This window comes from Cricetulus griseus (genome assembly GCF_003668045.3).
Source record: "Cricetulus griseus strain 17A/GY chromosome 1 unlocalized genomic scaffold, alternate assembly CriGri-PICRH-1.0 chr1_0, whole genome shotgun sequence".
NCBI classification, from domain to species: domain Eukaryota; kingdom Metazoa; phylum Chordata; class Mammalia; order Rodentia; family Cricetidae; genus Cricetulus; species Cricetulus griseus.
In genome coordinates this window covers 82,528,114-82,600,202 of record NW_023276806.1, presented here as the reverse complement: position 1 = coordinate 82,600,202, position 72,089 = coordinate 82,528,114, and the positions used below count along the sequence as shown (strand labels likewise).

General features: G+C 37.4%; 1 pseudogene; it reads right to left on the bottom strand.

Annotated features, from left to right (window-relative positions):
• Positions 1–15,861: 15,861 nt before the first annotated feature.
• LOC103158549 lies at positions 15,862–39,209 on the bottom strand (annotated as a pseudogene).
• Between the last annotated feature and the right edge of the window lie 32,880 nt (positions 39,210–72,089).

Sequence of the window (72,089 nt, the reverse complement as noted above, 5' to 3'; positions counted from 1 at the left end):
GGAATCAAGTAAAACACACAGTGTCCATTTCAAGAGTGAAACCTTTGGCTTCAGTATGGATGAAGCAGTTCAGCAGGACCTAGTGAACAGAGGAACCCTTTAAGACAGCCACAGCCTATGCAATTGCCACTCTGACAAGCCTGTGTGTGCCAGCCATTTCCACCCAACAGTCCGTTTTTCCTCCACTGTAGTCTCATTTTTTTTTTTACTAAGTAATTCACAATCATTTTTAGAGGAGAATGATGACACTTGTTAGAAATGCATCGACCTTGTTTTCCAATTAGTCATGTTAGTGATTTCAAGGAAGGAGAATGAGTTAAGCTTGAAGTACTTGAATATTGACATTTACTATATAATCAAAATATTCAAATATTTTAAAAACATAATTAGCAAATATTAGTTTATAAATTGAAATAGAATAGCTAACACAGGTATTTCCATGTACATGAAAAATTTTGGGACAGTTGAATGAAGTGATTCAGTATTTTCTCCCCAAAGTTGTAGAAAAACGAAGCCTAAATCATACAAGTTATTTTATGTTCAGGTAATGGGTCAAATACATGAAACCAATCAGACATAGCAAGTTTTGACCACTCTGACCTATATTATTAAGATGATGAGGACTGTAATAATCATTATTATTGTGTATATGTGTTCTTATGTATGTTGGTGCAGGTGTGTGTGTATGTGTATGTCTTTGTGTGAGTACATGCTGAGGTCAAAGCCAACTTTAGATGAGTTCCATAGTAGCCATTCATTTTGTTTTTTGAAATCCAGTTGATCCATGGCCTGGAGCTTGCTAGTTGGGTAAGGTTTGTCTCTTTCCATTGTCCCAGCACTGATTTACTAGCACATGTTTTATGTACTTTTTTCTACACATGTTTTGGGGATGAGACTCAGGTTCACATGATTGTATAGCAAACAATTTATGTCCTGAACTCTCTCTTCTGGCACAGGATATTTTAAATTATATAGCACAGATTGTTCTTTCTACATATCAGAAACAACTTTGAAGTCATACAGATACTAATTCACTTTTGAGAAAATCCTTTTAAGTTAAATTTTATTCCCTCTGTGTCACAGATGAGGCTACTGATACTTAGAGAGGTAGAATAAGTTGTCCAAGCCATTCTAAGAGTGGTAGTCAGGCAGCAGCTTCAGGGAAACCCTAGCATTGAGCTTCAGGGCCTATGGTCCTAGCTACTTTCTGCCACTGCTTATGTGGCTAAAGAGACAGAATACTCAGATTAATAAACTAAGAGGCTTGGTGTATAAGGAGTTAAACAAATGTTCTTCAGTTATTGTCTTTCCCTTATATCTTCCCTACTGCATGATAAATCATTAAATAATATTTATGAAAATATAGTCTACTATGCAAGGTACTGTAAATATACATCAGGACTACTGTGGTGGGAATTACAACAGTCTCCATCATTTCAATCTTGTAAAACCCACCAAGCATAGATGAGGTGTCAAACAAGGTGTCAAACAAGGAAACCCATCTCTCACAGTTGTTGAGACCAGGGATTTCAAGATCATGATATTGACAGTTTTGATGTCTGACAGGGTCACTTCTTGGCTTGTAGATGTCAGTCATATGGTTGTATAGTCTATAGTTATGTATAGACAGCATAACAAGAGAAACCAACTAATTATAATCAAGGTAGTACTTCCATTTATGAGGTTCCCATCCCATAGTACAGTTCTTTCCTCAAAGCTCCATCTTCTAATACCATGACACATTGGTTTTCAAATTCAACATATTGATATTTATGAGAAACATTGTTTGCTAATACCATGACACGTTGGCTTTAGAGTGCAAATATGGATTTTTATGAGATATGAATATTTGATTGAATTGACTCATGGCAATAACTAACCAGTCATGATGACTGCTTGAGATCTATCTTGAAGAAGGAAAACAACCTAAGAGCAGCTGAAACGCAACACAAGGAATGCATTTTGCTTTTCTTTTAAGTTTTTCATAGTAAGCCATGTTGTGCTAATTTAGATGAATCACACTGCTTTTAAATCATTAAACCCAGGCTATTAGCCTTTCTGTTTTTGTGCTTGCCTTATGTGAACAATTCTGTTGATGGGATTTTTACAAAGGGCAGATTGACATTTCAGATGACTGTTAGCTGACTGGAAATGAGGAGGATAGCTTAGGTCGATTCTTATCATATTTGGGGAGCCAAGGAATGACTTGGAGAGCTTGTTAATACTGATTCTTGGGTCCCAGTGGATCTTGATTTAGTAGTACTCAGCTGAGGCTTTAGAATTTGCATTTCTAATAAGATTTCAGGCAGTGCTTGAATTGCTTTCTATGGATTATATTTTTATAGTAGCAGTGTCCTAGATACCTTCCAATGATTGCGATGATGATGTCGATGATGATGTCTGATCCAATTTTTCTCCCCCAGGAGATTAGAAGCTGGGCCTGTTGGTGTTCATCTACAATTTCAACACTCATAAGGCCAAGGCAGGATGATGAGGTATATGTATAGAGAGACCCTGTACCAAAAAAGAAAAAGAAAAAAATGGAAGGAGAGTGTAAGAAAATGCATATCCATGTTATAGTTTATGGGCTATGTTCTATGAATCCTCTTACCTTGTCTTTTTGTAGATACAGACTCTCTATGTTGCTTAATAATTCTACCTTGGAGAGGAATCTGTCATTGCATATTCTTTGTCACGTTTGAAATAGACTCTAGATTATCCCTAGAAGATTTGCTCCCTCACAGTCATAGATGCATAATAGAAAGAATAATTATTAAGGTATAGGCTACTAATATTTATTTACTGTAAAAAATCCTGAGAAGTAAGCCACAAAGTTTCCATTCCCTGTCTGATATGTTAGCTTGACACCTAGCCTCATCCAGGACACAGTGAGTTGTTAATCCTGTCTCTATCAAATGAGAGGTAGAATGACTTATCAAGCAATTTTAAATGTCATGATAAACTCTTTAGTTCCTTTCTTCAGTGATAAAACAGATAAGCAGACTCGCTCTCATATCCTAATACAAGCTTTGTCCCCTTGCTTGCCCAAGTGAGACCATGTTATTGCTTTGGTGTGAAGTTGAATATGGCAGGAAGAGTCCCATTTGAGCAAAGAGTATATTTATGGAATACTTGGGAGAAAACTAAGTTTAGCAAAGTGTTAAAAATGTTTTCTCCTACTAGCCAAACCCTGTCAAAGAGTCTGAATTAGACCATTTTTCACATTTAAGAATGCATTATATCCTCCGTCTCTGCTTCCTTTGAACTTTCTGCAAATGCTTTATAAGCATTATCTTGTTTTTCCTTACAACACCATTGAGAGGTGTGTGACCAAGCAGTGTTATCCTCATTGTACAGACACATAGAAGTTAATTGACTTTCTTCAGGTCATGGAGAAGCAGAGAGAGCCAGCAATAAAAGGAACATTAGCTTGCTTTTTAAAAGTGTGAGCACACTGGCTTCTGCGAAACCTGTAACCCTGCCCTTCTACTGCCTAATGCAAATATTCTTTATCCAGGAGATAATCTGCTAGAAATGGGACCTTTGAATAGATATTTGCATAGGTTATAAAGGGACCAATGTAGGGTCAAGTAAAAGAATGTCCAAGCTTGTGAAAATCAGAAGGAATAAAATAAATATTTTTTGGAGAGAATGAAAAACAAAAACTTACATAATTTCTAGATCACATATAAGCTACTTAAAATTTTCTGAGATTTTTGGTTTAAAATTTCTTCTACCATTTTAGGTACTTTTTTGTTTTCATTTGAAAAAGCAAAATGCTTGAGACAGAGTTATTTATTGAGAATAAAGAGTTTATTCTCAACCCTGGGAATCAAGAACCTGGTACTGGCAAGAGCTGGATTCTGCTGAGGGCCCCTAGCTATGCCTGATCATAGCAGACAGGGTTTTAATGTAAGGAGAAGAGATGGTAAGGAGAGAACAGAAGTCAGGAAGAGATCTCTGGGTCAGGCTCATTCCTTCTCAGTCACCCACTGAGATCACAGGGAAATATCCTACCCCATTTTCTTTCTAGAGCACTTCGTGAATGACTTGCACATTCCCTATAAGGCACGACTTTCCCTTATAGACTCCACCACCTCTGCACTGCTACACCAAGGGAAAACACAACCAGAACATTAGCCTTTAGAAGGAAAAAGCTTCATGAAAATGGCAACAGGACCTAAGGTTTGTGTACAAAATTCTCTGTCTTAGTCTTACATTGTATCTTGATATCATAGGAAGTAGTCTGCTGTGGACCTCTTGCCCCCCAAAACCTGTCCTTGAACACACACTCTTAGATTCTGACTATCCTCCTCACCTCCTCACTTATCTGTATTGTTTATGCAGCTGTACATTTTGAAACTTGAGATAATGCTCTATAGGAATGAATCATGTAGTCCTGAAAAAATTCTTCTTCCTCTTCCTCTTCCTCTCTCTCCTTCTCCTCCTCCTCCTCCTCCTCCTCCTCCTTCTCCTCCTCCTTCTTCTCCTCTTTCTCCTTCTCCTTCTTCTCCTTCTTTTTTGTATGCACAGAGAATAGACATGCTTACTTACTTCTTGCTATGAAAGTAGTCGTTATTTTCACCCAGAGTTCCTCAGCTACGTTCCATTCACACAAGATTCATCCTGGGTTCTTTGTCTACTCTGTGGGCTTTAAGGCTGGGAGAACCATAAACACATTCAGATACTCCTGCTTGTTGCTTATGTTTAGTTAATATAGTCTTTGGCCTGTGATTTAGAAGTCTCATATCTTTTGTCAGCAGCCAAGGAACTGTGACACTCCAGGTCTGTGTTTATTCTGATGAGAATTCTACTCCTTCTACCTCTCTACCATACTGCAAAACATTTGCAAGTAGGGTAAAAAGCCACAACAAGCTAAATCGAATAGCACCCTAGTTCATTTGTCATAAAACTGAAGGTTTTTTTTTTCATGGAAAAGTTTCTTCCACCTATACTAAAATTCACAATGAATTAAATGAGGCTTTAGAAGAATTAAAGCAACATGCTATTTCACATCTTAGAGCAGTAATTTCAGTGTTCTATATCACAGACATTGATCGCAAATGAACAATATCCACAGAAGATGAAGACCAAATCAAAACTGGGATGAGGTGATATGGACCAGACCAAGCAGCATTTGTTACAGCAGGACAGAATTGTAAGGTATTTGTGTTTCGTGGTTGTCATTGTGAACATTCTGTGAGTAGTAACTGCACAGTATTCATTCTCACTATATGCAACATCCCTGGAGGTATCCTCAAATTAGAAGTGTTTATTCAGTGCCTGTTTAATAAATGAAATCAAAAGTTTGATTGGAAGGCATACTTTGCTGTTTGTGGTCTGAAAAACCAAATCCACAGGACATTTACTAAAGTTATTTAATCATTGTCGTACTTTCTATATATGCACAAATACAATAGCAATAACATCTCCTTTCAAAGTTGTGAAATCTGTCCCTTAACAAACACTCAATAAGAATCAGTCATTACTGATGGAAAACATTAGAACCCATAGAATTGCATTTCTAAAATTCAAGAAAAAAACTATGCTTATTGCTTTATTCTTGGTTGTTTTTAACTGTTGGAATAAATTTAGGTTTGCATTATAGTAATTAGGGCTATATCTTAAGTCATAAATCTAAAGCAATTAAGGGCTACAAATCTCACTTTATATTCCATTCATTTCAAATGTAGATGCATGGAATATTGGAGTATGGATAAAATCTCAATACCAAGCTAGCATTTCATCTCTCATAAGAGTTATTACCCATCCTTTGAAAATATGAGAATTTTCTCACCCCTTTATGTAAACATTTCCCCCGCATTCACCACCTTGCCCAACAGCATAGCTAATTCTGAGTCAAAATCAACACAGGCTGTCAATTTGGTATGCACAACATCTGGTCACTTCCATATTTACCAATTGTGGAGGTGAAAGTGGTCTATTTCATTTGGAAATGTATCACTGTGTCCTGTCCATCCCCTGCATGGGCCTCTTGTTTGAGAAAGTTGTTTCTATACTCCTCTTATGTAGCCTTCAAATTTCAGTTTTTTCTAAGAAAAACTTTACTTCTAGATTGAGACTACCTCCTTACCCATCATGTAGTTGTTTCATTTACTGCACTCCTCAAAAAGCATAATATTCTGCTGTAATATCTACAATCAACACAGATAATGTTACATTCCCCAAATTGCTGTGACTCCATTATGCCCTATATGTGGAATAAATCGGCAGTCAGTCTACACAGCTGCTGCTAACTGCTCTTTTAGACTTCCCTGCAGTTAAGTAATGAATCTTTATCAACTTCCTGAATAATTTACTCCTAAATGCATTAAATTGAATGTAAAGGAAGTTTTAAAAAATGGAGACAAACCATTTCTGGTAGCTGGTGATAATCTTAAAACTTTTAGAGTGTTTCTCTCTTTACAAGAAATAGGTGAAATAGGCAAAACTCCTGTTCTCTGAGCTTTGCGAGATAGTAAAACTTAAACTGAAACAACAGTAACAACAAAGCTCTAGTTGATGGTGAGAGTTCATAATTCAATCAATGCCAAGTAGTACAGCAAACATTCCTGTAATTATAAAAAAAATGAGCTGGTCATACTAATTTTGCTTAATAATGTATTGATTTTAGGTATTTTAAAGACCATCTATTGTTGAAAAAACAAAGGAAAATGAATTTTGTGTGGCCATTAAAATTTTGAAGGGGGATCTGGCCCAAGGCCAGACTTGTTCTGGAAGTTCATCTCTGCAGGTCTTCTCGGAGTCATTTCTCTATTTTCAACAGATCTTTGCTTTGCTGGTTCCTAATGATGATGTTCATGTTATTCAAAGCTCAATGTTGGAAAAAGGCATGGAAATTTATTTCAGATATTTCCTTATTTAAAAAAAAATCAGGCTGAAGCAACTCACTTGATGTACATTATGGTTAGAAGCAGAACACAAATTGTTTTCCAAACCCTAATTAATTTCCTTTATTATTATTTCTTTTAAATCACTTTTTAAAATTATGGACAGGAGAATCAGAAAACTCCTTTTGTTCCTGGCAGAGGTCATACCTTGGTGTTTTGATGCATCCTGTCTAATGGACCTAAGACCTGTTAGTGTAATCATAAGTCTTTACTCCAAGCCACCGAGCCTTGGTGCCATGTGGGTGCTTTCCTCCAGGCTGCCCAAGTTCTGCCCTCTACCACGTTAAGGTCCCAAGTAACATATAGAAACTTATATTAGGTACAAATGCTGCTTGGCCAATGACTAGGATTTCTCATCTGCTAGCTCAGTCTCAATTATCAGCCATAATCATATGACTTATCTTATGGTGGACTCCAGCTGCAGGCATCTTCTCTTGCCAGGATCACATGGCTGCTCCATCTGGAGTAGAGCAGGAGGAAGAGAAACAGCAAGAGAATGACTTCCTTCCTGTCCTTGCTTATGAGTCTGCCTGCTATGTCACTTCCTGCCTGCACCACAAAACATGCTTTTACTACATTTCCCAGAATTCTTCTCCACTCCTAGTCCTGCCTAACTTGCTCCCCTATTGGCCAACAGTGCTTTATTCAACAACCAGTAAGATAAACATATACACAAAAGGACATTCCCCATCATCTCCGATTTTTTTGTCAAAATAAAAAGAAGGGTAACTTATCTTTTATAACTGAAGAAAACTGTAACCATAGCTATCTGTCTTCAACCCCATCAAAGACCACAGAAGGATAATATATAAACTCTAGAATTGACAGAGACATCTTGCTACCTGGACAGTCACCCAAAGTTCCTCTGTAACGTTGGGGCATCCATCTTAAGCCCATAGGTCACAGTGTGTCTGGCACACTTCTCCATTTCAGCAGGAACCTTTCAGGACTGTTCATCTTGTTTTGTAAGTATAGCAGTCACTTTCTTGTGGGTCCTGCAAGACCAGTTTGTACAGCAACAAACAGTCCAGGCAAGAGCAGTTTCTCACCCAAATGGCTAATCTTGCCATGTTAAAGGCAAATGAGTTTCTTCAATGCCCATCCTCATTTCTGATGTAATTGGTGTGCCTGGAGCAGTTGTTTCTCACTGTCAAGAAAAACCCTAAACCATTTAAATGCTATGTATTCTGTATGTCTTTGAAAGGTTTGAAAATATCTATCCATTTCAAATACATCTCTGTATATCTAGAAAACCTAACTAACCTAACTGACTATTATAAGTGTAAACACAATACCAAACAAAACCTTAACATGGCGGGCAGAACTCCGGTGACCTGGTGGAAAGCGCCCACGTGGTGGAAGGGCTCAGGTGGCTGTGGCGGAAAGACTTATAATTACACTTTAGTTCTACTTTCCCTGCATCATTCCATGTATATTCCCTGACTTTTCATTCCTACGGTGATACATAGGTAAAACACTGCACATGAAATGACTAAGTATGACATTCTCCTGTATACTAAATAATTTAATAAATCTGTGGGCCTGCAATATCAGCTCACATATTTTGATCAATTCACAAAGAATATATTGGAGAAGGCTTAGCTAGTCAATATGTCTCAATGCATAAACATCAGAAAGAAACTACAAAGGGTGTGTATTTACCCCCCTTAACAAGTAAGAGTTATAGCTATGGTTCAACAAGGGAAAATACATGTATTCACACTGTGGGACCAAGGCTAATTCCTGATACCTTTATTCACTTCTAAAGAATAATTTACTCTTTTTGAAGAAGATAAAGATTTTGAAGAGACAAATGTTGAATTTTGAAAGACAACCAAGAAACATAAATCCAACCCACATCTCTGGCAGCTTGGAAATCATTGCTTTTGTTGCCTAGGCGCTTGTCTGCTTTATTTCCATATCATCACTCAAATCATTTGGAAAGTGATACTGCATTATATCTCTTTTGTTTTTTATCACACACCATTAAAATCATCTATTTCTTGAATATAATTTCCTCAGAAGTATGAATTCCATGAGGCTGACACAAAGGTGACTAAGAGCTTTCTCCATTGCCAGTGCAGTATCCAGAGTGGAGGCTCCCTCAAACTATTCATTTAGTAAAATAATAGATAACAGTAATTTTAGGAAGAGGAAAAGAACATACAAAATATAGTATCTGTGAGGCATTACCTTTCATATCAGTGTGATCTGATTTTATGTTGATTTTTAATTTCTTTGAAGCTTGCACTCTGAAAATAACTTGCTCAACTTAAATTGAACAATGTAGCCATCATTCATCCCACCCAAACATTTCATTCAGTGTTTGGCTTCCTTTTTACATAGCATCAATAATCATACCAGTTTTTCAAATAGAATAAAAACAATTCCTATGTTTTAGTAAACAGAGCAAGATTTACAACTGTTGTTCTTAAGAAAATGACAGAAGAAACTAGTAAGTGTGTGATGTTATATTCTTCTAGATTATTTATTTTTTACTTTTCTTTTTTCTATTTTTATTTAAATTAGAAACAAGCTTATTTCACATGCCAATCCAAGTTCTCTCTCCCTCTCCCTCCCCTACTCCCCTACTCTCTCCCCTCCTTAGCCTCCCATTTCTGCTCTCCAGGGAGGGTAAGGCATTCCATGGGGCAATCCTCAAAGTTTGTCACATCATTTGGAGCAGGGCCTAGGCCCACCCCATGTGTCTAGGCTGAGAGAGTATCCCTCTACATGGAATGGGCTCCCAAAGTCCATACGTACACTGGGGATAAATACTGATCCACTGCCAGAGGCCCCATTGACTTCCCAGGCCTTCTAACTGACACCCATGTTCAGGGGGTCTGGGTCTGTCCTATGCTGGTTTCCCAGCTATTAGTCTGGGGTCCATCGGTTCCCACTTGTTCAGGACAGCTGTTTCTGTGGGTTTCTCCAGCATGGTCTTCAGCCCTTTGCTCATCACTCCTCCCTCTCTGAAACTGGATTCCAGGAGTTCAGTTCAGTGTTTAGTTGTGGGTGTCTGGTTCTGTTTCTATCAGCTACTGGAGGAAGGCTATAGGATGGCATATAAGGTAGTCATCCATGTCATTATAGGGCAAGGACATTTAAGGTAGCCTCTCCACTATTGCTTAGATTGTTAGTTGTGAGTTGGTGTCATCCCCAGAGATATATTTTTGACTTTTCAAACCAAATAAATGCTGCTTTTTTCCTAGTCCTTGTAATTTCAGGGCACAAAGAATATTTCAAATGCCAAGAATGTGCAGTGATCTCTGTAGAAAATATAACATGTCATAAATATCGTCTTATGATGAAACTGGAGAGCAATCATTTGTCTTTGGTCAAAGGTATAGCCTGAGGAGATTATAGTGCTGGGGAGGTTTATTTCTTAAAATATTTGAATTGGCAAAATCCTAATAAGTGTACAAACAGGCATAGTGGCACACATATTGTTTTTACCAAGTTGCTTCTTTCATGCCTGGTTACCAGCATGTCAAAATTTATTTCTAAGTGGTAGAAGAACAGGGACTGGGATTAATTACAATGAAAGTTTTGTTAAACATAAACCAATAATGTGTTTATTCCGGATTTCGTTGTTTAATAGAAAAATGGAATGTTTTTGAGAGAAAGTCATCACTACTTATGGGCAATTTTCAATCCCTATTGTGAATCTCTATTTCACATTAACCAAATCTAAATTAATCAGACAACAGGAACTGATGTGGAACACTAGAAGGGAAAATGGGATGAGAGTGAGAGAGCCTTTCTCTAGATGTATCTCTGGTACAAGTTATATGGCTTAGTGCAAGTTACTTGATTTTGTTAATAAACACCAAGTGCTACTGCATTTTGGTAAATGCCTCTTAGTTGTGTAAGGATTTCCATCTTTTGCATTGTTGCATGTTGACAACTGCTTACACTTGCTTTAAACTACAGACTCTTTTTCACCTTTCCTACCATGAACACTTCTCCTGCTTCTAGTTCTAATGCTGTTTTCCCACCTCTACTAGGATGGTTTTCTACACAGAGAATTTAAGCAGCATTTAAAAACCCCAAAGGTATGATGTGAGCTCTAGGATGCAACAGATCTTTACCTGAGTGGCCATTCACTTCATGGCCCACTCTCTATCCACTTTACTGCTTCAGTGCATCAAGCTCTCTTACAGTAAGTTCTCAGGTGAGCTGGGATCACTGCAACTCTCCCTTTTTTCTCTACTCTAATGCCACTTTTGTTTACCTGGCTAAATTCTTTATCATGTTCGTAGACTCCATCTCCAGACCACCTTCTCTGTGATGCCTATCCATGGACCTATTCAAGAAGGTGATGGAAGCATAATCAGAAGATGATTTTACATGTTCTTGTGACTTCCCGTGTAAACCATGACCATACTTGGTCATTTCATTCTTTTTTCTGCACCAATAAACCGCTAGTAATGTTTGTCCAGAATCTCTTTCAATAAGCTGTGAGGTTTTCATCTTTTTATTCCATCTTCTATATGGTTTGATTAAAGCTCAAAATAAGTACATTCAGAATCAATAAATAGAATATTTGAATTTTTATAACATGAGGGATTTCATCTACGCTTGTACTCTATAGTTGTGTTTCCTGGAGTCTCTGAAAATCTAAAATTTTATACATATGTTCATTTTCATTTGGAGGCACAGTGAAGTATATATATATTCCCTTAGGTCTCACGAAAGATCTTTAATCCCTCAAGGTTGCATCTAGTTTTAATACTGGATGATTTAAACTTATGGAGGAACCCCAAGTATATTATAATGACATTATGAGCACACAAGGCCTCCTTTCCTAAGAAATAGTAGAGAAGCCATTAGAGCTGACACAACTTTTCCCTCTTGTGTCAGGACTATATCATGCTGCTCTTTGAACCCAATAAGTCCAAAGCAAGAAGCTGCCATTTAGATTTTTTGTATGTCTCAGAGAAGTGTAGTCACACATATACTTCAGGAACTTTACAGAGATGGATCAAGGGATTTGTCTTATGGTGGTGAGTTCAAAATGTCTAAGCTGTGTCCATAATTTCACTTGTCCTTGACATCAGTAGAAGTAAGCAGAATGTTTTCATATGACATTCAGAATGTAAGACCGCAATCTTCAATGTATGGCTTCATTACTGCACAATTGAATCCTGCTTGCAACATCACTACTTTCCTTTCCCCTCTCTAATTCTTGTGTGTTTCCCCCTTTTTTTTCTCCTTCTTTATTTTTTTTTATTGGGGACATCTTTTGAGAAAGGATTACAAGTTGTTTCCCAGCCTGGCCTGGAACGTTAAGTATATAGCCTAGCTAGCCTATGATTTGAGGTGTTCTTCAGCTTCAGCATCTCACATACAGGGTTTATGGGTATAAAGCAGCATGCTAAGTGTAAGGATTCAGGCATTATGCTGGCCTGCTCCTGTGACCTAAGCTCTAATTCTTTATTGTTTTCCTCAGTGCTCTGCCTTAAGGATGGGGATTTTATTAACAAACGCATAAATCTGTGCTTCACAAAATGCATTTCAAAAACATTTCTAGATGCAATTAAATTAAAAAACTTTTTAAAGAATTTATTGTTCTAATAAGTACAAATAACTCATAATTTGTTCTGTTTTTGTATCATAATCCTGTAAACCTGAACTTCTTTAGAGTCTTGTGGCTGCTTAATCACATATGCATATAACCAGGAATTAAATTAAAATACAGTAGTCATAATCTTTATGTGGAAATAAAATTTATCATCCAAATGCAGTCAGAGTATTCTATTGGAAAGTGGCCATAACAGTGCCTTCAAAACACAAACATTAATTGAATAAACTGAAAAACTACAATAATGTTATTTATTAATTTCCTGATGTGAATGTTGGGTCAATCACCAATGCTACCTTTATTCTAGTACTCAGTGTTCTAAAGAAAAAAAACTAGCAGATTTGTTCGAACATGTTATTTTGGAAATATGTACAAAGCTTTCACACTAAAATCTTAGACTAAAGACCAAAATTTAATCTAGTTTGTAAGCTGTTGCCCATGTTCTTAATTAGCATAGGAGCTCAGTAAAAGCACTGGTTTTTGTCTTATATACTATATAGTAGAAAATTTTGGAATATTATTTCTTTCCACAATACACACAATTTTTCCTTAGACAAAACATATCAATCAATGCTGTTTGTGTTACCTTTTTTGGTTAATTGGTTATGGTGTGGGGACTTACACATGTTAGACCAGTACTCTCCTACTGCCTTACATCCCAGTCTTTGTCTATAATATTTTTTATTTATATTACTTAGAAGGAATATCATCCTCAACAACATAGGACAATAGGTAATGGTATGGTATGTTCTCTGGTAGAAACTTCTAGTAAGAATATAGATTGAGGTTCAGGGTCATTATTCTCTCCACTAAATATGCTTTTGGCTTGGGAAAGTCAATGCATAGAGTGCAGTATGAAGAATTTGAAAATTGATTCTTTAGATTACTGATAACTTTTTCTGGTTTTAACTATTACAAGGTATAACATATATAGGAGTTTTTGAGAGAACTGAAATTCTCAAACACAATCAATTGTACACATACATATTCTAATATTTATAAAATTATTTTTTCTTTTTCTTTTTACTGTAATAATAATAATGCTGTCTCAGATAAAATTTTCAGGTAATGAAAACAAAATGTACAAATGAACTTGGAGTGACATTCAAAAAATTGTTTATAGAATTTAGGTTAACTATCATTAGAGTTTCTTCTATATTTCATTAATTACTGATCCCTGTCTCTTTCCTCTCTTCCTCCCTCCTCCTCCTCCTCTTCTTCTTCTCCTCTCTCTCTCTCTCTCTCTCTCTCTCTAATTTATACTCTATAGTTTCTACTAATGATGAGAAAAAACAGAACTAAATTCTACTTATTTTCCTAAGTCTCATAGGAATTTTGCTAACCCTATCATGTATCTTCTGATTGATTTAAATATTCATTTATTCAACAAGTATTTTGATGCCTACTACATTTCAGATTTTATTATCAGCATGAGACTATAATAATGAGGGCCTAGTGGCAAGGAACACTTGCACAGTCATGAATACTGGACTTTGGATCCTAACACCTACATAGTAAGTTGGATATCAGTGTACTTCTGCAACCCTAGGTTTAAGATAGCAAAGATGGAAACATCTCTGGGGGTTGTGGACTTCCATTATACCTAAGAAACTGAAGCCTCACAGTTTGAAAGATAATAATAGATGATATACACACACCCACATACAGAAACTTACACCAAATATACACAGAGAGAAATAAATAAATGAGCACATACTTAGATATATTAAAATAGAATATAACAATGAAAAATATGCAAGAGTTCTCAATTTCACGAAATTGATATTTTAATTGGAAATATAAATTATCAGAAAAAGAATTAAAATTTGGTGGATATTATTGTATTGTATTACTTTATATAGTATACATATGTTCGTGTGTGTATACATGTCAATAATTATAAGTACTATGGAGAGAGAAAATAGCATGTTGAAATATAGAAAGAGTATAGAAATGAAGGATGTGCTGGCTTTGTTTATATCAACTTGACACTTGGGGTCATTAGGAGGGAACCTGAACTGAGAAAAATCTTCTATTACATCTGGTTGTGGGAAAGACTGTAGGGTGTTTTCTTAATTAGAGATTGGTGAGGAGGCACAGCCTATTGTGAGTGGGCCACCCCTGATCTGGTAGTTCTGAATTATATATGAAAGCAGGCCGAATAAGCCACAAGGAGCAATCCAACAAGCCAATAAGCAGCGTTCCTCCATGTCCTCTACATCAGCTCCTGCCCTCAGGTTCCTGCCCTATTTGAGTTTCCATCCAAACTTCCATCAATGATGAACAGTGGTGAAAGTCTAATCCAAATGAACCTTTTCATCACAAAGTTTCTTTGGTCATGGTGTTTCATCACAGCAGCAATAATAACCCTAATAAGACAAAGGATTAAAAGTTAGAAATGCGATCATCAGGTCCTGCCATGGTCTGTGGTATTTGAGGACAGACTCTAGTGTGGTGAGAGGGTTTATACATTTTATTCACACAGAAAAGTGTGTGAAGAGAATGCTAGGCAGAGAAAATAGTGAGCATATATACCCTGAATGAGTGGGAGCTGGGGCATTCATTTTCCAATCAGCATCTCAGAAGCCACTGAGCTTGAGCAGAGTAAGCAAGGGTTAGTTCGTATGATAAAGACCATGGAAATCATACTCAAAGGCACGCTTTTATGGGAGTGTTTGAGTAATGTGAGATGCGAGAAGCTCTAGGAGGACTTTCAACAGAGGAGTGACATGTTCCAACTCCATTTTAAAAGCTTCATTCTGCCTTCTGGGTTAGGGATTAAGAGTTTTTAAGTGTTCAGGGCAAAGTTGGATGAGTGACTGGGGGTGTTTCAATATTCTAAGAGAGTGGTGTAGATGGCTTGGCTCAGGGTAGTGACAGGAATGGAAGGGTTATGGTAGGGTGAGATGCTGATTCATATTTTTTATTTATTTGCAGTGCTGTGGATCCAACTTGGGGCCACATGCCTTCAAGGCAAGGACTTTCACATTGAGGTTTACCTGAAATCCCTCTGGCTTTGATTCTGATGGGAGTTTATAGAATTTTCTGGTGACTTCAGTATTAAGTATAAGAGGAAAGCAAAGCTCCCCTTTTGTTAAACTTAAAAAATGTATATATGTGGGGAAATGATGGTAAATTAAGTTCAACCATAAGCTTGTAGTATGGAAATTGGTGTCTCAGAAGATATTAGTAAGGACCTTCAAAAGCATATTAACATTATCATACTAGGAAGGGAAATTAAGTAACACACACACACACACACACACACACACACACACACACTCCTTAACTAAAGTTTGTTTTATATTTAATTGATGACATTTTTACCATAGATCAACCTTTATTATAGGAGCTATAAATGATGGTTTATTTGCCTTTCCAGGGTTTGATCTTACTCAGATAAAACTCCAGCTCCTTGCCTTCTAGAACACAGCCCTCTGCTTTGCCACACTGGCCTGGTCTTGAGGCAATACAGGCAAGAAGCCTGTCATGCTGGAGGTGCACCTCCAGAAGACTGCTGTTTTTGGTGTTCTTTTTCCTTCTGTCATATTTTTCTTGAATTTTTTTTTCATGTTTTGTTTTGTTTTAAATCTCTTTCTCCTTAGGAGTCATCTTGATCACCTTGCTGTGGCCCAGGGGCAGATCATAGTGGGATTGGAACTATTGTCAATATGGTATACTATCTATAAGCATAATGAAGCTCCTCACCAGTGTCTTGGTACAGACCAGCTTGTTATTGGATGCATCAATGACCCTTGTTTTGCAATCACAACACTCAGAGCAGCAGGAAAATTCCCCACATTGAATCTTAGGGCTCAGTAATTCCTACTGCCTTCTTGAACTTGGACTGTATGTATGGCCACTCTTAGTGTTGGTAGTAGACAGCTCATACTTCTGCTTCTGGTGGGAGGGGTTTCTTTTGCCCTAGATCTTTCTGGCTTGTGCCAATAACCCTGAGAGATGCCTATAGCTCAGTGCTAGCTAGAAATAGCAACTACATGGTTTTACAAAAGCTATTAGAACACAGTAGAAACTATAACAAGATTTTGAGTTTCTTTTTTTATTTTTTTTATTAGAAAGAAAATTATTTTACATGTCAATTCCAGGTCCCTCTCCCTCCTCTCCTCCCCTGCTCCGCCCAACTAACACCGTACCCTATCCCATACTATTTCGGCTCCCCAGGAAGGATGAGGCCTTCCATATGGGAGGGTCTTCAAAGTCTGTCATATTCTTTGGGTTAGGGCCTAGGCCAACCCCCTTGTGTCTAGGCTCAGGGATAGTCTCCTAAAGCCCATTACTATGGTAGTAATAAGTATGATAAGTACTGATCCACTACAAGAGGCCCAAGAGATGTCCAAGGTCTCCTCACTGACACCCACATTCAGGGGGTCTGGATCAGTCCCATGCTGGTTTCTCAGCTATCAGTCTGGGAACCAAGAGCTTTCCCTTGTTCAGGTCAGCTGTTTCTGTGGGTTTTACGAGCCTGGTATGGACCCCTTAGCTCATCAGCCCTCTTTCTCTGCATCTGGATTTCAGTTTAGTTAAAGGTTTAGCTGTGGGTGTCTGCTTCTACTTCCACCAGGTGCTAGATGAAGGCTCTACAATGGCATATGAATTAGTCATCAACTTATTTTCAGGTGAGGGCATTTAAGGTAGCCTCTCCTCTGTTTCTTAGGTTGTTAGTTGGGGTCATCCTTGTAGCTCTCCAGACATTTCTCTTTAAACTATAATGATTTCTCTTTAAACTTATAATGTCTCCCTCTATTATATTATCTATTATCTTGCTCTTCCCCCAATTCAAACTCCCTGTCCCATTATGTCTTCCTCACCCCTCCTCTTCTCCCCTTCTCATTCTCCTTGTTCCCTCCCCCATCCCCACATGCACCCAATTTGCTCAGGAGAACTTGTCCCTTTCCCCTTCTCCAGGGGAACATGTATGTCTCTCTTAGGGTCCTCCTTGTTTACCAGCCTCTCCGGCAGCCTGGGTTGCAGGCTGGGAATCCTTTACTCTGTCTACAATCCACATATGAGTGAGTACATAAAATGCCTGTCTTTTTGTGACTGGGTTACCTCACTCAGAATGGTTTCTTCTAGATCCATCCATTTGCCTGCGAATTTCAAGATTCCACTGCCATTTGTTCTGCTGAGTAGTACTCCATTCTGTAAATGTACCACAGCTTTTCTATCCATTCTTCAGTTGAGGGGCATCTAGGTGGTTTCCAGGTTCTGTCTATTACAAATAACACTGCTATGAACATAGTTGAACAGATGTCCTTGTAGGAATGTGCTTCTTTTAGGTATATGCCTAAGAGTGGAATTGCTGGATCTTGTGGTAGACTGATTCCCATTTTCCTGAGGAATTGCCGTACAGATTTCCACAGTGGCTGTACAATTTGGCACTCCCACCAGCAGTGGAGGAGTGTTCCCCTTTCTCCACAATGGCTCCATTGTAAACTGTCCTTGGTGTTTTTGATTTTAGCCATTCTGAGAGGTGTAAGATGGTATCTCAGTATTGATTTGCTTTGCATTTCCTTGATGGTTAAAGATGTTGAACCCTTTCTTATGTGTCTTTCAGCCATTTCAGATTGCTCTATTGAGAATTGTCTATCTAGTTTTGTACCCCACTTTTTAATTGGATTAGTTGGTGTTTTGGAGACTAGCTTCTTGAGTTTTTGTAAATTTTGGAGATCAGCCCTCTGTCAATGTGGGGTTGGTGAATATCTTTTCCCAATCCATGGGCTGTTGTTTTGTCTTGTTGACTGTCCTTTGCCTTACAGAAGCTTCTCAGTCTGAGGAGGTGCCATTTATTAATTGTGGATCTCAGTGTGTGTGCTACTGGTGTTATGTTCAGGAAGTGGTCTCCTGTACCAATTTGTTCAAGGGTATTTCCTACATTCTCTTCTAATACGTTCAGTGTGGCTGGGTTTATGTTGAGGTCTTTGATCCATTTGGGCTTAAGTTTTGTTCATGGCAATAGACATGGATCTAACTGCAATCTTCTACATGCCAGCATCCAGTTATACCAGCACCATTTGTTGAAGATCCTTTCTTTATTACATTGTATAGCTTTGGTTTCTTTCTCAAAAAATCATACATTCTTAGGGTCGCGGGTTAATATCAGGGGTTTCAATTTGATTCCATTGGTCTACCTGTCTATTTTTGTGCCAATACCAAGCTGTTTTCAGGACTATAGCTCTATAATAGAACTTGATGGTGATGCCTCTGGAAGTTCTTTTAGTGTACAGGATTGTTTTGGCTATCCTGGGTCTTTTGTTTCTCCATATAAAGTTGAGAATTGTTTTTTCAAGTTCTGTGAAGATTTGTGCTGGGATTTTGATGGAGATTGTATTGAATCTGTAGATTGCTTTTGGCAAGATTGCCATTTTTACTATGCTGATCCTACCTATCCAAGAACATGGGAAATCCTTCCATTTTCTGGTATCTTCTTTAATTTCTTTCTTTAAAGACTCAAAATTCTTATGATACAGGTCTTTCACTTTTTTGGTTACTGTTACCCCAAGGTATTTTATGTTGTTTGTGGCAATTGTAAAGGTGATGTTTCTCTGATTTCTTGCTCAACACATTTATCATCCATATATAGTAGGGCTACAGATTTTTTTGAGTTAATTTTGTATTGTGCCACTTTGCTGAAGGTGTTCATCAGCTGTAGGAGTTCCCTGTTAGAGTTTTTCAGATCATTTATGTTGACTATCATGTCATCTGCAAATAGTGAAAGTTTGACTTCTTCCTTTCCAATTTGTATCCCCTTGATCTCCTTTTGTTGTCTTATTGCTCTAGCTAGTACTTCAAGGACAATATTGAAGAGATATGGAGTGGACAGCCTTGTCTTGTTCCTGATTTAGCTTTGAGTTTCTCTCCATTTAGTTTGATGTTGGCTGTTGGGTTACTGTATATTGTTTTTATTATATTCAGGTATGTTCCTGTTATTCCTGATTGCTCTAGGACCTTTATCATGAAAGGGTGTTGGATTTTGTCAAAGGTTTTTCAGCATCTAGTGAGATGATCATGTGGTTTTTCTTCTTCAGTTGGTTTATATGGTGGATTATATTGACAGATTTTGAATGTTGAACCAACCCTGCATCCCAGGGATGAAGCCTACTTGATCATGGTGGATGATTGTTCTGATGATGTTCTTGGATTCGGTTTGCCAGCATTTTATTGAGTATTTTTGCATCTATGTTCACAAGGGCTACTGGTCGGTAGTTCTCTTACTTAGTTGTGTCTTTGTGTGGCTTGGGTTCCAAGCTAATTGTAGCCTCATAAAAAGAGTTTGGCAATGAACCTTCTGCTTCTATTTTGTGGAACAATTTAAGGAGTTTTGGTATAAGCTCTTCTTTGAATTTCTAGTAGAATTCTGCAGTGAATCCATCTGGCCCTGTGCTGTTTTTTTGGTTGGCAGACTTTTGATGACTGCTTCTATTTCCTTAGAGTTTATAGGTCTGTTTATGTTATATGTTCTTGATTCAATTTTGGTAAGTTATATCTGTCCAGAAAATTGTCCATTTCCTTTAAATTTTCCAATTTTGTGGAGTACAGGTTTTCAAAGTATGACCTGCAGATTCTCTGGATTTCCTCAGTGTTCGTTGTTATGTCCCCCTTTTCATTTCTGATTTTGTTAATTTGGATATTCTCTCTCTGCCTTTGGTTAGTTTGGATAAAGGTTTATCTATCTTGTTGATTTTCTTGAAGAACCAACTCTTTGTTACATTGATTCATTGAATTGATTTCTTTGTTTTGACTTTATTGGTTTCTGCCCTCAGTTTGATTTTTTTCCTGGAGTCTACTCCTCCCGGGTGAATTTGCTTCCAATTTTTTCTAGAGATTTCAGCTGTGATGACAACTCCCTGATGTGGCTATTCTCTAGTTTCTTCATGTGAGCACTTAGAGCTATGAACTTTCCTCTAAGTACTGCTTTCAAAATGTCCAATAACTTTGGGTATGTTCTGTCTTCATTTTCATTGAATTCTAGGAAGTCTTTAATTTATTTCTTCCTTGACCCAGGAATGGTGCAATTGCATGTTATTCAATTTCCATGAGTTGTTAAGTTTTCTGCGATTTGTGTTGTTTTTTTTATTTCTAACATTAAAGCATGGTGGTCTGATAAGACACAGGGGATTATTCCATTTTTTTTTTTGTTCCTGTTGAGGTTTGCAATGTTGTCAATTATGTGGTTGTTTTTTGAGAAGGTTCCATGTGATGCTGAAAAGAAGATATATTCTTTTGTGTTTGGATGGAAAGTTCTATAGTTGTCTGTTAATACCAATTGGGTCATAATTCTGTTAGTTCCTTGGACTCCTTGTTAAGTTTCTGTCTGGTGGTTCTGTCCAGTGGTGAGAGTGGGTATTGAAGACTCTCAGTATAACTGTGTGAGGTCTTATTTGTGATTTTTGTTTTAATAATGTTTCTGTTTGTATTTGGCCTTTGTATTTGGGCATAGTGATTTAGAATTGAGACTTCTTCCTGATGGATTTTTCCTATGATGAATATGAAATGACATTCTTCATCTCTTTTGATTGATTTTAGTTTGGAGTATAACTTGTTACATACTAGGATAGCTACTCGAGCTTGTTTCTTGAGTCCATTTGATTAGAATATCTTATCCCAACCCTTTACTCTGAGGTAATGTCTGTCTTTGAATTCGAGGTGTGTTTCTTGTATGCAGCAGAAGGATGGATTCTGTCTTTGTATCCAATATGTTAGCCTGTGTCTTTTTATAGGTGAGTTAAGACCATAAGTATTGAGGGAAACTAAGGTCCATTGAATGTTAATTCTTGTTTGTTTTTGGTTTGTTGTTGGTAGTGTATTGTATGTGGATTTCCCCTGCTTTTTCTTTTGTTTTTTTGTTAAGTGGGATTTTCTATTGCTTATGTTTATGTGAGTGTAGTTAATTTCTTAGGTTGGAGTTTTACTTCCAGTACTTTCTGTAGGGCTGGATTAGTGGTTACATATCGTTTAAATCTACTTTTTTTGTGGAATATCTTGTTTTCTCCATTTATAGTATTTAAAAACTTTGCTGGGTATAGTAGGCTGGGCTGCCATCCGTGTTCTCTCAGAGTTGGTAGAATATCTATCCAGGTCCTTCTGGCTTTCAGAGTTTCCATAGGGAATTCCAGTGTAATTCTGATATTAGATGTTACTTGGCCTTTTTCCTTTGCTGCTCTTAATATTCTTTCTTTATTCTGTACATTTAGTTTTTTAATTATTATGTTACAAGGGGACTTTCTTTTGTGGTCCACTCTATTTGGTGTTGTGTAGCCTTCTTGTACTTTCATTGGTATGTCTTTCTTTAGGTTGGAATTTTGTTGAATATGTTTTCTGCACCTTTGAGTTGGGTTTCTTCACATTCTTCTATACCTATTATCCTTAGGTTTGGTCTTTACACAGTGTCCCATATTTCCTGGATATTTTGTGTTAAGGATTTGTTGGACTTAAGATCTTCTTTGCTTGATTAATTTATTTCCTCTAGTTTATCTTTAGCGTCTGAGATTCTGTCTTCCATCTCTTGTATTCTGTTGGTTATACTTGCATCTGTGGTTCCTGATTGTTTACTCAGATTTTCCGCTTCCAGAATTCCAGAATTTTTTTTTTATTGTCTCTATTTCTGTTTTCATGTCCTGAACTGTTTACTTCAGCTGCTTAATTGTATTTTCTTGGCTTTCTTTGATTTCTTGTGTCTTTTGGTTCATCTTTTTTTTCCATTTCTCTGAAGGATTTTCTGATTTCCTCTCTTAGGGTCTCTATCATCTGCATGAAGTTGTTTTTAAGATTGCTCTCTTCTGCCTCATCTGTGTTGGCATGTCTTGCTGGTATAGATTCCCTAGACTCTGTTGATGTCATATTGGTTTTCCTGTTGTTGGATGTGTTCTTATATTTTTGTCTTCCCATCTCTTCTTCCAGTGGGTGCAGGTGGTGTCACTTCCTTTCCTGTGTGTATGGGTCGGGGTTTCTCTTCAGGTGGGTGCAATTGGCTACGACACTCTGATGGGTCTCAAGGTAGGTGCAGGCAGGTCTGGGGCACTTTTCTCCAGGTGGGTGAGAGCAGTATTGGCACAGAGATGTCAGCAGATTCTGGGTTACTTGGTCCTCAGGGGCCGAGTCTACCCGCCTGCAGACCCCTGGGAAGGAGTTCCCAGAGTGGGCAGGTGGAAGTTGGGCCAAGTCAGGAGCCAAAGCTGCTCACCTCTGCATTCTGCACTCTGCACTGCCTGGGGGCAGAGTTGCCCAGTGATCTTAGCAGAGTCAGGGTCCCTGAGTCCTCAGGGACTGATTCAGTTTGCCTCTACATAAGATTTTTAAATTTGACCCCCTCTCAAAATAATCATAAGTAAAGATGACGCTCTTATCATGAAAGTCAGTTTCCACTACAAGACAGACAAAGAGTAAGTAAATGTTATTCTACAGTATAATGTGTTATTAAGTTGTCAGGCTCATTTAGGAGTATTAAATGCATTTTTAGATTAAATATTCTTAGGTCAGATGACTTTATTTGAACAGCATCTTATCAAAAGAAGTGAGCATTTGAATATACATATGTAATGTCATATGTAGAAACAAGACATTTCAGATGACAGAGAAAGAAATTGAAATTATTCTAATTTTAAGGCAGTGTTTATAGCTCAGAGGTGTACAATATAGGATATGTCATATTCTAGTAAATTTATAACTTCATAACTTCAACCTATTATGTATAGAACATTTTGAATGATAAGCTATGAAGCTTTTCAATATTAAAACAATTTTAAATCCAAGACCCAAATATCATTAAGGAGTTATATCAGCTGGTAAAGTATTTGATTCACGAGGGCCTATGTTCAGTACCCATGTAAAACACAGCCTGGTGGCAAACTTTAATCCCAGCACTGGACAGGTAGACAGAAGCATCCCTGGGGTTCCCTGAAGAACAGCCAGTTAAGCTTAATTACTAAGTTCTAGGCCAGTGAGAATTCATGAATAATACCAAGACTATCTGCAGACTCTGGATGGATTGGTCTGCTGGGGGCAAGTCAAACTACCTGCAGGCCCCAGTTTAGGAGATCAGGGGAAGAATAGAAGAGAACAAGAAATGAAATAACACAATGGGGGCATTATAGGTTTAAAGAAAAATCTGGCATGAGGGAAATGTCCAGAGATTTACAAGGATGACTCCAACTAAGAATCTAAGCAAAGGTGGAGAGGTTGCCTGAAATGTCCTTCCTCTATAATGATATTGGTGACTATCTTTTTTTTTTAAAACTTACTTTTTATTAGTTCAAGTTAGGGAACAAGCTTGTTTCACATGTAAGTCCCTTCTCCCTCTCCCTCCACTCACCCCCAACCCTCATCCCCATCCCCGACCCACCCCCCACCCCATCCACCCTCCACTCTCCAGGCAGGGTAGGACCTTCAACAGGGGCTCTGCAAAGTCCACCAAGTCTTCCTGTGCTGGGCCTGGGCCATTCCCTATGTGTCCAGGGCCAGGGTGTATCCCATCACATGGGATGGGCTCTCAAAGTCCCTTCTTACACCAGGGAAAAAATACTAATCCTCTACCAGAGGCTGGATCAGTCTTGTATTGGCCTCCCAGACAGCATCTGGCTTAGATGTGCTCCCCCTTGTTCAGGCCAACTGTTTCTGTCAGTTTCTTCAACCTGGCACAGACCCCTTTGATCTTCATTCCTCCCTCTCTTCAACTAAATTCCAGATTTCAGCTCAGTGTATATCTGTGGATGTCTGACTCTGCTTCCATCAGCTCCCTGGATTGCAAAGGCCTCCTTATTGACATCCATGTTCAGGGGTCTGGATCAGTCTTATACTGGCCTCCCCAACAGCATCTGGGGTCGATGTGCTCTCCCTTGTTCAGGCCAACTGTTTCTGTCGGTTTCTTCAACCTGGCACAGACCCCTTCGATCTTCATTCCTCCCTCTCTTCAACTAAATTCCAGATTTCAGCTCAGTGTATATCTGTGGATGTCTATCTCTGCTTCCATCAGTCACTGGATGAGGGATCTAGGATGGCATAAAGAGTAATCATCAATCTCATTTTAGGGGAAGGGCTTTTAGGTTATCCTCTCCACCACTGCCTGGATTGTCAGATTGTGTCATCCTTGTAGGTCTCTGGAGATCTCCCTAGTTCCAGATCTATTCTCAGACCTATAGTGGCTCCCTGTAATATGGTATCTCTCATCCTGCTCTCTCTCCTCTATTTTTTCCCCCAACTCAATATTTCTGCTCCTCTCCTCTACTCCTCTTCTCCTGCTCTTATTGTGGCTGCTCTCTCTCCCTTACCCTCATGCTCCCAATTAGTTCAGGAGTTCATGCCATTTACCATTCCTGGGGTCCATTTGTCCCTTAGAGTCCTTCATGTTTCCTAGTTTCTTTGGTGAAGAGAATTATAGGCTGGTAATCCTTTTCTCTATGTCTAAAATTCATATATGAGTGAGTACATACCATGTTTGTCTTTTTGTGACTGGGTTACCTCACTCAGAATGGTTTCTTCTAGTTATTGTAAAGAGTTGTTTTGGCTATCCTGGGTTTTATGTTTTTCCATATAAAGTTGAGTATTGTTCTTTCAATATCTGTGAAAAACTGTGTTGGGATTTTGATTGGGATTGAGTTGAAACCGTAGATTGCTTTTGGCAGGATTGCCATTTTTACTATGTTGATTCTACCTATTCAAGGGTATGGGAGATCTTTCCATTTTCTGGTATCTTCTTTAATTTCTTTCTTTAAAGTCTCAAAGTTCTTATTGTACAGGTCTTTCACTCTTTTGGTTAGTGTTACTCCAAGATATTTTATGTTGCTTGTGGATATTTGAAAGGTGATGTTTCCCTGATTTGTTTCTCATTGGATTTATCATCTGTTTATACTACTATAAACAGGGCTACTGATTTTTTTGAGTTAATTTTGTATCCTGCTACATTGCTGAAGGTGTTTATCATCTGTAGGAGTTCCCTGGTAGAATTTTTCAGGTCACTAATGTAGACTATCATGTCATCTACAAATAGTGAAAGTTTGACTTCTTCCTTTCCAATTTGTATCCCTTTGATCCCCCTTTCTTGTCTTATTGCTCTAGCTAGAACTTCAAGGACAATATTGAAGAGATATGGAGAGAGTGTACAGCCTTGTCTTGTTCCTCATTTTAGAGGAAACACTTTGAGTTTCTCTGCATTTACTTTTATGTTGGCTATTGGTTTGGTGTATATTGCATTTATCATGTTTAGATATGCTCCTGTTATTCCTGTTCTCTCCAAGATCTCTATCATGAATCGACTTTGGATTTTGTCAAAGGCTTTTTCAGTGACTAATGAGATGATCATGTGGACTCCACACCAGCAAGATCTGAAAAGCCCAACACAGAGCATGAAGAAGAGATGGACCTCAAAACTTATCTTGGCAAGATGAAGGAGACCTTTAAAGAGGAAACAAGAAAATCCCTTAAAGAAATAGAAGATAAAGCAAACAAAAAATTACACAAAATTGAGGAAAAGACAAACCAAAAATTCAAGAAATAAACAATTCTCTTAAAGAATCTAAAGAAACCCAAGAAAAAAACAACCAAACAAGTAAAGGAAGCTCTTCAAACAGTTCATAGCATGAAAGCTGAAATAGACACAATAAAGAAAACACAGAATGAGGTGATGCTGGAAATGGAAAGCCTGGATAAATGATTAGGAACTAAAGATGTGAGTATAACTAATAGAATTCAAGAGATGGAAGAGAGAATCTCAGTTATTGAAGACTCGCTAGAGGATATACAGTCATCGACCAAAGAAAACCTCAAGTTCAACAAATTCCTAACACAAAATATCCAGGAAATATGGGACACAGTGAAAACACCAAACCTAAGAATAATTGGTGACTATCTTATATGCCATCCTAGAGCCTTCATCCAGTAGCTGATGGAAACAGAATCAGACACCCACAGCTAAGCACTGAGATGAACTCCTAGAATCCAGTTGCAGAGAGGGAGGTGTGATGAGCAAAGGGGTCAAGACAAGGCTGGAGAAACCCACAGTAACAATTGACCTGAACAAGGGGGAGCTCAAGGACCCCAGACTGATAGCTGGGAAACCAGCATAGGACCGATCCAGACCTCATGAACATGGTTGTAAGTTAGGAGGCCTGGGCAGTCTATGGGACCTCTGGGAGTGTATCAATATTCATCCCTAGTATACAAATAGACTTTGGGAGTCTATTCCACATAGAGGAATACTCTCTCAGTCAAGACACATGGGGAAGGGCCTGTTCTAAATGATGTGACAAATTTTGAAGATTCCTCATGGAAGGCTTCACCCTCTCTAGGGAGCTGAAAGGGGGATGGGATAGTGGGTAGGTCGGTGGGGTGGGGGGCATAGGAGGATGGGAGAGAAAGGGAACTGGGATTGACATGTAAAGCAAGATTGTTTCTAATTTAAATAAAACAATCCAAGACTTGCCGGAAGTTGGTGGCACATACCTTTAATCCCAGCACTTGGTAGGCAGAGGCAGGTAGATCTCTGTGAGTTCTAGGTCAGCCTGGTCTCCAGAGCGAGTGCCAGGATAGGCTCCAAAGCTACACAGAGAAACCGTGTCTCGAAAAACCAAAATAAATAAATAAATAAATAAAATAAATCCAAGACTAATGGGCTAAAGAGATGGCACAGAATTTAAGAGCATTTACTGCTCTTATAGAAGACCCATATTCTTTTCCTAGCACCACTTGGTAGCTGACAGCCATTTCTTAACTCTATTTCCAAGGGATCCATCCCCCTCCATGGCCTTTGCAGGTCCAGGAAAACATGCAGTCCACTTACGTACATGTAAGCAAAACACTCAAACATATGGAACAAAAAAAAATCTTAAAAGAAAAGCAAGGTAGGTGGTTTCTAAAGTTTGACATTATAGATTGTCCTCTGGCTTCCTCACTAAATTGTATAAATGAACATACACTTCTGCATACATACAAACAGACACACATATGCAATATAATTTAAGTTATGTTAAAGAATAACATGTCTGCTGAGGTTGTGGAGCATATATAGTATACCATATAATTAAAAATCTATACTCATTCTACAATATTATTAAACCATACATGTGATTTTTATAACTGTGTGGATTATTAGACAATACTACTTTAAAGGGAAATAGTAATATGCTTTCTTAAAAAGGCTGAATCAGACAATTGAAAGGTCAGGTTTTTGTGTCCTTGTAAGGATATAAGAAAATCATCTTTAGTATGATTCAGTCCAAATTTTAGTTCTTGAGTTTCTGACTGTCAAAAGGAAAAGGCAAGCCTTATTGCCATGTTTTTCTCATTAGCTAATAAAAACCTGACAAAAACTGTCTGGGAACCTTACATATGTAGAATGACCAAACTTACTTAGCTGACATGAAAGTGTGTGTGTGTGTGTGTGTGTGTGTGTGTGTGTGTGTGTGTGTGTGTGTGTGTGTGTATCATACATACATACATGCATGCATACATTCATATATATTAGCTTGCAGATAACCAATTCTTCTAAAAATGAAACCAGGCACGTTCATTGTTATTCCATTCTGTGTTGTTAGCCTAAGTTCTCATTTTGGAAAGATTTTAGCATATGCCTTCCTCACTGTGGCTGTGATGCCCCAGCCAAGATTTTATCAGGTAGAGGATGATGTGAAAGACACTGTCACCTCTAGACACTATACTCAGTGTTTTCTCACTGCCATCTTAGCCATGAGCCAAAAGGACTGCAGATATTATTTGTTCTGCCCCTGTGTGTCCTGATTGAATGTTCCTGACCCGTAGCTGGTACCGTCTTCCAGAAGAAAACAGAACAAAGAAGACTCCGTGCTTTCTTCAGATTAGCCTCTTTCTTGAACTCTGGCAGTGAGTACAGGCTTGATTATCACTTTCATCTTTGCTGTGTTAAATCAGCCACTCTGGGACCTCTATACTCATCTCTCTCCAGCTCAACAGATTCCTTGGTAAACAGTGTTCTAGTCTCCACCCAAAGCACTGGCTCAGGTTTTATGTCATCTGGGCTAACATTATGTCCATTTAATTACCTAATATACTTTATAAATTTTAGTGAAACTGAAATACTCAGGCCCCCAGGATCTCGGTCCAGGACCGTGGCCACCCCAATCACCATTCGGAGGTGGAAACTTGATGCAAACAGCACGAGGCTTTATTGTGGTTGTTTAACGAGCTAAATCCATGTTACCTCGGGCCTTTCATCTATCCACCATGGAAGATAGCTAGAAAAGATTCAGCAAAGCCACAGCATAGAGATCTTATAGGGCATCATAAAGGGAGTGTCTAGGGGTATTCACAGGCTTAGGATTGGTGTTGCTCCAGGCTTGGAGGGTTTGCCCTGTGTTGATTGGTCAACTGGTTGTTATGGCCCATAAGTCCTACCAGGGCGGTGGCTATGCTCTGTACTCATTGCTGTGCACTTGTCTGTAAAGCACACCCAGAGCCGTAAAGCATAGCACTACCAGCTAACTTCTGATTGGTTCCTTGCCAGGAGGCAGGCATCTGACCCCCTAGTGACCAAGGCAATGTCAGGCAAGCACGTGCTAGGCTATTATGGCTGCTGAAATGGGGAGCTGGTCCCTTCAAAACTGTTAGATTAATAGATGTAAAGGGCCTGAACTTGCATAATAGTTATAATTAAGAAAATAAATTTCACAGTTGTTAGGGGTTAGAGTGAGAACTAGAGTTCTTTCGAAATTCTAGAAGTAAAAGAATCAAGCATGAGTTTGTGTCAACCCAAAAGTGAAAAGAAAGGGTCAGCAACAGTGTGAACATGCTGCCTGTCTGAATATATATATATATATATATATATATATATATATATATATATATTATTGGGCACCAGGAATTATTTTTATCCTAGTCAGGAGAAGTGGATTCAATTCATATTCTTAGTTCAGGAAAAGTCCCAGATATGAAATGATGATTTGGAGATGAGGGATACATCATAAGGGCGATGTTCCAATATGACAGTCAGTGAGACAGCTGAGAAAACAGTTCAAACTGATGACAGAAAGAGTGGAGGGTAGAACCCTGGAGAACTATTTAATGAGCTGGCAGAAGGCACCAGTGGTAGCTATGAATCATAGTCCCTTTTCTTCATAAGCATTTATTTCATGGGCTTTCAGTAAATCAAATAATATAACATGGAATTGCAATTAAGGCATTTTGTTAGGTAATTCTAGTGACTATTTGTAACTATATGATTTTTCTGAAAATCGGACTTTCAAAAACATAAATAGGTTGTCATTCTTGTACCCTGACTCTGTTCCAATGTTTGTTTTTCCAACAAACTTTCTGTAGCATGCAGAAGCATACTAGGTAGCTCAAAATCAAGGTGTCAATCATTAAAGGGATTCTGTTTTCCTAACCTCTAACTGAAGCAGTATCCTGAGTAACATACCTCAATATCAGATTTGTCATCTCTTGTGTTTTAAACAGATAAGTAATTACTGGTAAGTAAATTAAAATTTACCTTAAGCACATTAAAATTTAATGAACATCACAACATTCCCTTAAATCTACTTAACATGTTCTTCTGGGGAATATTTTACTTATTCCTTGCTTCCTCCAATTTTTTGATAACTTGCCAACAGTGAATTTTATTTCTAAGTTAAAATACTTTTTGATTCTAAATAACATAAAACACATTTAACATTAGTGCTAAATAATTATAAAATTATAAACCAGTTTGGATGAGGATTAGTGTGAGCATTACATATAAGTTTTTTAAGAAATACTTAATAGGAGATCCAAAAGCTCCAGTTTGTGGGGAACCAAGAGAGTGCCTGGCAAGGTGACTCCAGTTTTAACATTAGAAAAGTTCCTTAAATAGGATGTGTTGTCTACCCTATTAAATATCCAGAAGCTACAGGTTTGATGTTCAGTGTGGGGAGGGGAAAAGGGAGAGATAAAATATTATTTGTTCTCAAAATCCACAGTCCCCTCTTATAAGATAATAGAGATCTTATATCAACGAAATGAAAATACCTTCAGCCTGCTTGCAGTGCTCTGTGGCTATATTACTGTATTCTAGTTAAAGAGATGTGTGCAACATTGGTTGTTGGGGCCCAAAAATATCAATTATGATATTTTGGGTGCAAACCTCAGCTCAATTACAGGAGCTAGAAGTCCCATTGTCTTTCAGATGTTAGCTGATTACCTCTGGATGCCTGGCCTTGGTGGGAATGGTTCATAGTTTGTATAACAACAGTCCTAGGCCCTGGGTGGGCCCACACCTATTCTGAGGGCCAGTGAAATGTGTCTGGTGCTGGAAGGCTGGGGCCCTTGTGGAATGTGTAAGGGCTTGCATATGTGCTTCTACGACTGCCTGGGAGATTGAAGGAAATATTTGATATCAGCTTTATACATGATAATAGATGTCTTCTGCTATCACCCCCACTGTTGGAAAGCTATTTAAGAGGATGCTTGAATAAACCATAAACTCCAGCATGTACTGAGAGCCCTCCTAAAATGACAAGATGTCTCTGTTTCATCCTTAATGCCTTTGGGTAGCTAGGAGTTTTCCGAGCCACACTCCCTCACACAGGGAAGGACCTGGGGCTGTTCAGCTGGTTCTGATTGCAGCTACAAAAACATCAGTCCTGAAAAGATGGCCTCCATAGCATGGGACTGATACAGGCCAGACCCAGGCAACTGGTGTGTAAAGTTTCTAGTTCTTTAGAAGGGATCTGCTTTCTCTTTATTGTTTCTGATCTCTATTGGGTGAGTCACATTAAAAGAGAATAATAATCCTATTTTTGTTTGAGTCCTCTTTGCACATAAAAGAAAGGTTTGTCACTATTAGGATCCTTGATTCTGAAGTTTTTGATCCATTTCTGTTTCTTGCCCTAAAACTCTTTAGCCCTATGCATGTGAACATTTTTGTCTTCATCTTCTTTGTTATGTGTCGTATTTATTAAAGATTATATATGTCACTGGATCAGTTTTTCATGGATATACCACTTGTTAAACATAAATTTAGTTCTTTTCTCACTTAACAGTACTTGTTTCTGACTGGAGAGATGGCTCAGTGGTTGAAGTGATGGCTTTGTGAGCTTGATTTTGAGTTTCCAGAATTCCTATAATGCCAGATGGGAATGGAATCCAACTTATAATTTTAGCATCAACACTCTAGAGACAGGACATCCTCAGGCAAGCTTGCTAGAGTGGGCTTTGAGCTTGACTGGGTAACACTGTTTCATTGAATATGATGGAAAAGCAACCTGGGATAATTCTTGACATCAACCTCAGATTCTACATGCAACTGCACCCACGCAATACACTCCCACACACTTACAGACATACATACACATATCCACATCATATGTATATGAACACCCATGTATGCACATACATATATGGAAAATAGAAAAAGAAAATATTATTTTTTAAAGTTGCTGGCTTATTTAGTTATTCAGTATTCTCTTTCATGTGAGGCTATCTTTCCACATCTCCAGTATTCTTATCCCTTAGCATATACTCTCTTCATGTCAGATAGATTCAGCAAAGGTAATGGACTGAATAAATAACTACAAGGCAGAAATAGAAACAATGTGAGTCTCTCCAGGATAAAAATGTGAACAATAATGTGGAAGGTGGATTTTTGGGAAACAACAATGGAGGGCTAACTCATGTATAGCTAACAAAGGAGAATTAAGAATGATACTGCCACAGTCTCCTCAATTATAGGAAAATGAAACTTTTCCCTGTTTTCCTTAAAACTGTAATTTCCATTTTGAGCCTATGCTTCCTGCTTTGTGTAAACAATGGTCTTGTTAGTTAATCATTTGGGTGATTTTCATTAAGTCCATTTCAAAATTTCTTCTTCCCTCCATCTCCCTAGACAGAAAGGACCTCATACAGAGCATACCTAAAACGATGGTGTACAGTATCCAAAGGCCCAATACTCAAGCAGTAGCTGTATAACCTGCTTCCTGTTATACTGAAGCCCATCCTGTCTGGGTTTTCTTGTATCTGAATTAGAAGTTGTAAAGATCACCCTAAAATTAATAAGGAGATGCAAGTCCTATTCCTGCATCTGTGAGAATGTAAAGTTATCTATATCTATCTATCTATCTATATCTATCTATCTATCTATCTATCTATATCTCTATATATATATATACACACATACATATATACATATACAGAATGTAGATTAGCTCAGAAGTTGTCTACTGCTCCCACCACTCACTCAAGATGCCATGGACTTGTGACACCATCTCTTGGACATTGTAGTTTACCTCATCTGACTATGAATGAAATGGATTCTACTTTTGCCTCTCCAAAAATACACATACAAAAAGTAAAAGCACAAATTTACAGTGTTCTGGATATCTTCAAACTATTCCTCAATCACATGTAATTCTTATTTTACATGTAAAAAAAATCACACCCTGCTCTAATGTAGGTAATGTTTCATTTCAAGAGAGAATGGAATCTGTTTAGCAAGTTAAGATTTCCTTTCTTTTGTTTAATTTTAGTTTTTCAAGACAGGGTTTCGCTTTGTATCCTTGGCTGTCCTTTAACTCACTTTCAAGACCAGGCTAACCTTAAACTCAAAAAGATATACCTGCCTCTGCCTCCTGAGTACTGGGATTAAAGTTGTAACTACCACTGACTGGCCACAAGTTAAGATTTCTATTCTACCCTTAACAAAAAGCTAGCTTCTGAATACTGAAACTCCAGAATTATTATGAATACTGTTACTAATATTATTTACTTAAATTTCTTTTCATGTTTCTGAGGAACCGCTCTTCCCACTAGCAGGGGAGGCATAGGTTCAGTTTGAGTCAGGGAAAGGTGACCAATTACACCAGGAATTTGCCATCTCAGAGAACTACCTTGCTGCCTCATGTATTATTCACTGTGAGCATTTCCGGCTCTGATCGATACTCCCTAATAAATATGTCATGTTTAGATCCTGCTCTGAGGACAGTCACTGTGCACATCCTGCCCTGAAGACCTTGGTGACCAGTACTCTCATCCTTCCATACAAAACAGCCAAAGCATCTGACACAGACACATGTGTAGAACAGGGCTTATTTTTATCTTTATCCCATGTATTATTCTCTATCACTCTCTGTTTCTCCTCCTCTAACAAAGAATTAGATTAAATTTAGATTTACTCCATAAATGGAAAGCTGAAATTCATACTGCTTCTTAGTAGATAATGAAATCTAAATATAGATGGAATTTGCATTCCAAGGGGAAATTTCTTTGTCTTCTTTGTAATGAAGGAACTTTAGTCTACTAGGAGTACAGTGGTGAGTAACATCTAAACTATTATATCTCAATGACCATCATGACACTATACTCACTTTATTCTTTAAGAGTACTTAAGAGTAGTCCTCATCAGTAGGAGGGGAGACTAGTTATATCTGGTGAGCCTGCTGGGACACACACACACACACACACACACACACACACACACACACACACAGAAAGAATTAAGACTTTACTTGTATTTTGATTGAAGGCCTGAATTAAGATTTGGATTGCAGTTTTTTCCTCCATCCTATGTATACACACACACAAACACACTCATTCACCTCACTCCATAAATATTTGCATAACCATAATTATTTGACACTGAAAACATTACAAAATAAAGAGTTACAACTTACTTTAAATTGAGTTAATCCTAAATTCACAAAATATAAAAAAGATGCTATAGAAAAGGGAGCAACCAGTAAGCTATATTAAGAAGTGGTTTTAATTAGAAGTATTAATTAAGTATATTTAATTAGAGGTAAAATTAATATTAAAATATATGACCTCAAATAATTTTTCTTTTCCTTGCTTCTGGCAAAAATGTGTATTATCTATAATATAGAGTTTCCAGTAGTAATTGGTATTAACTTTAGTTTGCTGCAATCTAGTTTAACTTTAATTAAATTTAAAATCAATAGTTAAAATAATTATGAAAATTGGCTAATTTGGGAACAAATCTTATTCTCTTGTTGCGTAATTAATTTATGGAACTAATTGTGTATGAATTTTGCCTCCCAGGCTTTAAAAAATTCTAAATATAGTTTACATGTAAGCCAGTAGCAAAAACATTTCAGTTGTGTAGATCTGTGTTTTTATTAGAGGCAATGACCTCATCATGTTGGATTTATTTTCATTATATTTACTTTTGTGCATGTTTCTGTGTTTGGATATATGCAAATGAGTGCAGACCAAAAGAGTCAGATCCTCTAGTGCTGGACTTACATGCAGTTGTGAGACACCTAACCTTTATACTGTGAAATAAACTTGCATCCAACACAGGAGCAGTGGGTGTTCTTAACCTTTGAGCCATTCTCCAAGTCCAGCCTCATAACACTGAAATTTTAAAAGGGGAAGTTAATTATTTCATAGTAAAAACTGAGACTGTCCAGACAAGAAAATTTTTATGTAAGGACAGAATCTTCATATAAAACAGTAAGTATGAGTGCCCCGAAATAATCAATAATGCCATTCAAAATTAGCTTGAATTATAAACCAGAAGGGTTCAGAGCTATTGAGCAGTAAAAGTCAATTCAACAACAAAAGTTCTTCAGAAATTTAAGGAGCTCAATACAAGAGGGTTTGTCCTTTCTTGTGTAGACTTATGTTAATTACAAAGTCAAGGCCATCTGATATGGCCTCAAAAATTAAATCAGGCTGGTTGGAGGGGCCACAGCACAATTGAGGCTTTGACAATTTTATTGAGAGCAATCAGTCTTTTTATGCTTTTATCAGAAATAATATAATGGCAATTTTCAGGATAAATACAGTTGTAATTGCCAGGATACAATGACACTTGTAAGCCATACAGGGCATACAAGATAAATGTCCAAGACCAATTGTCCTGTCCATCTTCTGTGCTTCCTTGACTTCCAAGGGAACATAGAGAGAAACACAAAGTGGCTTGAATGCTTCAGTGTCTGAGGGAGTGCACCAGTCTCTCAGTAACTGGAAGACACATAGTGCCCCAGGAGCCATGCACCTGACCTGGAAAATCTATGAGGCCTGCCTTCTTAAGACAGCCAGTAGTGGGAGGTTCCTCTGGTTCAGATGGCATAGCTAGGAACACTTGAGTGGGTGAACAGGAGGAAAGAGCATGGGCTACTTACTACAAAAGGAGGATCCATAACTAACTCAGGCCAAATTATTGTAAAAGTCTCCCATCTTTCCACAGCTGTAGGAATCATTGACTGTGGGTCTCATCAGACTGACAAATTCATTATCTCTTCGGGAAACAACTGCGTTGACAAAGCAGCTAAAGCTGCAGCCCTCTGAGGCCCAGACTCACATTACCCACTGCAGGGAATCCACACAAGACAACCTGCATCCTCAGTCACTCCCTGACATTCAACAAATCCTGAACTATCTACACTAGCTCTTTCATCCTAATAGTCAGGCTCTGTCTCATTTTAAGTCTCACCTCCATCCCAACCCTGAGGACTTAACAATTCTTAAAAATTATCACTGCCTCTTATAAAATCAATCAAAAGTCAAACCCAAATTCCAAATATCATAGCTTCCATTTTCCTACCCACCAGGCCAGGGGATCTCTCCCAGGAACTGACTAGCAACTTGATTTTACTCACATGCCCACAGTCAGATGGGTTAAGTATCTCCTAGGTCAGGGTGAATTGTAGCTTTTCAAACTACTACCAATAGGGCTCAGACAGTTTCTGACCTCCTTCTCCAGGACATTATTCTCCCATTTGGGATTTCTGCCTCTCTCCAGTCTGACAGCAGCCCTAAATTCACCTCCCATATTTCCCAAACCGTATCGAAAGCTCTTAATATCCCCTGGCATTTTTAAATCCCACACCACCCCCTGTCCTTAGGAAAGATAGAATGAATCAACAGCTCCTTAGAAAATATTCTTGCATGGGGGTAGGGGAGAGGGAACTAGAAGAATGAGAAGGGGAGAAGAGGAGGGGTCAGGAAGACATAATGGGACAGGGAATTTGAGTTGGGGGAAGAACAGAAGAGAGCAAGATAAGAGATAATATAATAGAGGGAGACATTATAGGTTTAAAGAGAAATCAGACACTAGGGAAATGTCTGGAGAGCTGCAAAGATGACACCAACTAACAATCTAAGCAACAGAGGAGAGGCTACCTTAAATGCACTCTCTTGATAATGACATTGATGACTAAGTCATATGCCACCATATAGCCATCATCCAGCAGCTGGTGGGAGTAGAAGCAGACACCCACAGCTAAACCTTGAACTGAACTGAAATCCAGTTTCAGAGAAGGAGGGCTGATGAGCAAAGGGGTCCATTCCAGGTGAAACCCACAGAAACACCTGACCTGAACAAGGGAAAGCTCTTGGTTCCCAGACTGATAGCTGGGAAACCAACATGGGACTGATATAGACCCCCTGAATGTGGCTGTCAGTAAGGAGACCTCAGAAATCTATGGGGCTCCTTGTAGTGGGTCAGTACTAATCCCTAGCATAGGAATGGACTTTGGGAGCCCATCCCACATGGTGGGATACTCCCTGAGACTAGACACAGGGGCTGGGCCTAGGCCCTATTCCAAAGGATATGCCAGACTCTAAAGACCCCCTATGGAAGGGCTCACCTTCCCTGGGGAGCATAAAGGGTATAGGATAGGCAGGGCATTAGTTGGTGGGGCAGGGGAGGAGGGGGTGGAGAGGGACTTGGGATTTACATGTAAAATAATTTTCTTTCTAATAAAAAAAAAGGAAATAATGTCACAGGAACTTCACCTTGATTGGGTAAATCTCTTGCCTCTGGCTCTTTTCAGGCTCCAGGCTCTCCCCAAATGACCCCTTTCCATCTCACCCTATGAACTCATGTATGGGCAGCTGGTTCTAACCCCCAATCTCTTATCTGAATTCTTGCCTCTCCCTGATTACCTGCTTACACCCTTACTTCATCACCTCTGTTCTCTCCTATGAATCTTTACTGATTACACCCTACCTTGACCATGTGCCATCCCCTGTCCATCTCCATTCAACATTGGGAACCAGGTCCTTCTCTCTCCCTCAGACCAATGCCTCTCACCTCCTTCCCCTAAAGGCAAGGTCCCTTTAAGGTAATTCTGGCAACCCCCGAAGCTGCTAAGCTTGAGGCCCTTCCTCAGTGGATTCACTTGTCTCATCTCATCACAACCCTCTACTCCCCCACTTCAGTATAATCTCTCCTCATGCATAGTGACCAAACAGGGCCTTGTTTCCTTACTTTCCAGAGGAAACTGAGATCAACTGTTTTGTGTCCAATTCTAGGATAACAAGGTGTCACCCTGCACCAGTACTCTACTAGATTGGGAACCCTCTAGTTTTCCTTCCTGACATCTCTTTCAGGTTCTCTTGTCTCTACTGAACACACCCTGCTCCATCAATTTCCCCTCTGAGTCTCCAATAACACATTCAAATTTCTAATTAACTACTCAGCTCTTGTAACAGGGACCACCATTAGCCGCAGAGCTGGAGGCATAAAGACTACCAGCTATGCCCAGGCAGTAAGGAACACTAACACTACAGAGCTATTCATACCCCAAGACTTAAAAGGCACTCTCACAAAACAGATTTTAATATAACAAGTTTGTTACTGACTATCTCTCAAATGTTAAGGTGTGTAGGGAGCCGTCCCTGCACTCTCCATTACAAGATGGCGCCTGCATCCAGCAGGCACCGAATGTAAACAAGATTATTGCGCAGGCACTGGGTAATTTTCCATTCCTTGATCTCTGCCTATTCCGTGGCCTCATATGGCCCGATGAGCTGCAGCCAATCATGGGGTGACACGTCCGAGGCGGCGGTTGCCAGTCTTTATTAGGGGATGGGATTCTTGGCTCGAGGTCTCCGCTCTGGTAAGCTTATGCTCTCCTCTCAAGACGCATTAAAGCTTTACTGCAGAAGGATCCTGATGAGTGTCCCCGTGTCGTTTTTGCTGGCAAGGCGATCGCACGGGACATCTGGTGCCCAAACCTGGGAACTTGTTAACATCGCCGGCATCTCGGAGACCCCTCGGATGGGGCGGATTCAGAACTGCAGAGTGGTAAATTTGGAGAGGTATGTCTTTTCTGGACTTTGGCTTGGGATTGTTGATCTTTTTCACTGTTGTAGAAATCTTGAAGAAGTCCAAAATTACATGTCAGAAACCGAATGTAGTGAGAGGTGGGGCGCACGGGACAATAAAAAAGGAAAAAGGACCTCCCGGGATGTCTAGTGACAAGGGAGTGTGTGTAAGAAGAGAAACTGCAACGAATAAGGACCTCCCGGGGTGTCTAATGACAAGGGAATGAGTAATTTGTTAGATGATTCTGTAAATGAGATTAAAGCTTTAAATCTTGATAGCTCTGATGACTCTGAAAGCTCAGGAGATGAAGTCTTAAATACTGGGGAAACAGCTCAGCTAGGTGAAAAAGAAACAAAAAAGGAGGGAGAGAAAATAGGGGATAACCGGTCACACCCCGGTAAATTTAAGAGACCTGTTAATCCAGCGGGTGTACTTCCATCAGCACCCCCATTATTTGGTACCGACTCCTTTTTACCATTAGAGGAGCGGAGAAAATTGCAGATGGCTTTCCCAGTCTTTGACAGGGGAAAAGGCCGTGCATGTTATTCAACACTTCTTGGAGGCCTGGAATGCCTGGGGAAAGCCTCATATAACGTGCCCATCGCACGCTTAAGTCTTATTTAATCAAACAAAAGGAGGGAATGGGAGCATCCTTACCCTTGGTGCCAAGAGTTGCAATATCCATGGCACTTTTTACCCTTAATTTTCTAAACATTGATGCTCAGGGCCATACTGCGGCCAAGCGTCACACCTCAGAACCTAAAAGGCCAAAGGAAATGATAAAATGGAAAGATATCTTAACTGGTCTTTGGAGAGGCCCAGATCCTATTCTCATAAGATCCAGGAGAGCTATATGTGTTTTTCCACAGGATGAAGAGAATCCCCTGTGGATCCCGGAAAGACTCACCCGAAGAGCCCCTTCGGACCCTCAAAAGTCGGAACTCCACCCTCTCCCCGGGAGTTGAGAGCCGCTATTATCCAGATTAACTCCTGTCCTTGACGGAGAGATTGTCATCATAGATCGCTTCAGCTGTCTCCTATTTTAAGGAATGGGTGGGGATGGGATTGTTTGGTGCAGCCGTTTGCTGCGGATTGGTGTTGCTTCTCTGGCTGGTCTGTAGGCTCAGGGCTCAAACTAAGAGAGACAAGGTGGTTATCGCCCAAGCGCTTGTAGCTTTGGAACAAGGGGCTTCCACTGATATTTGGCTAACTATGCTTAAGCAATAGGCCGCCGGCCAGACAGCTCTTGCACACCCGGAGCCTAGGCTCATTGCACAGGGTAGAGTGTCTGGCTTGAGCAGCCCATGAGGGATGTCGAGCAAGGCATCGCACAGAGAGTTGCCCAGTATGCAGGCTTCTCTGGGAGGCATGTTGTCCTGCATAAGGGTTGCCTGCCCTAGTCTCCCTTTCCCAGAAAAACGGCAGAGGACAGGTCGAGAGCGCTTCGGGTCAAGCTAACAGCCTGATGGCGACTCTTGTACACAGTCTTAATGTTTGATTGGGAAGGTACAACCTCTGCCTCTATCCCTCAACATTTGGGTGACCTATTTGCTTGTAAAAATATAAAGCCTTATCATTAATTAATAAAAAAGGGGGAGATGTAGGGAGCCGTCCCTGCACTCTCCATTACAAGATGGCGCCTGCATCCAGCAGGCACCGAATGTAAACAAGATTATTGCGCAGGCACTGGGTAATTTTCCATTCCTTGATCTCTGCCTATTCCGTGGCCTCATATGGCCCGATGAGCTGCAGCCAATCATGGGGTGACACGTCCGAGGCGGCGGTTGCCAGCCTTTATTAGGGGATGGGATTCTTGGCTCGGGGTCTCCGCTCTGGTAAGCTTATGCTCTCCTCTCAAGACGATTAAAGCTTTGCTGCAGAAGGATCCGAATGTCCTGTGTGGTTCTTGCCGGCAAGACTATCGCGCAGGACAAAGGTGATAATCATGATGATGAAAACCAAACAAACAAAAAACCAAAACAGGTGCCTTAAGGTTTGTTTAATATGGGAATTAAAAAGTTTAGTTGGTGTTTCCTCTCTCTCTCTCTCTCTCTCTCTCTCTCTCTCTCTCTCTCTCTGTGTGTGTGTGTGACTGTCTATAACTTTAACACTAACCAATAAAATTCTGATAAGCTATTGACCCAACTCTAGCAGAGTATTAAATATTATACTCAAGCACTATATTATCATAACTACAAGTCCAGGATTTTAAATTCACTTTGGTTGCTTTGTAATATGTCTAAAACTTACATCTTTTATAAACTAAAAAGTTCTTGTAAGCTCCAAGAAAGCTGAATTGGATCCACCCAAATAGGTCAGACTCACTCCAGATAAGTATTATTCAACCTTTCCTTGGTCCCGGGAACCCCTTCCCTCATCATGGGAATCCCCCTCATCTTGGGACCCTGCTCCCTCAATTCCCAGAATCTAAGGAATTTTTTTCTGAACTTCATCTTCTGCCTCACCAGCATTTTGTTTTGTTCAAGCTGTCAGGTCCAAGAGGCACAGATGATTCCACAGAGATCAAATAGGAAAAACAACCAGGCACCCGAGGACAAGCCCCCTAGGGATGACCAGTACCAACTAAGTCAGCTTGAAGTAGTTCCGAGAGACCCAATGCTCCTATTCCCACACAAGGCTATCCTTAACCCCTCACTTTTTATAACAAACAAAAGATTGGAATGTTGTCATTTCCGGGTGCCACGGTCACACATGTGGCTGTCAGCATTTCGGCAAACTGCTCAGTCATCCCAAGTATTAACATTTCCAGGGTTGGCGATGCATGCACCAATAGCATTCAGGCAACCGTCAGGGCCTTATGCGCACACATGACTACTAAGACGCCAGACGCCGTATGCATGCCGAACTACTTCCTCTCTCACCATGTTTCTTCCAGACAGGTCTGCACACACCCCCTCTCCCTACTCTTTACTGATAAAACTCTTAAAGTGAGTTTTGTATTGTTATCTTGTGGTCTGTTCTCAAGCATGGTCAATAACGAGGTCAGCCCACCAGAAGAATGGAATAACTCTCTGTTGGAGAGCCATAGGGTCAATGACTGTGGAGACATTGTTCCTGTTTGTAATTTCTCTCATGTGCCACTTAATTTCTTCCCTAAGAACTGCTATGGGTGTTTTTCACTGCTTGTGTGTTTATCTCATGTATATATTCCAGATATTTTACACACATATAGCTATGGATGATCAGAAAGATGATTTCTGCTTAAGCCGTATAATTTTGATGAATAAAAGCACTGGGGAGCAGAAAGGGGATTTGATGGGGGGGTCGGTGGGGGAGGGGAGGGAGAGGGAACTGGGATTGACATGGAAAACAGGCTTGTTTCTATTTCAAATACAAAAAGGAAAGAAAAAATACTATCTTTTATTATTCAGACTGGCATAGGAAAGTAATAATTTTCTCAGTCACAAAGACAGCTAGTTTTAGACTTCAGAACTTATCCAAAGCAAGCTGGTTGCCCTGCCCCCAGACTAATATATGGTTTCCCCCAAAGACAAATATACGAAGTCATTTTCTCAGGTATTCTTTATAGATGATTCAAGGTCCGAGCTTGAGGCAACTTTAGTAGATATAAATTTCTCAGTAGTTATCATTTTACTCCGAGCTACTGCCTCAGTTTATATTAAAGGTTCCTGGTTCAGCCAACTATTTACTTTCTGTCGAGAACCCTAACCATTTAGGCTACATGCATGGATAAGTTAATGTGACCAGTTAACTCACTGGCCAGTTAATGTGACCACCCTAGGGTAAGAGAAACTGTGTGACTTATCTTGTGTCATGAGAATGGGCTGGACCCTGAAAATGTAACATATAATTGATATAATTGTCTAGGGTTTGACTGTGAGAGGAGCAGTGGTGTAGTGAGAGGTGGCTGTATAGAGCCATATAAGAGCTGCGTGCGCATGCTGAATGAAGGATGTAGTTGAATGGACAGAGAGAGAAATGTCAGAGATGATGAAGGAACAGAAGCATGAAAGAGATGTGAGTAGTGAGTGAAAGAGTGAGTAAATAATGTAGAAGAGGTATGAGTGTGTGTGTGTGGGGAGACAGAGAGAGAGAGAGAGAGAGAGAGAGAGAGAGAGAGAGAGAGAGAGAGAGAGAAAGAGAATTCTGTGTAAAAGAGCTGCTGCTATTCAAAGGGACTCATGAGAGAGTGTGAAGGAACTGTGTAAAGTCCTGTAGGGTGAGAGAGCTATGTAGATGAAATGTATAGCTGTGGCTGAGTGTGTGTATATATATATATGAAAGATAAAGTTGTATAGAAAAGAGATGTATATAAAAAAGAGAAGAGAAATTTGTATAAAAGAAAGATGTGTAGCCACGTGAAAATAGATGCACCTGTGTGTAGAGACTATGGCCATGGAGGAGAGGGATGTATGTTTGTAAAGAGAGATATGTAGCTGTAAAGAATGTAGCTGTGTGGAGACAGAGAGATTCCCAGAGGGATTATTTAAGATGAAGTAAGAATTATTTACCATCATAAAGTGAGTGTTTATTTTTTATTATTTTTCTGCTCAGATAGATAGAAAGTTATCTCTAAAAGCCCTCAGATAGATAATTTTTTCTTACACCCTTGTTACTCTGAGGTCTTCTTTCTTATACCCTGTTACTGACTGGAGCTTGTCCCCCATTCAGCAATATGTTTTCTCCTTTATATGTACAATGAAAACCTTTCCATTAAAGTACTATGGAGCAGTCACATAATCCATTTATACAAAAATCACAACATAGGGCATTTGTTTCTGAATTAGATTTGTCCTATGCAAAGCCCCTTGACTTCCCTTTCTAGAGTCCATCTGCAACAACCTCTGCTTTATGCATCAGTCTGGTGCAAGTTCCAGTGTTTTAGCTGCAAATATACCCTACATACTCCTTCGTAAATACAGATCTCAGTTAAAATTTCAAACAAATATTGATTTGTGGCTAATATTCTCCTCCTGTATTGGGGATTCTTAAAATTTACAATGGTCATAGGAAGGTTTTTCAAGTGTTTAATAGTTCCAGGTTGATTCTGAGACAAACTATATTCTTGAAATCATGCTAGTAGTTTCAAAATTTTACTGTGTGTGATGAAGGTCCTTTGACAACACTTATATGCCAATTCTATGGCTTCCATGGAACCATAGAAAATGCCTTTGTAACAAATTGTGGGTCCTGTCAGTGGTTTTGCTCTACTAGCCACACTTTAGTGTCTTGGTTTTAAATTGTAGGCACCTTTGGCTGGTACTTAGCAAATATCCTAAAGTAGAGTATTCAGTTTTTTAGGGCAGATATTTGTATCAATCCTCATAGAGATCATGGCCCAGGCAATCTCTGAGAAATGCTGTTCTGCATTTCCTGACAGTCCCATAGGTCTTAATTACTTGACCTGATTATTGAGGTAATATTGCATTAGTAGTAGGAAAAGAAATGACTTGATCTCAACTGTCAAAAAATTTTAATTTGGTAAGGATTAATTTTGTTCTCCATATTTTAGGATTGTTCGGCGTTCATTCTTTGCTGAAGTTCCCAAATGGATGTGCTGCTTGTGATCTAATAAATCTGTTTCCTGAAAGAGAAGACACACAGATGTGAACAAGAGCCAGAGACTGCCCATCCTATTGTACTAATTATCCATAGAATATGCATATTTTATTCAAAATGGAATCACTGATTATTGCTCAATTACTGTGTTATAATTAAACAAATGAGTATTATCACTATAATTATGTTCAGTATAACCATAGGTTTTCACATTAGTTTGTTTAGGTTTGTTTGGGATTAGGGGGAAGTCTCATGTGAAAATGACTTCATATTTATAAGGACTTGTTAAATAAGAAAATTAAGACTCAGAAAGGCTAATTATTTGCTAGTATCATATCTTTGGAAAACAGAAGAAAGCATTACGACTCCATGGCCAGCATCCACAGTGTTAGACTTTCTAAAGAAGCAAGTTAGATGTAGGCCTGCCAGCAGGGCTCCCCTATCAGCTCCATGACCAAGTAGGAGCCAGTGACTCTAGATTATTGTGAAAATAATGTAGACCATTTTGATCTTGAATTCCCTGTAAACTGACGACCAATGGAGTAGATAAACCTTTCTTACCCAAATCTAAAGCCTTCAAGTTTTAGAGACAGTTTTATTACATTGTATTATTTAATTAATGATATTGTGGTACTTTAAGACTTCATTCATTTAATGAAACAGTTGGAGTCAGAAGGGACAAAATGTGTGTTTTAGGGTTCTTAAGAGAACAATTCACAAGTGGGAAAGCTTGAGTGGCTTTTCAATAGATGAGAGTCTTTCAAAAATACCTCATTGAAATATCCTGTAGAATTTCTGGAAGGATTTTCATGTGTGCATATGTAGCACATGTGTGTCTGTGTGAAGGTCATGAGTGTAAGGGAGGAGGTGTGTGTGATCCACAGTGAATGTGTGGAGGTCAGAGGACAACCTCTGGGGTCAGGCCTTCTACAGTCTTGAAATAGGGCCTCTTTTTCACCTCTGTGCACACCAGGCTACCTGTCTAGCAAGCTTCTGAAGAGCCCCTTGAATCTGATGGGATTACAGACATGTGCTACTGCATCTAGCTTTATGTTGCCATTGTTGTGCCTAACTCTGGTCCTCATTCATGATTCCCTAATACATTATATACTGAGCCATCTAAGCATTGAAAGTGTTTTAGTGTGCTCTATCAATGATCTTCGCTCAATTTTGTTTCTATATATTAGGTAGATGACTACATCAATAATATATATATATATATATATATATATATATATATATATATATATATCCAAACTAAAAACTATATCTTATAGAAAATACATGTATGTATGCATGATTAATTAAGGTAATTGGAAGAATAAGTACATCTTTACAAATAGCTATTTACTCTACATGTTTTGTTTTTTTTAATGACTGGACATGGAATAACAAAATGATGTTATACAAAGATTTATTTTCTTTTGATATGATGAATTATTTGTAATATCCCTGAAATTTATTGTAACTTTCATATATTTAACAAGGTAGGCTATTATTTTCAGTATTCATTATTGCACTCATCAAACTATATGCAATGTTATGAGATGAAACTTTCAGACAACTAAACAACATTTTGGCCTGCTACATTGCATAACTTTAGAATCTGTGTTCTCTTCGAAGAAAATGGCTTCCACATAAATTTTCCTGGGTGTATTTTAGGTCATTCTGACTAATACAGTGTCTTCTAAGGAAGGATATATCTAAGGTTTTCCATTGATCAAGGTGTGGCCCATGGAAACTGTTGTGATATCCTAAATGATTCTAATTTGTTCATAACAACACCACAACACCAAGGCACTGCTTCTCTTTCTCTGCTGTGCTGATGCTTTAGTTATAATGCAAGAGCAATGGGAGCAATTGCTGGCCTCTCAGGAGGAGTCACTATAGAGGCACAGCCCTTTATGTAATGGCTGAGGTATGGGTAACAGCTATGAAAAGCTTTTCTTCCTGTTTGCTGTTTCTAATTCTCCCTTTAACTTGTATTTTCTGATAATTATAAAACTTGTAGAAAACTAATACAAACTCCATCCACATTTTAAGAAACCTGAAGGCACAGTACTGATAAAACAGGAGTTGAGACTCTTCAATGAGATCTATGGGTAGAATAAGCATTAAAGAGCAGTCACCAGTTTAAGATGTAGCCAGTGACCCTGGGATTCCTTTCTTAATGCCACTCAATCAAAGAATTTTGGAATAATGAATTAAATAACAAGTGCTAGCTCTTGGGTCACATTTCTTGTTTTTATCCCAATATCCTAGATTACCTCACTAACTGTACTGTCATTTTGACAGAGGCAAAACCATTAGTCTCTCCCTGTCTTGTTAATTAACTAATAGCAGTTAATGTGCTTAATTAGTTACTTTTCTCCCATTGTGACAAAATATTTAAGGGACAGAGGAATAATTTATTTTGACTCATGGTGTAAGAAATATTACTGGTAATGATGGCAGGGATGACATGATGAGAGGCGTCCAGAAGCAGGGAGAAGTGAATACTAGCAGTTCGTTAACTTTCCCCTTTTCCCCTTTTGTTTAGTCCAGGACTCCAGACAATGTGATGCTGCCAGATACACTCAGGGTGGGTTATTCCTCCTTACCTAAAATTCTCTGGAAATGTCCTCTCAGACAAACCCAAAGCTATATCACCAAGGTGATTACAAATACAGTCAAGTTGGGAATGAAGATTACCATTATTCTTCTGATATTCACAGAAACACTAAATATTGTAAGCAGAGGAATAGTTCATTAATTGACATTTATCTTGAGACATGCATTTTGTCAAGGGACAGAAGGATTTGGAAGGCTGAGCTCTGTGGGATAGCATAATACCTCCAGGAGCTGGCCTTGACAACCATTTTGGGCTGTATTTTGCTATCCCTGGATTTGAACTTGGATCTACATTTTGAGACCAAAAGCCAGAATAAACCTTAATGTTTTTACATATTAGGAGACCATGCAATTAGAGGGAGAGTCAAATTATAGAACCTAGAAAAAGGAGGGTTGGGGAAAAGCAAAATCTTACTCTAAGAAGATGGGGTTTGGGGATAAGAATTTCCTCCTGGGTAGGTTTTGTTCTGAATGTTTCCTATGGGCACTGTAAAGCAAGTGCCCTTTATCTCTCTCCTTTATCTCTCTCCTTCATTGCAAGTTATCAGAAGAAATGCTTACTTTGCTCTAATGCATTTTTTGTTCATGAATTCTTTTGGAGAACACATGGGGAATAGAATCTATATATTTGAGATGATGGGGGAAATTGACTGCCTATATAAATAGAAATTTGAAAGCTAAGAGCTGACATTAAAATGCTTATTCTAGTGTGCATGAAAAAATTCTGATTGGTTTAGTTTGCTTGTCTTTTTCTTTTGGTACCAATGAACAGTGGCAGATGATGGTTGACATATATATCATAAATACAACTTTCCTCTTCTATCTCTGTGTGCAGAACTCCTAGCAAATCAGAAAACAAACACTTAAATATTTAAAACAATATTAGCTCTAACTCCTCATCTCACAACAATACTATTACAACTACTAAAGTGTTGACCAAGTATTTAAATTTTAATAAATTCAATCTTTTGCATTTTGTCCTTTGTTAAGGATAGAAAGAAAAGAAAGAGGAAATATATGATGGACCACAAATACATGTGAACATTAGAAATGAGTAGATAGCTACATACTCAAACTTGGAAAATTATTTCAGAGTCATTAGTTTTCATCACATATATACTTTGTAAGAAATTTAGATGTTTGTGAAAATTTTTATTGGAAGCCTTTGAAAGGTAATTATAGAACAAGGAATTAATTTATTTGCTTTGGGAGTAATTGCATGAATAAAATCTTTTAAATTTTAATGAAGTTATTATTTAAACAGTAACAATAATACTAACATCAGGAGGCTCAAACCTGTGAGATCCATGATCTATGATGTGTTTGAAGGCCTGATTATGCCTTATGTTACTTTCTCAAATCGCTTCACTGATTTTATTTTCATTAAATGTGAATGTATAATTAACAGGACTTGTTTCATGTTGCATCCAGAATAATGTTAAAATGTATTTCATAATAATGTTTAGAAAAGGTTTTACCCAAGTCCTAGTGAGAAAATTATTCAAAAATTTAAGAATATAGCTATAGAAAATATAATGAAGTTTGAAAATATAAACATGTAAAATTTGTTTCTGAGAATAATATCACCTGAATAATACTGGATACTCTGAATAAATCTATGTAAATTAAAGGGTGTTTTATTTTAGCAGAGACTTCAAAAATAGTGGAAGAACATGTGTGGTTTTTTCAGTGTGTTTTATTTTAATGGATTTCACTTTCATTCATCTTCCTTCCTACTCTTCCCTCAGGCATCACAAAGGTATAATGTTCCTAAATCATCCTTAAATGTAGATCTAAAAAATCTTTGCCTCTGTTAGAGTGCTTATCTAGATTATGTGAAGGCTATAAAAGCACTGTGGGTCAGTCTACCAAATTACTTCATTGTTAGGGCAAAAGAGAACATAACAGACGAGGCTATTTTTAGGTTCATTTGTATCACTATTATATACAATGTGCAATGGGGAAGGATATAATTTAACTACAGATAGAGAAAAAAATAGATAAAACTTGGAAAATCATCAAAAAGCTATTAGAAGCATTACTGGAACTTGAACTCAACCCCATTTACCTCATTGCTACAGAAATTCATGCTCAGCTAGTTTCAGCTTGCTCTGTCCAGAGGCTACTTCATTCCTCCCTGTCTCAGGTAGCAGCAGAGAGTTGTCTGAAAAGGAAGTGTTCATCTTAACACCATGTGAAAAATGCAGAGTTGGGAAGAATTGGGGTCTTTTAAACAGCACTGGGATGGGAGGTAACACTTTCTGGTATAAAGAGGTGAGAGGATATCATCCACCTGTTTTTCACAAGACAGCAAAATGAGATTTCAGACTTAACTACAAGTGGACAGTGGACATCATATTGAAAAATTCCCAGGAGCAGGTAGGAAAGAAGGGCTGCCAGTTTCTATTCCAGTGGAAATCAAATTGTGACTCTGGTACCAAATGAAAATGTAGCAATACATTTTAAAAACACTCTGTAGTGGGGATTGGAATAAGTGTCTTCAGCATATTAGGCAAGCACATTTATGATGTTAGCATTGAGCTACATTCCCAGCCTTCATTTCATTGTACATTTTGAGATAGGACCTTGCTATTTTATGCATAATGACTTTGAGTTTGTTCTATGGCCCAGAGATTTCTGGAGCTTTTGACCTTTGTGCCTCCCTCTTCCAGGTAGCTAGAATTGCAGGTTCATGCTGCCAAGCTGGCTCAATTAGCTGCCTTTAAAAAGAAGTTATGGGTGACACAAGATACTTAAATTGCTCCATCTTTTGATATTACACATCATTATGAGGTGTGATATAGTGCTATAGGTTTTAAACTTTGTGTTTCTCAAGTACATATATATATATATATATATATATATATATATGTGTGTGTTGTGTGTGTGTGTGTGTGTGTGTGTGTGTGTATGCAAATGAGAATGTTTGTGTGTACATGTATGAATAAACATATAGAATGCTTGTGAATGTAACAAATGCCTGATTAAATTAGCATGTAATAAATGTATTCTGACCAGTAGCTTTCAGGGCCCTGAATTAATTTAACTCTTTTTTTTCATGATAGCTGAGCATTAATTTGCATATATAACTGCCCATCTATTACCTATTTTCCAATTTTGGCTGTATCAATTTTTGTTTTAATGTATTCTCAAAATATATGTAAAACATTATTTGAAACACTGAAGAAAATAATAATATTCTCTTCTTACCCCCTTGCTGTTTTCCTTTTTCTTAGATTCTAATTATCCTTTGTCTCATAATTTTCTGAAATACTGTATGTTTGCCTATTCTTACTATCTATAGGCACTATTTTTATTGTTTTAAATACATTTGTTTTTTTTTCACAATGATCTGATAGTGTAGCTATCACTATAATTTCTATTTAATGGATTAGAGGACTGTATACTGGGATACTGGGGACCAAGTCATTGTCAACAGGTCTCTGGCTACCAAGGGTAGAAGGAATACAGGGGATTTCAACAGCATGGTGTTATGCAGAGTTAGCCTTTTATTATTTTTAGCTGTTAAAAAGCTCAGTCTTCATTCCAGGCCCCCACAGAGTGCGGAGAACCCAGAGGTGAGCTGATTCTGCCCCTAACTTGGGCCCATCTTCAAATGTCCACCCTGGCAAATCCAGCCCTGGGATCTGCAGGTAGACTGAATCGGTCCCTGAGGACCCTGGGATCCTGTCTCCACTGAGTTCGATGGGCCATTCCGGGTCCCCACAGAGTGCAGAGAATCCAGAGGTAAGCTGATTCGGCCCCTAACTTGGGCCCAACTTCCACCTGCCTGCCCTGACAAATCCCACCCCAGGATCTGCAGACAGAATCGGTCCCTGAGGACCCTGGGATCCTGTCTCTACTGAGTTCACTGGGCCATTCCAGGCTCCCACAGTGTGCAGAGAGTCCAGAGGAATCTTCGACAGGACGACTCGACACCTGAGGACCAAGTAACCCAGAGTCTGCTGACATCTCTGCGCCAGTGCTGCTCTCACCTACCTGGAGAGTGATTCAAACCTGCCTGTACCCAAGTAAAAACCCACCAGAGTATCAAAGTCAATTGCACACACCTGAAGAGAACACCAGACCCATACACAGCAGGAAAGGAAGTGACACCAACTGTACCCACTGGAACAAGAGATGGGAAGACGACAATATAAGAACACATCCAACAACAGGAAAACCAATAGACTCTAGGGACTCTACACCAGCAAGACATGAACATCCCAATACAGAAGAACCAGAAGAGAGCAACCTTAAAAACAACTTCATGGAAATGATAGAGAATCTAAGAGAGGAAATCGGAAAATCCTTCAGAGAAATGGAAGAAAAGACAAACCAAAAGATGCAAGAAATCAAGGAAAGCCAAAAAAAGACAAGAAAATACAATTAAATAGCTGAAGGAAACAGTTAAGGACCTGAAAAACTGAATTAGAGACAATAAAGAAAACACAAACTGAGGGAATGCTGGAAGTGGAAAAGCTTACTAAACAATCAGGAACCACAGATGCAACCATAACCAATAGAATACAAGAGATGGAAGACAGAATCTCAGAGCTGAAGACAAACTAGAGAAAACAAACTCGTCAAGCAAAGAAAATCTGAAGTCTAAAAAATCCATAACACAAAATATTCAGGAAATTTGGGACACCGTGAAAAGACCAAACCTAAGGATAATAGGTATAGAAGAAGGTGAAGAAACCCAACTCAAAGGTACAGAAAACATATTCAACAAAATCATAGAAGAAAACTTTACCAACCTAAAGAAAGACATACCAATGAAAGTATAAGTGCCTACAAAATGCCAAATAGAGTGGACCACAAAAGAAAGTCCCCTCATCACATAATAACTAAAACACCAAACGTACAGAATAAAGAAAAAATATTAAGAGCAGCAAGGGAAAAAGGCCAAGTAATATATAAAGGCAAACCTATCAGAATTACACCAGATTTCTCCATGAAAACTCTGAAAGCTAGAAGGTCCTGGATAGATAGTCTACCAACTCTGAGAGAAGATGGATGCCAACCCAGACTACTACACCCAGCAAAACTTTCAATCACTATAAATGGAGAAAAAAAGATATTCCACGACAAAACCATATTTAAACAATATGTAACCACTAATCCAGCCCTACAGAAAGTACTGGAAGGAAAACTCCAACCTAAGGAAATTAACTACAATCGCATAAACATAGGCAATAGATAATCCCACTCTACAAGAACACAAAATAAAAGGCAGGATAAAGCCACATACAATACCAGTACCCAACAACAAACGAAAAACAAACAAGAATAAACACTGAATGGAACTTAATTTCCCTCAATATTAATGGTCTTAACTCACCTATAAGAAGACACAGGCTAACAGATTGGATACGAAGACAGAATCCATCCTTCTGCTGCATACAAGAAACACACCTTGAATTCAAAGACAGACACTACCTCAGAGTAAAGGGTTGGGATAAGATACTCCAATCAAATGGACCTAAGAAATGAGCTGGGGTAGCTATCCTTGTATCTAACAAGATAAACTTCAAACTAAAATCAATCAAAAGAGATGAAGAAGAAGGTCATTTCATATTCATCACAGGAAAAATCCATCAGGAAGAAGTCTCAATTCTAGACATCTATGCCTCCAATACAAAGGCACCGACATTCGTAAAAGAAACATTATTAAAACTAAAATCACAAATAAGGCCTCACATAGTAATAGTAGGCGACTTCAACACCCCACTCTCACCACTAGACAGGACCACCAGAGAGAAACTTAACAAAGAGACAAAGGAACTAACAGAAGTTATGACCCAATTGGGATTAATAGACATTTATAGAACTTTCTATCCAAACACAAAAGAAAATACCTTCTTTTCAGCATCACATGGAACCTTCTCAAAAATTGACCACATTCTTGGCAACATAGCAAACCTCAACAGGTACAAAAAAATTGGAATAATCCTGTGTCTTATCAGACCACCATGCTTTAAAGACAGAAATCAAAAACAAATCAAAGTTCAAAAAAACTACCAACTCATGGAAATTGAACAACACAAATTTGCAACATTCCTGGGTCAATGAAGAAATAAAGAAAGAAATTAAAGACTCCCTAGAATTCAATGAAAATGTTGACACAACATACCCAAACTTATGGGACACTTTGAAAGCAGTACTAAGAGGAAAGTTCATAGCTCTAAGTGCTCACATGAAGAAACTAGAGAATAGTCACACCAGAGATCTGACATCACAACTGAAAGCTCTAGAAAAAATGGAAGCAAATTCACCCCGGAGGAGCAGACACCAGGAAATAATCAAGCTGAGGGCAGAAATCAATAAAGTCAAAACAAAGAAAACAATTCAAAGAATCAATATAAGAAAGAGTTGGTTCTCTGAGAAAAATCAACAAAATAGACAAAACGTTATCCAAATTAACCAAAAAGCAGAGAGCGATCATGCAAATTAACAAAATCAGAAATGAAAAGGGGGACATAACAACGAACACTGAAGAAATTCAGAGAATCTTCAGGTCATTTTTTGAAAACCTGTACTCCACAAAATTGGAAAATTTAAAGGAAATGGACAATTTTCTGGACAGTTATCACTTACCAAAATTGAATCAAGAACAAATAAGCAACTTAAACAGACCTATAAACTCTAAGGAAATAAAAGCAGTCATCAAAAGTCTCCCAACCAAAAAAAGCCCGGGGCTGGATGGATTCACTGCAGAATTTTACCAGAAATTCAAAGAAGTGCTAATACCAATACTCCTCAAATTGTTCCACAAAATAGAATCAGAAGGGACATTGCCAAACACTTTTTAAGAGGCTACAATAACCTTGATACCCAAGCCACACAAAGACACAACTAAGAAAGAGAACTATAGACCAATATCCCTCATGAACATTGATGCAAAAATTCTCAATAAAATCCTAGCAAATCGAATAAAGATACAAGATCATATCAGAGAAATCATCCACCCTGATCAAGTAGGCTTCATCCCAGGGATGCAAGGATGGTTCAACATATGAAAATCTATCAATGTAATCCACCATATAAACAGAGTGAGGAAAAAACCCCACATGATCATCTCACTAGATGCTGAAAAAGCCTTTGACAAAATCCAACACCCCTTCATGATAAAGGTCTTGGAGAAATCAGGAATAACAGGAACATACCCCAATATAAAAAAAGCAATATACAGCAAGCCAACAGCCAACATCAAATTAAATGGAGAGAAACTCGATCCAATTCCTCTAAAATCGGGGACAAGACAAGGCTGTCCACTCTCTCCATACCTCTTCAATATTGTCCTTGAAGTCCTAGCGAGAGCAATAAGACAACAAAAGGAGATCAATCGAATACAAATCAGAAAGGAAGAAGTCAAACTCTCACTACTTGCAGACGATATGATAGTCTACATTAGTGACCCGAAAAACTCTGCCAGGGAACTCCTACAGTTGTTAAACACCTTCAGCAAAGTGGCAGGATACAAGATTAACTCAAAAAAATCCGTAGCACTACTATACACCGATGACACATAGGTCGAGAAAGAAATCAGAGAAACATCGCCCTTTACAATTGCTAATAACAACATAAAATACCTTGGGGTAACACTAGCCAAAAATGTGAAAGACCTGTACCATAAGAATTTTGAGTCTCTAAAGAAAGAAATTAAAGAAGATACCAGAAAATAGAAAGATCGCCCATGCTCTTGGATAGATAGGCTCAACATAGTAAAAATGGCAATCTTGCTAAAAGCAATCTACAGATTCAATGCAATCCCCATCAAAATCTCAACACAATTCTTCACAGACCTTGAAAGAACAGTTCTCAACTTTATATGGAGAAACAAAAGACCCAGGATAGCCAAAACATCCCTATACAATAAAGGAACTTCTGGAGGCATCACCATCTCTGACTTCAAGCTCTATTACAGAGCTATAGTCCTGAAAACAGCTTGATATTGGCACAAAAATAGACTGGTAGACCAATGGAATACAATTTAAAACCCTGATATTACCCCATACACCTATGAACACCTGATCTTTGACAAACAATCCAAATCTATACAATGGAACAAAGAAAACATCTTCAACAAATGGTGCTGCCATAACTGGTTGCAGACATGTAGAAGACTGCAGTTAGACCCAAGCCTATCGCCTTGCACAAAACTTAAGTCAAAATGGATCAAAGATCTCAACATAAATCCAGCTACACTGAAACTATAAGAAGACAAAGTGGGAAATACCCTTGAATTAATCAGTACAGGAGACCACTTCCTGAACATTACACCATTAGCACAGACACTGAGGTCAACAATTGATAAATGGGACCTTCAGAAACTGAGAAGCTTCTGTAAGGCAAAGGAGACAGTCAGCAAGACAAAAAGGCAGCCCACAGACTGGGAAAAGTTACTCACCAACCCCCACATCTGACAGAGGGCTGATCTCCAAAATATACAAAGAACTCAAGAAGCTAGTCCCCCAAACATCAAACAACCCAATTAAAAAGTGGGGTACAGAACTAAATAGATAATTCTCAATAGAGGAATCTAAAATGGCTGAAAGACACTTGAGAAAGTGTTCAACATCCTTAGCTATAAGGGAAATGCAAATCAAAACCACTCTGAGATATCAACTTACTCTTGTCAGAATGGCTAAAATCAAAAATACCAATGACAGTTTATGCTGGAGAGGATTCAGAGAAAGAGGAACACTCCTCCACTGCTGGTGGGAGTGCCAACTTGTACAGCCACTGTGGAAATCAGTATGGCGACTCCTCAAGAAAATGGGAATGAGTCTACCACAACATCCAGCAATTCCACTCCTAGGCATATACCCAAAAGGAACACATTCATATAACAAGGACATCTGTTCAACCATGTTCATAGCAGCATTATTTGTAATAGTCGGAAACTGGAAGCAGCCTAGATGCCCCTCAACCGAAGAATGGATAGAGAAAATGTGGTACATTTACACAATGGAGTACTACTCAGCAGAAAAAAAAAACAAAAAAAACAATGGAATCTTGAAATTTGTAGGAAAATGGATGGAACTCGAAGAAACCATTCTGAGAAGGGTAACCCAATCACAAAAAGACAAACATGATATGTACTCACTCATATATGGACCTGCTTTATGATACATAGTAGTGACCATGTTTTATCAGAGCTGTTTTTAATGATGTTGCTCAGAATGATTTCCTTCCAGATGATGACTGAGAAGCTAATTTAAAAAAAAATAGTGTCAAGTTCCACAAGATTAACAGAACTGTGGTGTTTTCTGGGATTTTGTTTTTTACTTTTTGTTGTTGTTTGTTTTTTGTGTTTTTTTTTAAATGCAGTGTGCTGGATATCTCTACAATTTTGTTCAAATGATTGCAGAACCTGGAAAACCTGTTGCTGCTATTGATGCATAACCTATTGCCATTATTGCTCTTTTCATATAAATATAATAATAATAATAATAATAATAATAATAATAATAATAATAATAATAAAAAGCTCAATCTTATGTGCAGTTCCCATCATTTACTTCTCATTAGGAAAGGCTTGCCTCCTGGAGTTCATTTTTATTTTATTATTTGGATCAACTTATTAAGAGAGAAAACAAGAAAAGGAGAGGCATACAATTCAATGTCTCTAGGTGGTTTTAGCAAGTGAGATGAGAACCACCATTGTGTGGATCTGTTTGTGTGCTACAGAAATTACCAGCTGAGCTGATCAGAACACAAATGATCTCCAGGAAATAGCAGGTGCTTGGATTTAGATTTAAGAGAAACAAATTTAGAAAATTTCCAGAATGGACCAAGCTTTCTTGAAGTACAATGAAATTGTCTCTTAGTACTTGAGATTTTTGGTAGCTAATATTTCAATTTCACTGCAGTGAATTTTTTCTTAGGTAATTATTTTTCATTGTCTTATAGTTTCAATTTCCTATGCACTCTGTGGCCCCTGACTGTGACACAGCTGTCTATCTGGATAATTATTTCCATGTGCTCTTCATTTCAGACCTGTCTTGTCTTCTCTCTTCCCTTCCCTGCTGAGTTTCAGCATGCTTTGCCCACAGGATAAGCAAGGAGGCCCACCTGCCCTCACACATCCCTAACCCAAGGAGCCATTCTCCAGTGTCTGCAGGTGGTCCTCCTCAGGCATCTGCAGAGTGTCAAAACTCAGGAACTGACTACTTTGTTCTCAACTGCCAGCAAATTTACTGCAGAAAACTTTCAAAGAGAACTTCTTAGATTAAAACTTTATGTTAAAAATAAATGACAGATGTGGTTTTATGATGCAGGAATCTTGGGAAGTTCATTTCCCATAATTTTATTCAGTTAAATTTTTCAGGACTAATAAGTTAACTTACAGATGAGTTGAATCTCTGGGTAAATACTGTAGTAGTTACACATAGGAAAACATAATCTTACTAGACTTTAATGTCCACCAATATTTTATATTAAAACATGATCATTAAATATTCCTCTCTCTTTCCCATCTGCTACCATGCAAATAATTCTCATTTTTCCAAAGTCTAAATTGTTTTGGTTTCAAACTTCTTAGAAGCTGTTAAAATGTGTTTCTTTCTTGGCAGATTAGAAAGCAGACAAGCAGTGAAGAGTACTCAGGTCACTGATGAGGGAGATCCTTCTGTATACTGTGAATAATGTTTCTCTTATTGGTTGATGAATAAAGATGTTCCGGACAACAGACAGGCAGGATATAGCCAGGCAGGAAGTATTGGAGGAATACCAGACTAGGAGAAGTCTTGGAAGAGGAAGGTAGAGGGTCGCTAGAGAGAGATGCCATGTAGCTGCCAAAGGAGTAACATTCCGGAGCATTATGTGTAAGCTTCAGACTTGTGGCAATACCTAGATTAATAGAAATGGGTTAATAATTAACAGTGAGCTGGACAATGAGAAGTCAGAGTCATTGGTCAAACAATTGTAATTAATATAGTTTCCGTGTATTTATTTGGGACTAATTGTCTGTAGGACCAGGTGGGACAGAAACCTCCATCTACTGTTCACCATGATTTTAAAGAGCACCTTGAGTTTACAAAAAGCATCAATGGACACATATCAAATTTAGTCCCACTCTACACAACTGTAGAAAATCTAGGTATTTGTCTAGAGGGTACAGGTATGGTGATGTAACTTCTGGAATGCTGGGGCCGAGGGGACAGCCATTTTTTAAGGTAATCCATCAAACAAGGATTGCTGGGCCTTTGGAAAACATGAATAGAAAGAATGACATTGAAACATACATATTTGATTGGAAACAATGATACTTTTTTAGTCCAAATTCAAAATGTACTTACTGTGTGGCCAATATTACATTTTGTGGGTGGGAGAATACACAAACACCAAGAACAGGAACTGCAGTGTGCCCTTGGTTAATAATGGGATGAGTAGGGAGGTTGTTATCTAATAAAGTTACTAGGGCATTAGGTTCCATTCTCTTAAAAAACCTTATTACTACATTAAAATACAAACAATTTTGTAGCTCTTTGTGTTGAAGGTCATATGCACTTTTGCCTGAACATTTTCATTTTGAATGATTTAATCTTAAAAAGATTAATTATGTAATGAACTGTTAGCCATTTATATCTTTATTTCTTTTTTGACTTACATTCTCTTATAATTTTTTAATATTCTCTTTTTTGAATATTTTATATTGAATTTTGAAGAAATTCTTAAAAGAATTTACACTATTTCAAACTAGTATTAGGAATCTGTGTACACACATATATACTCATACATACACACCCCCCACACATACACACCCACAACTTTGCTGTCAAGCTGCTGCCTTTTATTTCCTCCTATCTTCACTATTACCTTTCCACTACATCTCTCTTTCTATATATTTTTCTTCTTTCTGTGCTTTCAGAAATTTGCTGTTTAGTTTTCTTTTTTATCTATTATATTTATTGGTACAAGAAATGCTGGGAAATGTCCTATTAAATTACTCAGCCTTTCTACACTAAAAGGTTTATTAGGACTTTTCAAAAAGAACTTTTCATTATATGTCAAGAACTAAAAGTGTGAAAGGACACTTATTCAAGACTTCTGTATTTCTCACAATGCTTCAAACCTCTAATAAAATCCTGTATAACTTTTTGTGCTTATTACAATATTTTTATTATTTGTGTCATTGCTTTTATTTTAAGTGGTATATTCTCTGTCTTTCTTGGAAAAACATTCATTTCTTTATATTTCCCTGCATTGCAGGAAATTTTTTGTTTTTACTAGTTTATTTTTAACTTAATTCTCAAGAAGTTCTTAGGTATTAAATAAATATGTCTTTACTTGTAATGACTGATAACTCTGGAGAGTCTAAATGATGGCAGTGGGTATGGCCCCCTACCACGTAGCCCACTTAGTTTACAAGAATGCCCTTGTTTATGATCTTTACACTGAGTTTAGATGTTTGTGATCTCCTGTACATGAATAATTGTTGTTGAAAGTCAAAAATTACTTCTCATCTATGAAATATGTCAATATGTCTATCATGATTGACTTCAGTAGATTTATAAATAAATTAGTGTAGGAGTCCTGGAGCAATCATTCTAGGCCACATTGTATATGTTTCTACTGTGAAGTTTTCCTCAATAACCCACTCTGAATTCCTGGAAAAAGCTGTGGTTTCCAGAGTGTAGCTAGTAAGTGCTGGGAGATGCTGCTTTTGTTTCCTGCAGGCCACTGCCTTTACATTTTTTTATGAGATTATCCTGTGTTTATGAAGGTGTATCTGAGGTTTTCTTATGAATGAATAAACATACTTGTTTCACAATACAACTTAGAAGTTAATATGCTTATAATCTGTGGAAAAATATGCTCAAATTTCTCTAGAATTTTGTAAGAAGCCATTTAAATGTAGTACTTTTGAAGTGTCCTCCAGTACTGTTTGCTACCATTTATCTAGGGAAAGTAAATAATACAAGCTATCTACATTTGCAGTCAAATATCTTTGCCTATAAAATCACAGTTTATCGAGGTTTTCCCATATATATATATATATATATATATATATATATATATATATCCCATGTATATATATATCCAATATATATATATATATAATATATAATTATTATATATATATATATTGTCTAAAGAAGAGCAAATAATTTGTCTTTTATAGTTGTTTTTATTGTCTCAGCTCTGCTGCTTTTCACATTCCTTACACACCAGTGTATAAAGTTGTCAGTGATCATAGCACTCATAATTAGGTTCCATTTGTCCTTAATCTTCTCTTTCTCTGCTGTTCTTTTCTGGGATACTTACTTCATATTCCTATGAGAGGAACTTTTCTGGGATGTGCATCAACACCCTATCTTTCAGCAAAATATTAGTAGTCATATTGTCACCTGTTTTATTATATTTCTAGTTGCTGTTTATATCTACCTTCCCTCAAGCTCTGATCTTTGACAGTCAGTTTGCTGTATTTTCAACTTTTGTTTATATAGTTTTTGTCATAGCTTTTATGTATATCTTATATTAAAAAATGATGCCCTCAAGGATTTTTTTTCTGGGATAAATCAGTTTTGCTTATTTGTGTTAAATATAATATTCCTGTCTTTGTGTTTTCAATACTACATTCTGCTCATATATATTTTATTGTGTATTTGTTTTAGCTGTTTCAAAATACACCTCTAAAGAGAATTTCTTATTCAGGAGTGTTATTTACTTCTCAGCTGTATTGTTTTTGTTAGCACACCCTTGCTCCTGTTTTTGAAAATTACATCTGGGTCCTCATGTATGCTAGCTATTCACTGTATTATTGAGCCATGTTCCCAGTCCTCTTTGAATTAGTTTGTTCTAGAGTCATACCATCAGGCGAACCAAGTGTCTACGCATTTCTTATTACTGTGCTTCATAATAACTATGAAACAAAACTCAGGATTTTGGCCTCTTATCCTCAGAGACACCATAGGCTTGTGTGTTTTCTAGCAGAGCCTCACACTGTTTACTCTCAATGCTTTTGAAGTCCATTTTATCAACTAATAAATGACTGGAAGATCCATGCAATCAATTTACTAGAGACAGGTATAGTTAGAATCTCAGTATGGTGCCTGAGATATATTGAGGGCTAAATAAGTGATTTTTGTTAGTATTTGTACTAATTTATTTTACTAAGTATTTATTTTTACTCAATTATATTCCAATCTTAAAGTCTTCTATTCCTTTAAATTATGTTTGTAAATAACTAGTAGTTGGATGTTTTTGTTGTTATTGCTCTATGGTTTTCTTTGCTCTTCTTTATCTGATATTCATGTGTCTTGGAATTTGATTCTACCAACTACATTCATTCTTTCTTTTAGTCATTATACTCTTCCATGGATCATGGATCCTCCCTCAAGCTAGGATCAAGTAGACTTCTTTTGATTAGTCAATTCTTCATTCATGATCTCTTTCATTTTTCATTGTTTTCAGTTGTAGGATTTTTCCTATACTTTGGAATAAGTCCCACAGCTTACATCTCTCATGGAATAATTTCTAAGTACACTGTAAAGGGGTGTCACTCTGAGTTGTTCAATAAAAAGCTAAATGACCAATAGCTAGGCATGTTTCCTGGGCAGAAAAGATGCTGAGAAGAAGAAGAGGGTCATTAGGAGAGGCAGAGGAAGCAGCATGGGCAATACAGAGTAAAGGTAACTCAGCCAGGTAAAAGAACATACATTAAAAATATGGGCTAATTTAAGATATAAGAGCTAGTTAGAAATAAGGCTAAGCTATTGGCCGACCTTTTATAATTAATATTAAGTGATTTGTGATTGTGATTTAGGATCTGGCTGGTGGCACAGAGAAAGACTCACAACCATGAACAGCATAATGTGTATTAGTATAGTGCAATATCTTTGGTATTTCTAGTGTTCTTGGGACTAGAAACATCATAAAACTCAGGCTCAACCCTTCACCATATGCATCATGATGGGGATGGGGAGACTCATTTAAACAAACCTAAACAGATGTATAGTTTATTACTTCTTGCAGCATTTTTGATGAATTTTAGACACTCAAAATTCATTTTTCACAATGCTGTTTAAATGTGAATACACTGACATGAGCAAACTTGCCAATACCTTTAAATCCTTCATGTAACATTGAAACCAGCATGGTATTTCTCCTGTGCACAAGTAGCACTCATCTTCTTCCTCAACATTGTACAAAGAGAGCCAACAGAGACATAGTTCAAGCAATAAAAAAGTACTAAGTGTTCATAAAATCACTTAGATAGCTAGAGTTGAAGATAATAGCAAACATACAAAAATACCTTTGCAAAAATTATCACAGAAACATAGTCTTTTACCCCCCCCCACACACAAATTCTCACACACACCATATTAAACCAGTAAATCTCATCAAGAGTAAAAGTGCCTCATTGCTTTACTCTTTGTACTTGTGCAATTTTAAGTACACTACAGTTTCTCAATCCCCTAGTCTGTCCTGCTTTTGCTTTTCCCAAAGACCATTAAAAAGTGATTTAATCTTTATTACATTAACATCCCAGTTTTAACTGGGTCATTTTATATAATTTCTGAGTAAATGTTTTGTCATGGAAATGATTGACACACAGCAGTCACTATAAAAAATAACTTGTAGTCATCTCATGATTCCTAATATGCCAGTTCTAATTATTTGGACTCTTAAAATGGTTTCCAAACAGAATATGATTTTAAAGCATTGAAAAGAAATATCCCACTCAGCACATTTGTGCAGTAGAAGCACCTCCAAAGAATTTTATAAATGTTTCAATCTTTTCTTTTCTAACATTGTTATAAATGACTAAATGACAAGTGCAAATTTTCTGCCTTGTTCTCTGGGAAGTACTGATCAGACACAGATTTAACTGACATTTCTTTTAAGAAAGAACAAAGGAGACTGGCAACACAAATAATCTAAAACCCTGACTTGTTACTGTCACTATGATTGCCTGAGCTTTAAAAAAGAAACGGGCCATTAATGGTGCAAAGTAAATAATTGTGTAGGCTCTGAGATGACTAGTTAGCAGCGTGGCAGAATTATCTTGTCAAAAGAAAAGTATTTTTAAATTTCTAAAAAGAAGCACTGAAATAGCGATACTAAGAATGAAAACTGTGCCATTCAATATACTATACCCAGAATAATGATAATTTAAAAGATTTTTCATTTTTGATAAGAACTTTATAAAGTAGATATTGAACTTAATCTCTTTCTTAATCTTCCGTGTGTCAAGCATGTTGGTATTATGTCAAAAAATGACACATATTGTGACTTTAGACATTCCGAATCAAATAAGTCTTTTTAAAAAATGAGCCATTTCCATTGTAACCATTATTGTGATTGATGTAGTAGATTATATATAATCCTTTAATCTCTGCTAGTTTTTAAAACATTTTTATCTTATTGCTATTTTTATAATGACTGTGGGGAACAGTTACTATGGTAAACTGAATTTATGAAAGACAAGAGAAAGTGCTGGCGAATATAAGCCAGTTCCCTGAAATAACATTGTATGCAACAAGATCTAACAATTAATACTCATTGCACTCAGAAAATGCCTGTTTACTCCCATCTTATTACATACTATTTAAAACACAAAATTTACTCATTATGACATTTTATCCTTTAAAAATTCACTTTATAGTCATACTGAAGTTTCCATTAGGAAATGCTGTTAGCAATATTATTGGTTGACATGAATTAGCTGTAATAAAAATAACTTTTGAAAAACTTTATGAACATTCCTCAAGAAGTTAAAATAGAGTTACCATGTGACCAGCAGTCAAGTGCCTGTTTATGAAATCAGTATGCTAAAGGGACACCTAATTGTTAGCTTTACCTTGATGAGAGAGTACTTACTTCTTATTCACAGAGTTTTGAATTCAATCCCTAGTATTGGAAGAAAAATTACATTTCCACATTTACTGACACATAGTTTACAATATCTAGGAAGTAGCAGCAACCTAGGAATCCATAAACTGATGAACCAGTAAAGAAAACATGGTATCTACATGACAGAAAACATACTTTGAAAAACCATAAAAAGTATGAAATCCTCTCATTTGAGACAACTTTATGGACCTGAAGTATATTATGTTAAGTGAATTGAAATAAGACAGACAGAAAGAGATAAGAAATTCATTTTGATATTATAGAACCTGAGATTAGATGGATGGTTATCACAGGCTGAGAGAATGTGGAGTGGCAGGGAGAGTGGAAGGTTAATTGGCACTGTTGTAATTAGGCACAGGAACTACTGGGGTTCCATTACACACTGGAGTGAGCACAGTTAATGATAATGAACTATATGGGATTTTTTTTGTACTATATGTTTTTAAAAGCTAAAAGAAAGAACTTTGAACATGCTCACCACAAAGAAATGATAAGTAATTAAAATAGATATTTACCCTATCTAAGCACACAAAAATACTGTGTGTGTGTGTGTGTGTGTGTGTGTGTGTGTGTGTGTGTAATCAATAACATGGTCTGTCAGAATATCCATACTTTTATGAGTTAGCTATGAGTTAAGTAGGCTTAAAAGTTTGATAAACTTTGCTAAACTTAATTTTAAAATTTAGATTCCAATCTTATTTTATAAAATTTATCATTTACTAACACCTGATATGTAAATCACTTTTAGAGTTATTGCTTATTTGATAAGGACAGATTCCCTGTCTTCTTGTTGGCTCTATCTTTTTTAAAAGTCACATATTCAAAAAAAGCAAGTAAGAAAAAAAAACCCTTCATTTACTGTATTTTATTGAGAGTTAAAATAAACTCTAAACACACATTATATTACCAGTATTCGTTAATTATTTTAACATTCAATTAATTTCCAATATCTATTAGAAATTCCTAAAGTTTCTGAATTTCAGGATAAATGAGACCCAGTTTGGTGCTTGAAGAGCATCCATAAGAAGAAAGTTGAGAGCCCTGAAGAGTCTTCCTGAAAAAATTAGAGAGAGGGGGGAAGTGGTAATACCAAGTCCTGACGAGCTCCTCATCTTGGTCCATGTAATCCCAGAGAATTCATGGACAAGCTAAAATTGAAGGACAACAATACTGTGGGCATTAGATATAAAGAAGAGGATTTTCCAGAAGGCATAGAGCCAGGAAAATCAAGACTGAGTTCTGAGAAGGCATTACCAAGAAATGCCAGTAAACAGTATCACCAACTGTAGCAAAATCTTAGGCTTTGAAAAAGCATTTGAAAATTAAGCTCCTAATGAGAAATTCAAGATCTGGTTATTTCTTTGATCAACTCCAATTTTGAAGCAATTTATTTTAAAATAATCTGACATTGACAATTGGTATCCTTTTGTAGGGTAATTTACAACTTTCTGCTCAATATCTACTCGGATATATATATATATATATATATATATATATATATATATATATATATATATATGATGGACAGAAAGGACATATGACAAGGAGGATGAAGCAGCGAATTCAAATCTGAACATTTGGTTATCTACTTAAAGGGAAAGTGCTTTTATTTCTTGCATTAATATGACACTGATGAATCAATGGTGACTCAGACTTAATCTCTAATGTGCCATAGATTATATTTCACTAATTTTATTCTCACATTGCAATATTCTCATGCTGATGTGCTCATCCTCTCCACATTTGCCATATGTTCTCTGAAATGGAGGCTGAGTACCCATTATTACCCAATTCTCCTCTCTTACTGAGAATACTATTAATTTCTTCAGTGCTGGTATGCTCTGTGCCCTGAATTTTGCTTCCTATGTGTTGTCACTTCATTCTGTAATTTGGTAGTTCCTAAACTTAGCTTGTTTGCAATCATAGAAAATTAGACTAATTGCCAAAAGCTGTCCTCATGATTATCTTGTACTTTTGTTCATTAATTGTTATTTCAAATAACAACTGTGTGCCTGATACAGGCAAAGCACTATCCAGCTACTGAAGATGCTAAAAGGATTGTGGGTCCTGTTACTCTGAAGTTCAGAATATGATACGAGATTCAAGTGGATCCACAATTTTATCTCTTGTCTTTTGCTGATAGCTATTTAGAAAAGTGAGACACATCTTTAAACAGATTTTTAAGATTTTGCATGATGCAGAGGTGATGTATTTGAGGATATTCTCAATGCTACCACTGTGTCTCTTGGAAGAAAGTTAGATGTATGACACTGAGCAAAACCTTTATCAGAAGACAAGAGCATTTTCAGGGACATGAAGAATGAGTGGTTTAATAGGTTACAATTTTAAGCAAGTATTTCTCAATGGAAGAAATAGTATTCAAAAGCAGAAAAGTCATAGTATGAACCATGGGATAAGGTGGTGTGGTCAGGTGGTGATCAGGAAGCAGCACTAGGGAAAATGAAAGACACAAGGAAGAATGGGGCCTATATATTTTAAAGTGGACATTGAAGGTCATCTTTGAAGTTAAGGAAGTATTTTCACAGGCTTTAATTGGTATTAGTGCCAGGAATATGTTCATGTATTTTAGATATTTGTGTAGTGGAAAATGGATTAAATAGAATTAAATAAAAAAGAGCCATATAGAAAAGCAAGATCATGGAGAGAAACAGAGATCATCTTCTGAAGTGGTGAGACAAGAAGAAAAGCAGAGACAAGACAAATTCCCATAGACAAATAGTTTAATTTTTCTTTCATATGTGAACTTTTGGGGAAAATTAAAGAAAATAGAAGGAGGACTATTAGTTAATATGACATGTCCCAGGGATAGGAAGAAGAAATGTAGGTAATGGCGAAATTCATACCATGTTACCTTATACACATGTGGAAAACTTACAGCTAAACAATTTTCTAATCAATTCATACATGTTATGAATTCATTTTAGTAGTTCAGAAATATTAAGGTCTTAATATTTGTGACACAGAGAGAAAGATACTTCTTATAAAATCAACATTTTCAGGTAAAATAGATGCAATTTATCCTGGATTGTATACATGAAAAGGGGATAAGGAACAGGAAGACCCTGATGGGGATTTTGTCTTTAAAAACCAGATTATATATTAACCATAGTCAGGTAATATATATAATACATGAAGCATCAATAGTGATATAAAATTCAGCTTTATAAAGGCTCATTCAGAGGTTAACAAAAGCCCAGTGAATGGTACTGGAAGAAAAGTTCTTGGTCTTGTAAGATAGTGCTAAGCAGAAGATGTAAAATTGCATGCTATCATGATAGAGATAGAAAAGAATAAAATCACCCAGCTATCTGTTTGAAGGACAGCAGACTAAAAATGTGTTCCTGAGGGACACATGTGTCTACAGGTTCCATTCTTTTTGACGTGTACCTCAGGACTTCTGTCCTACAAAACACTTTGTTTGATTCTTTAAAACACAAAGCTATAAAGAAGAGACATTTATGCAGATAGGGAAAAGCTAAAGCCCTCTAACAAGGGTGGGCAAAAGCTTCAGTGCATTTCAGGTGAATATAATTCATCATTTCTGACAGGTGTTATTCCATTATTTCATACTGTTCCCACTTTTCGGACCTCCCTGACTCAAACAACTAATATGGGACTCAGTTAACTTTGATCTTTCATGTCTATGCTGCACAACAGCCTTCCTTCCTTTTCCCTTTCTCTCTCCCTTCTTCCTTCATCTCATTGACCTTACCAATGAACAAAATACTCAAAGTCATAATACATTCATAACTGTATTTCATTGATTTAATCATTTAGTTTTCTATGGAATTTGCAAACTTAGATCATTGTTATAACTTAATATGCAAAAATTTGATGGACAACATTGTTTTATTACATATTCAAATTTTATTACTTGTTATTCAAACTTCACATCCTTAAAATAATAATAATATACTTAGAAGCTGTTTGAAGATATTGAGTCTGCAAAAAGTATAGACTGAAAATGTTCTGCTTCAAAAATAATGCTGAGCTACAGAAAATGTATTCCGCATAGTATTTTAGATTTCCAGTGATTTGAACTTTATTGGAACCGGCAGCCCTATTTCTGTACCCAGAGGCAATGCCTAAGGCATTTCTTCCTATTTTCATCATATGTACTGGAAAAAAATAAGTGCACTTATCTTAAAAATGCTTAAAACTCTTTGTGCCCACATTTGATCTAGTTTTGAGAATTTTTCATCATGAGTATGGGTGCTGCTTATTTAAATTTCACATCTTAAGTGTTTGGGGAGTTTGCTTCCTAATAAGTCACAGAAAATTTACCTTAATTATAAATAAAGTAACTGCTTGCATGGTGTTCTATAAATTATTTTCACGTACCCCATTTCTTTTGTTGTTTCTTGTGGTGTTAAGATTAAACTTATTGTCTTGTACATGATAGGCAAATGTTATATCATTGAAAGGCACCTCACATTCCTCCTTTGCTTGTATATGAGTGTGTGTTTCTGGTATATATATATATAGCATGGGTATGGTGGTATTCAGTGCACTTGGAGATAATTCATGTTGAAGCCAAAGCAATATAGTGGGTATACTGGGTGTTCTCCTCAGTCACTCTCTAACCTTATATCTTTGAGACAACATTTTCATTGAACCTGGAGCTAGAGTGGAGGTTAACTCTTCTATCCCTCCAAACCACTGGGGTAAAAGGAGTGTGCAGAGCTACATCTGGTTTTTTATCTCAGCTATGGGCAATTGAACTCAGGTCCTTATGCTTGAGTAGCTAGTACTCTTATATAATGAGCAGTCTCCCTAACGCTTCACCTATCCCATTCTATACATTATATTTAAGGTGATAGTTGAATATATATATATATATATATATATATATATATATATATATATATAGTTTCTTACAATAAAAACCAATACTGTAACATTCACTTTTGGATTTATAGATGGGCAAAAAGAGTTGATTTCTATCAGAAGACAACATCCTTGAACTGTAAGCCAAAACACACCTTTCTCCCTTCAGTTCCATTTGTTGGTCCATTTTGCTACAGCTGTAAGGCATATAATGAATGTGGTAGGTAATAGGAATAAACATTCTGAACAGCTAAAGATACTTTCAAGCACAGACCCAGGAGTTGCACAGTACCATTTTGGCTACATTTGATTGACTAAACAAACCACACAGTTGGGCAATTGTTGGGGAGAGGAAGTAGACCCAGTGGTTTAATAAGAGAACAGCAAGGTCAGGAAGTGGGTATAGGAGGAGTTATTTCTGAAAACATAGTTGGAAACCTAATCTGTTACAACTTGGTTCACTTACTTTCATCACTTTTTTTCTGAATCTAAAAGAGATTTAATCATAATATATATATATATATATATATATATATATATATATATATATGCTACATTACATCTCCCTGTAATGTTTCAGATAGATTCCTGGTCAAGATCACAGATGGCAGCTATGGAGGAAAATGAAGCAGGAGGCATAGCTCTGCTGTCCTCACAGCAGCATGAGGGGTTCTAAGATTTTTAGGAATCTTAACTCAAACCAAACTGGGAGTGGTGGCTTCAACACAAATAATTTCAGAGTGAGCCAGTGTGAAGAAACTAGTTTTGTTTGTTTTTGTGGGGTTTTGTTGTTGTTATTGTTTTTGTTGTTGTTGTTGCTGTTGTTTTATGTTCTACTTGAAGTAGTTTTTCATCATGGATGATGTTCAGAAAGGCATATGAGAGAGTATTACTATGCATGCCTAAGAGAGCCTCCTGTTTCATCTCATCAGGTCTATAATTTCTTGAAAAATGAGTATGAAACAGAGCAATATAAATTTTGTGTAGTGATGTTTGTCTTCAGAGTCTAGCTGATAGTTTATGATCCCTTCTCTTGGAGTATTTGATGACACCTAAAGTGCACAGTAATCTGATTATGCTTTCCCATTGTGGAAATGGGCTTTTACCTACATTTACTGTCAAGTAGAGAGGAACATCCATATTTTTTCATGTTTGTAACAACTTGATTATCTCCCACACTTTTGCATTTTTCCTCTCCATGTAAAATACTATTTCTATCTATACATGTGCCAAATATAAGAAGAAACACCTTCTCTTTACAGGAAGTAGACCTTTAATGATAAAATAAAATCCACTGCTTGAGGATCTATGAACTAGGCACCCTTGGAATCAGGGATAATTAATTTTAGTTAAGCTATACCTTCCATTACTACATGGATAAAATAAATGACGCAAAGCTAAAATATTAAAATTCTAATTATTGCCACTGAGCGTAGTTACCATACAGCAAAGCACCTCAGTTTTGGGATTATGTTAAAGTTTTTGGGTCAAATTCTAACATCTTTTCTGTCAACATGACCATTCTCAATAAAGCAAAATCGTTCAAACACCATTCCTCAAACCACTCCATTTACCAATTCAGAATCATATGGTGCAATACAAAGGTAGATTCAATTACCCAGAAAAATGAAACTGATGAATTAACTAATTTGTGTTCTCTCTAACTGTTTTGATGAAACAGGCTGTTCGCTACATTCCTCTGAGCTTTGAGCAAGTTTACTGTTTGTGATGGTAAAAATACAATAGGGAATACTTTAACATATGCCAGATTCAAACTGAGTGAAACATGACAGAAGATTGATCTTTATAAAATATTTGCATTTAAAATATCTGTTCAACACCTTACTTCTAGAACCTGCATGAAATGGCCAAGAATGTTACCATATGATATGCTGCATATTAATGGTAATCACAATATGTATTTCCTTATCAATATTTAAAATATTCCTCCTTCAAACTTCATTTTGTAAGTAGTATTTTAATTAATAATATAAGCTGACAACTGTAGAAATAGTTACCACTTATATGAAACACACTTGTGTGAAAACTAATGCATCGATTGAATGTATTAATTTTCTTTCCATTGTTCTTATTTAGATAATGTGTGCAATGTAAGTTAGATTGAAGCTTTTAATGGAGACTCATGGAATTTTGTGGACCATCTTCTTTCCTTTATTATTTTTAATTTAAAATAAAAATTAATATTCACTAAAACCAACATTTTATATATATGATTCTATGAGCTTAACATAGATGATGTGAAATAATTGCTAGATCAAAAGGTGATAGATAGTTGATAAATGGGTAGATGAATAGATGACATATGGACAGATTTTGGATAGATGATAGATGATTTACACAGTTATATATTCTAGATACGTGACAGAGTAATAGGTAGACACTATATATATGCTAGATAGCTAGACAATGGTGGCTGTGCATAGATGGTAGACAGATGATTTATTTAGCTTTTGTCCTAATCAGAATATAGAACAGTTACAAACACCTTAAAATTGCTATTATTTAATTGCTATTATTTATGGTAAAGTCTCCCACATGGCGTTTCTGGAATCTATCAGCCAATATTTTATTGTTATTTTAAAGGAGACATCATTTTTTCAGCTAACAATTCCAGGTTACAGTCCATCATTGAAGTCCAGGAAAGTAGGAACTTGAAGTAGGTAGTCACATACAGACTCAAGAACCTAAAGAATGAATGTGTCAGTGCTCAGTTGCTCTTCTCTTTACTTTTGTTTCAGAGCTCAGTCTATAAAATCATGCCATCCATATTCATGGAAGTCCTTCATGCCATAAGTAAAATCCCTCACAGTTATGACCTTAGGCCAAGCAAATTTCACAATTTCTTATTGAGACCTGCTTCTGAGGTGATTCTGAATTGTGAAACATTGACCATTAAGTGTAAACTTTACAACATGTGACAAAAGTTGTAGAACCCTCTGTAATATTCTAATAATGTATCCTTTACAACCAATGCCATATTGGTTGAAATAGTATATGTATAACTCTTTCAATGATGTATGAAATTGAACAAAGAATAAAATGATTGCCCAAATACAGACTTAAACACACACACCCACACCCACACACACACACACACACACACACACACACACACACACACACACACTAGGTAACATCAGACTTTGGGTTAAGCCTCCAGCCCCACAAAATCCAACCAAAAACAGCAAGAGTTTTAATTTATATTTTATGTTAAAGGCCTAAAATCCAAGAATTTAAGAAGTTGAGTCAAGAAGATTCCTGATTTGAGCCAAGAACCATAAAAATGCAAAACAGGACAGAAAGATAACCAAAAATAAAACCAAACAAACAAAAAGACACTTGTAGTAGAACATGTCTATTATTCTAGGTACTTGGGAGATTGGGAATGAAAAGTCACAAGTTTGAAAGCTTCTTCTGCTTCTTGGTGAGTTTAAAGCTAGCCTTGGCCACTGTCTAAAAATAAAAGAAATCTGGCATTAATCTTACCCAACTGTAAGTTCTGGTAAGCTAGAATACTGACTTGCTTGGCAAGATATGCCTACTGGTGCAATAGTGGCACACATGTCAATAACAACTTTTTAATTGTTTTTAAAGTCCATGCCATAAGACGAAGCCTACAACTGGCAACTGGCAATTATAGCAGGCCATGAACTTGTGGATAGATAGGAAATAGGCCCCA